The sequence below is a fragment of the Anoplopoma fimbria genome, chromosome 2, assembly GCF_027596085.1.
Source record: "Anoplopoma fimbria isolate UVic2021 breed Golden Eagle Sablefish chromosome 2, Afim_UVic_2022, whole genome shotgun sequence".
NCBI classification, from domain to species: Eukaryota; Metazoa; Chordata; class Actinopteri; order Perciformes; family Anoplopomatidae; genus Anoplopoma; species Anoplopoma fimbria.
In genome coordinates, this window is record NC_072450.1 from 14571190 (window position 1) to 14624014 (window position 52825).

The 52825-nt window shown below is 39.2% G+C and overlaps 5 protein-coding genes across 6 annotated transcripts in view; all 5 read left to right on the forward strand.

The window, feature by feature from the left end:
* itsn2b (intersectin 2b) overlaps nucleotides 1-4048 on the forward strand; it is a 31416-nt gene extending 27368 nt beyond the window's left edge. Inside the window, exons 36-40 of the mRNA XM_054608409.1 lie at nucleotides 306-424; nucleotides 583-665; nucleotides 895-978; nucleotides 1108-1281; nucleotides 1648-4048. Coding sequence (XP_054464384.1) covers nucleotides 306-424; nucleotides 583-665; nucleotides 895-978; nucleotides 1108-1281; nucleotides 1648-1796 — 609 coding nt within the window. The 3' untranslated portion in view covers nucleotides 1797-4048. The remainder of the gene's footprint in view (nucleotides 1-305; nucleotides 425-582; nucleotides 666-894; nucleotides 979-1107; nucleotides 1282-1647) is intronic.
* Nucleotides 4049-15723: 11675 nt separating this feature from the next.
* On the forward strand, nucleotides 15724-17555 carry eva1a (eva-1 homolog A (C. elegans)). Its single transcript, XM_054621046.1, has 3 exons — nucleotides 15724-15826; nucleotides 16087-16443; nucleotides 17443-17555. The coding sequence occupies exons 1-3, from the start codon at nucleotides 15724-15726 to the stop codon at nucleotides 17553-17555; spliced, it is 573 nt and encodes a 190-aa protein (XP_054477021.1).
* A 2587-nt stretch (nucleotides 17556-20142) lies between these two features.
* On the forward strand, nucleotides 20143-28093 carry xkr5b (XK related 5b). Its single transcript, XM_054621021.1, has 13 exons — nucleotides 20143-20251; nucleotides 21520-21609; nucleotides 21895-22000; nucleotides 22290-22456; nucleotides 23579-23712; nucleotides 23841-23919; nucleotides 24171-24340; nucleotides 24760-24871; nucleotides 25284-25451; nucleotides 25563-25753; nucleotides 25985-26068; nucleotides 26320-26500; nucleotides 27312-28093. The coding sequence occupies exons 1-13, from the start codon at nucleotides 20143-20145 to the stop codon at nucleotides 28091-28093; spliced, it is 2373 nt and encodes a 790-aa protein (XP_054476996.1).
* Nucleotides 28094-34204: 6111 nt separating this feature from the next.
* On the forward strand, nucleotides 34205-42856 carry ctsba (cathepsin Ba). 2 transcript variants are annotated; one of them, XM_054608697.1, is made up of 12 exons: nucleotides 34205-34342; nucleotides 34971-35045; nucleotides 37976-38103; nucleotides 38185-38270; nucleotides 38560-38674; nucleotides 39509-39624; nucleotides 39717-39802; nucleotides 39902-40048; nucleotides 40618-40734; nucleotides 40937-41065; nucleotides 41779-41860; nucleotides 42128-42856. In XM_054608697.1, the coding sequence occupies exons 3-11, from the start codon at nucleotides 37981-37983 to the stop codon at nucleotides 41850-41852; spliced, it is 993 nt and encodes a 330-aa protein (XP_054464672.1). In that variant the 5' UTR covers nucleotides 34205-34342; nucleotides 34971-35045; nucleotides 37976-37980; the 3' UTR covers nucleotides 41853-41860; nucleotides 42128-42856. The 2 variants fall into 2 exon arrangements, with proteins under 2 accessions (XP_054464672.1, XP_054464664.1); XM_054608689.1 differs by lacking the exon at nucleotides 34971-35045 and having other exon boundaries at nucleotides 34206-34342.
* Nucleotides 42857-43659: 803 nt separating this feature from the next.
* Nucleotides 43660-51158, forward strand: adpgk2 (ADP-dependent glucokinase 2). Its single transcript, XM_054608677.1, has 7 exons — nucleotides 43660-43871; nucleotides 45788-45947; nucleotides 46612-46802; nucleotides 46922-47018; nucleotides 47252-47388; nucleotides 47739-47875; nucleotides 48150-51158. The coding sequence occupies exons 1-7, from the start codon at nucleotides 43676-43678 to the stop codon at nucleotides 48699-48701; spliced, it is 1470 nt and encodes a 489-aa protein (XP_054464652.1). The 5' UTR covers nucleotides 43660-43675; the 3' UTR covers nucleotides 48702-51158.
* Nucleotides 51159-52825: the final 1667 nt, after the last annotated feature.

A 52825-nucleotide genomic window follows, 5' to 3' on the forward strand; every position in this document is an offset into this window, starting at 1 on the left:
CTACAAAACATTTAGGGTATTATGACACAAGGCCTACTAGCCTAATGCTTATAGTTTGTACATTCAATATGAAATATAATACAAAGGAATACGTTTTTTCCGCCGTCCACTGCAAGGCAAGAGCCTGGATGATGTGAAGTTCTGGCATTCAGTCCCGTAAGCACCTTTGTTGTCTTGATATCAATAGACGGCAATAGTCGAATACATAATGCAGGTGTGGCTTTCTCTTTTTTGTGTTCCTTTTGAGTCAATATGCCACTCTGTTCATTTTTTGTTTGACCGTGTATAATCTTTATTTCCTGTAGCCTGTGCTCCTTAATGAAGTTCTGGTGAAGCTGCCGGATCCTTCTAGCGACGAGCCCACCTTCCACATCTCACACATTGATAGAGTCTACATACTCAGGACGGACAACATCAACGAACGGTAGCTGCACACACACACACACACACACACACACACACACACACACACACACACACACACACACACACACACACACACGCACACACACAGACACAGAGACAGATGTGGTGTGTTATATGGTGGCCTGTATGAACACTGTCTGTGTGTTTGTGTTTCAGGACGGCTTGGGTTCAGAAGATCAAGGCTGCATCTGAAGAATTTATTGAAACAGAAAAGAAAAAAAGGGAAAAGGCCTATCAAGGTTTGTCTCTACACTCTTCACTTGTTTCTACTAAAAATGTTCCTGATGGCAACCAATGTGACCATCTCGGGATTTATCAACGTGTGTGTGTGTGTGTGTGTGTGTGTGTGTGTGTGTGTGTGTGTGTGTGTGTGTGTGTGTGTGTGTGTGTGTGTGTGTGTGTGTGTGTGTGTGTGTGTGTGTGTGTGTGTGTGTGTGTGTGTGTGTGTGTGTGTGTGTGTGTTTGCAGCCCGATCTGTGAAGACTAGTGGAATCGGCAGACTTCTCGTCACCATCTTGGAGGCCACTGAACTCAAGGCGGCCAAACCCAACGGTTAGCACGGAGACACTCATGTTGCTCTTCTATTTTTTCCATTTTTCTCAATCTCTTCTTGGCTCTCTCTACCTGCTCTTACTCCTTCTTTCCTTACCTCATCTCATTTGTCTTCATCTCCTCCTCCAGGTAAAAGTAACCCTTACTGTGAAGTGACCATGGGAGCTCAGATATTCACGTCCAGAACGCTCAACGACACTCTGAACCCCAAGTGGAACTTCAACTGTCAGTTCAACATCAAAGACCTTTACCAGGACGTCCTCTGCATCACCATCCTTGAAAAGGACCAGTTTGCACCTGATGGTCAGTCACCTGCTTATTTCTTCCCTTTTTTTCTTCTTCTCCAGCCTCACTCCATCATTAACTCTATCCGCTAATTTCTCTGTAAAGCTGCAAAATTAAGTGGGATATGAAGTAAAATGACTCACTCGGATCCATATTATAAGAGGCTACAACTATTTTTGTTCGATAAAACTTCAAAAGATCGTATTCTAGTGCTTAACCTGTGTGTGATACAAAAATCTGAATAATCTGAATGTAGAAAAAGAATCCTTTATTCTGCTCCCTAACTCTCTTCTTTGTGTTACTGGAGCTCCACACATTCCCAACTATAACATTTTCTGAACTCTTCTAAAACCAAATAAAAATGTTCTCTTTGTCTTATATCAGAATTTCTGGGTCGGACAGAGGTTCCTGTGGCAACAATAAAGAAAGAGTTGGAAAACAAGGGACCAGTAACACGTCGTCTTCTGCTGCACGAGGTTCCTACAGGGGAAGTGTGGGTCCGCCTCGACCTGCAGCTCTTTGCCAACAAATAGACTTATAGGATGAACTGAGACATCCAAATGAGGATATTTTACTCCTACAGAGGAACCAAATAAGACAGGCGGCTTTTTGTCACCTACACAAACTCGGATTGTTCCCCTGCACAAACTCAAATCAAACAACCCCCCTGAACTGAACACATATCACGCCTTAATATTTGAATATTAACCAGCACTAATAATACCTCTTCTGATGTCATCTGAATGTTCCAGTAGGTGATTCGCATCTGAGTGACATCATCTGAATCCACCAATAGGAGGCAGGTAGCGCAGCTGTTTACACCTGCACAATATGTACTGCAGTCTCTGAAGGAGGTAAAAGGAACAACTTCAGCCCGGCTACTTAAACAGTGGAGACAGAGTGTGTCATGAGGCTGAATCTGGGTCGTCTGCTCTAAGAATTTTTACCCTTCAGAGGGACGCAGACCTGGACAAAGACTGTCTAGAAACGATAATAATCATAATAAATCAATAAAATACAAAGGCTTATATGTTTTATCTAGAATCTTCGTATCTCAGTTACAACAGTTGGGTTTTCAGTGATCAGTGATTGAGACACACGTCTGGTCAACCAAGGCCATTTAATGAGTTGGAGTGTTTTCTCTTAACTTACAAGATATGTATTTGTTGACTTCTTGTGACTGGTGGCTTTCAAGAGACTCTGCTTTATGGCGGCTTGATCTGTAACAGCTTCTCACAGTGACATTAAGGGCAAAAAGCAGACAGCAGCAGAAACTGATGGGCAACCTGGGCAAGATCTTTTTTTCAGAAGCTCTGGTCTGGAGTCAGTTTACTACTGTAGAAGAGGTAGAAGAGCTCAGGATATGGTGTTCTGTGTTGAATCTGTCTCACTGTAACAATGTTGTGTGTGTGTGTGTGTGTGTGTGTGTGTGTGTGTGTGTGTGTGTGTGTGTGTGTGTGTGTGTGTGTGTGTGTGTGTGTGTGTTGTGTGTGTGTGGGCGCGCATGTCTTTGGAGTGTAGAAGTCTAAACATTTAGTTGAGATATAGTTACATACAGATATCTTCGGCTGAGGGCTCTTGATGCTGCAACTTTTTAGAGTTAACTCAACCTCTGGCCTTAATGCAATTCATCTTTTTAGTCCTTTAAAATCGATCAGTTTCTTAAACCATTAGAATTATTTAGGATGATGTTGGTCTCTGTATTCTTTTTTTCTTCTGTGTGCAAAATCAGCCAAGGCCAAGTAGTTTGAGTGCAAAATGATTGAGGTGACAAAATGACGCAGATTTAAGGAGCTGTACTGATGAACACCTTGAACTAATTTTCCAGCTGAGGCTCTTGCTGCATTTTCAGTGCGGATAATCAAGAGGATGTCAATATTTTGAGGTAATGCAGATCGACAGTTTGTCGGCAATAATAAACAGTATTTGCTTTTCACTTCCGGCCTACCAGACAGATTTTCAAGTTTCATTCTTCAATCCCCGCCTCACTGACTAGAATATTGTCCATCTCCATTGCCTCAAAAAGTTCAATTCATAAACATCCACCATGAAAGCTTATCAAGGAAGTAGTATGTAAAAGCATTTTTATTTATGTTGTCGGTTAACTTGTTACAGTCTTCTGCCTCGTTTTTACTCTTTTGTCCTTTACATGCAGTTTCTTTTCTAACTCTGAGCATGTACTGGTACTCTGGATATTAAAAAAAGTTGTATTTATTTCTTAATTTATGCGTGTGTGACTATCCAAAGGTTTGTAGCGGCTTCGCTTGCTGTGTCTTCTTGGATAATCAGTAGGTATCCACTGGGTTTGTTTTGTGTGACGTCAAATATTAAAACTGTGTTCATTGGACACGTTGATACTGTTTTGAAAGGCAATAGAACATATTTCTCTGCGATGGAGTTTTACTGTAAGTAGACTAGGTCACTAGTCATTTGTTAGGCCTGCTGTTTTGTACACTTATATTCTATTAATTTGTTTTATTCAATCCACAAATCTCTGTTTTTATGTCCTGCATAAACTTTGTTGTTTCGGTTGAATTTGCGGATAATGTGCAAATACACTGCACTACGATCCTCTTCTGTTTAGGGTGTTGAATTCTATATTTTGTTCTACTTTTTATTTTCCGCAGCTTTCTGCATTGACTGCTGCTGTGCTAACTGAGATAAAGGCCTCTTTAGATCGTCTGTCTGATCAACCTTGAGTCTGTAACCTGCTGTTTGTACTCACTTTGGCCTCCATGTGGCACTCTCTGAATCAGGGTTTCTTAAGTCTAATTAAAAATATTAAAAGTGAAAAAACTGTTGCATTATTGGCTGGTGAAAGAAAAGAAACATTTATCACTGTAAACTTTGAGCGCACAACCTTCTGCAGCAGCACATAATGGGAGAGAGACCCCTGAAGTTCAGCTTTAGACAAAAAAATTATTTCATATTTAAATGCTGCATGTTAACAGGTGAGACTCATGCTCATCCAGATGTTATATGACAACTGTCAATCTTAAATATAAAACTAAGTTGTGTTATTTCTTTGAAAGAACGAATTATCTGAGTGACTGTGCTTCGGCCTTTGTACATAATTACACCATCTCATTATGATTTACAACAGAAGACAGGTCTTTGCTGCTTTTTTAGGAGTAATGTTTTGTGTTAAGTGCATAATACACAGTACTCCTGGTGCAATATTTTTTTTAAGTTGCCTACAATGAGGAGAAATAACATTCAGTGCAGGAAGGACAAACGTTCCTTTCACCACATTAAAAGTATAAAATTGCTTGTATTTCACAGATGCATAACATATGTGAAGATATTGTTATTGTTTGGTAAACTATAGTCAAAATTTTAACCAGACCCAATTTCAAGAATGTTCAAGGAGTTTAAGATTTGAAACAAGAATACCATTAAATGTTTTTTCACTGTTTTCTGTTGGTGTCCAGCCACAGAGTCAGTGGAGTTCAGTGCGGAGTCGTCAGTGCAGACTAATATTCCTCATTAAGTCCTTCTTCACCCTCCACTGGATCTGGATCCACAGGAGCAACAGTCATTATGTAACCCCACTGAGTGGCTCTGCAAGGGGCTGACAGCAACACACACAGCTGCGAAACTGAGTCGACAAAGTCAGCTGAACGTAGCCTTCTGTAGCAGAACGCTTTAATGCAGTGGGACTGTGGTGATACATTTGGTGCTAACTAATGGTAACTAATTCTTCTTACACTTGATATGGAACTAATGTGCCAAAGATGTAGATAAATCATCCAACAACAATCACAAGGCAACAATGACTTCAAGTCTTCAACTTGAAATTATAGCTTCAAATAATAACCGTGCACTAAACACAGATACAAGCCTGTAATATAAAATACTGCACAACTCTCAGAAATACTACAAGTGAAAAGACATAATGTGCCTTTTAACATGAAAGTGTGAAAGAGAAAAGAAAGTTTGACTCAATTGAAATAAGTGTTTGTGTGTTTGAATTACATTTTTCTTGTAAGTGGAAAGCTAAAATTACACGTGTAAAGAGATGAATACGGACAGAAGCTTTAAAAAAAGTTGCCTGCTGCCATGTCTGCATGCCTGTGTTATCTGCACTGAATGTCATGTAAAGGTCATCTATGTTGCTGAGTAAATACTGTATCTATGTGTGCCCTCTCTAGTACCTCAGGAGACAATATACAGGTTGAGAGCATGAAACTGATGATGAGCATCAACCCTCAAACATTTACATTTAGTATAGTTCGTAACTTGAATTAAAATATACATACAGAAAAGCTTTAACATGCAAAAGCTCTCATAACATTTTTTTTTTAATAATTGAAATCCATTAATGGCAGATAAAAATACTATTCAGATTTTAAATTGACAGATTTGAGAAGAACCTGTTGTATCCAACCTAAGTCCAAATGTTATCATTATAGTTAACAGTTAAAGTAAGGTTGGTCAAGAAATCAAATTCAGTTTATTTCCATTAATCAGACTTTACACCCCAAATCAGACCAAACAGCCCTGCAGTACAAAGGACGTGTTGGTTTGTTACGAACATGACGTCTTCTCAGTGATCTTAAGCCGCTACGATCAGTTTTTTTATATGAACAATGGATCACATGTCTACTGGTATCTACAAAGGGTTGGTCGTATGGAGACAAAGAGTTTTTACCAGACTTTGCAGTTCTCCTCAGCTCTACAGAGCTTTTTAGCATATTTCAGCTCATTCTTTTTGTTTTTGTTCAACAACTGTTACTGTGTTGGTGCTGTTGTTTTCAGACAGAGCAGGCAGTTTTTTTCAGCTCTAGTGAACCCACTGTACACTGTAGAGCAGACAGACACAGTAAGCACCTAGCTGGTGAAAAAATAGGAACATTTATCAGAGCCTGATATTTCTATGTCTGACTGTTTACAATAAAACTCCACAGTGCACCTAATTATAGAATCTGAACACTCCTCCCACCACTACTCAAATTTAATTCAGTGCTTGTGAGAACAATTTTATTATACATATCCTAAATATTAAATGTTCCAACTGCTAAATGAAGAAACCTAGCTGCATTTTACCTCATTATTCATTTATTTTTGACAATAGGAAGTGATGACTCTGTCTGTGAGTGTCCTTTGATGTGGACTCTCTCATGTCCTCTCTGTCTCTCTGTTGCTACAGGCCACCTTTGCTCAGTGTAGGTTTTTGGCCTGAACACAGACCCCTCATTATTTTTGAGTTCCTTGTGTGTGTGTGTGTGTGTGTGTGTGTGTGTGTGTGTGTGTGTGTGTGTGTGTGTGTGTGTGTGTGTGTGTGTGTGTGTGTGTGTGTGTGTGTGTGTGTGTGTGTGTGTGTGTGTGTGTGTGTGTGTTACATAAGACAGCTGTTCATGTGGTGAAAATCAAATCATTCACATGACTGAGTCAAGTGGAACTGAGGGCCTCTCGGACTCATCCTCAGTGCACATGCCACTTTCTCTCTCTCTGTCTCTCCCTACTCTCTCTCTCCATCTCCATATGTGTTTATTCCCTTCTGTCTCTGTTTTTTTCTTGTCCTTCTGCTTCTAAACTACTCTCTTCTTCTGCTTTACTGCACTTGTATTTTATACTTTCTCTCACTCACTGGCTCTCTCTACCTGTCACTCCCTTTTCTTTTTCATGAACAACATATTATCTCACTCAAATCTTCGGTCAGTAAGGTGCAAAGTACACATTGGTTTTAGTTGGTAGCTGTGACAGCCACTTTTCTTCCATATTGACCTGGAGAAAGAAAACACACTGTTTCATAAACCTTTGACTTGGCTGTTGACATATTAACAGATACAGAGCAACATTACCATGCATTTGGGGTTGTGTTTGTGTTCACCTGATGAACCTGATGACAGTCCAATATATACTCTCTTAAGCTCTGGCTTTGGTCTCCATCAACTCCTGGGGGGAAATATTTACCTCCACTATGTTCACTAGCTAGTCTCTAACTGTGTTTGTCTGCAGTTTGGTGCTAAGCAAGTACTGAACAGTGGACTTTCAAGACCTTTTTACACTCAAAACAGCTGCCTGCTGAGCTGAAAACGACACTTTGAGAGCAGTAAGAGTGAACCAATACCTTAAAGTTGCAGGTCAGGCATCTAAACACTGATCTGAAACTCACTTCACAGCTCAGGAAAGCTGAGGGGAGCTGCAGATTCAAGTTATTATTCTCTGTAGGCCCACCACTACAAGCAATCCCTTTAATATTGTCATTTGATACATTATTGTATCATTGTTATCATATAAATATTTATTATTGCTGCTTGTGGGATGTGCTAACAAAAAGTATATTACCTGCCAGTACTGTTCCTGATTAACTTACATTTCCCCACTGAATTTGGGTGAAGCTGACGCTGTTTTATATTTCCGATGGATTTGGACAAGTCTGCCCACACTGACCTGAAGGTTCACCCTTTGGGTCATGAATAATGAAATGAAATACCAGTGGAGCAAAGAATGTGCTGTTATGCAGCCCAGCGTTTCCACCCAGCTTCAGAAATTCACAACTCCTGTCCCTTGCTATTTCAGAGATGACTGACAACAATTTCTCACAGAACACACTGCACAGAGTTAGGAGTTTTAATATTTCATCACACTGAGCGGGAGGTGCAGAAAGGGTTGCATTATTGATTGGTAAGTGGTGCGTTTGCTGTGCATTCTGTACGAGAACAAGGTTTAGATCTGTTTATTTGTATTTATTAATTAAGATGGTGATAACGCCTTATTGTTAGGGGTGGTGTCAATGAGGAATGATTTGGTTTTCTAATTAGATTTGCCTCAAAGGATATTTTGTAAGTTGTAAGTGTTTTGTTGCTTAACAAGAGGCTTTTTTTAATATTCTCACTTTCATCTTTATTATACTCTTCTTAAAGGTAGGAGAGAGGGATGGACTAGTTGGTCCATGTGATTTGGGGTTTTTTGTTTTGTGCTGTTAAAGTTTGAAATTCAATAAACTTTAAGTCATAACAAATAATGGGAAGGATGGCCATGGAGTTTTCTACAGACTTTCGTTGTCCCCAGAGAATTAATCCTTATAACTTTGTTTGACATCAGGATATCAGAAATACCTCTTTGGTAGAGACAAAGGATGGAACTGAGTAGGATGAGCACTGAGGACTGAAGAAAAAGAGGGAAAATCTGGGGATAGATTTGGAAGACTTTCTTATTAATAAGATACATATTATATAAAATAAATAATATAATATTGATACTATAATATAATTTCTCTTATCTTGTGCAGTTACCCTCAAACAGTGTAGATGCCAGAAAATAAAGATATCTGTTTTCCACGTTTGTTTTCTGTTCAGGGCACAATAAAGACCTTAACAACCATGAAGAAATGTCTACTGCATGTCTTGTAATGTTCTCTCTCCAGTAATAATGTAGTCTGTTGAGAGAAGTGGGCTAAAATGTGCTGAGATTTCAGATTGACTTTAGCACACCCAGTATTACAATGCCTTTGAGTAATATTAAATATTGTATAAACAGATCAATAATAACCTCTACAGAAGCATGTGTTTAGTTGATTCAGAGCAGTAATACATAAAAACATTTTATTTAAGAACTTTGTTTCTTTTCTTCCTACACTTGTTGAGAGCTTTTGCTTGGTTAACTCTGTCAGCCTTCGACCAGCAGTAAGAGCTATCTCAGGCTTTTCCTGTTGTGAACATAAGCATGAAAAATAACCTGCCAAGATGACAGGTAGGCTGATAAAAATTTCATAGACCGCCGTTGATATAAAGTTATTTTTAGAAAACTGTTGATTTAGCTCTGAAGCATCATTCCCATGCTTCCATAACATTCAGTCAAGCACACAAACACGTCCACACACACACACTTGTAATCTCGAGGCATAAACAACAACAGCAGCAGCAGCAGGCGTCTAAGTGTGTGAACTTGCATTGAGAAGTTGAATTCCCAAACACAGCTGAATTAAATCCCCACACTATCCTCTTTTTCTCAGATTCATTGTCACCTCTGTCTATTCATACAAAATGTGTGACACTGCACATTCTTTCTTTATGTTATGTTTCACTAGTTTCTGTATTGTTGATTTTATTCCTCTTTCTTTGTTTTTAATATTTGTTGGAAAAAAAATGCTATTTAAATAACATGTAACTTCATGTTTTTCAAATGTTGAACAGTTTATATGTGATAAATTGATATATCCACATGGTTTAGGAACATGCAATTTCAGGTATTTCACATATGGTACATTTACATATGCAGGCACATGTGGGGTTTTTCAGCTCTACACAGGAAACTTGTATTTCATTTCAGATTTCGAAATCAGTGTTGAGGGCACTGCATGAAAGAAAGAGACCAGGGAGGCAGAGGCAGCGTTTCTGCATTTACAACTACGTGCATGAGTATGACTGTGCGTGTGGGTGTGGGTGTGTGTGTCTGTGTGTGTGTGTGTGTAAGTGAGAGAGAGGGAAAGGGATGCAGACGTTTGGCAGAGAGAGGAGAGAGGGATTTGGCCGACTTGTCGGGGTCTTTCATGTCACATTTTTGCCCTGAGGACCTGACCTCTCTCTCCCTGTCTGGAAAATAACCGGAAAAACTAAAATGGAATATCGGAAAAACTCAACTCCTTAAAACAGTTGGAGCAACATCTCTCCTGCTGCCTCTGCACTAGAGGAATAATAACTAAGGGATGATGACTGAAAATTTGAATTTGTATCAACGAAAGAAAGTGAATCGGAGAAGAGGGCTTTTGTACGTTGACCTATCTGACAAGTGGGGAAGGGATCACAAGATTTTTTCATATAATTATACTGTTAGTGTTTTTTTCTTCTTTGAGGGAAAGGCAAAGAGCAGAGAGGAGATAATAGGAGAGGAAAGGAAAGGGGAGGAGAGAGCAGAGAGAAGAGTAGTACAGAGCAGAGAGGGGAGAGGACCAGAGCAGAGAGGAGGAAAGAGAGGGGAAGAAGAGGAGACAAGAGAGGAGGTGAGGGAAGGAAAGGATGGACTGCAGATGGGATCTTTGCATTATTGAAATGTAAGTATTTATTTATATTAAACGGTGTGTTTGCATGTGCATGAGGTGAGATTTATTGTCTTTGTCATTGATGATGTCAAGGGTAATGTGTTCTCAGGATGACTTTCTTTTCCTCCACACATTGCTCTCTTTCCGGCTGGACTATCTTTACTTTAATCTGCCCTAGTTCTCTCTCTCTCTCTCTGTCTTGTTTTATATTTTCTAATTCTGAGTGCATGCTGTTTCTCTCTGTCTCTTTCTCTTCTCTCTCTGCAGGTCATGTTAGATAGTAGCGGTGCAGCTGCATAGTGAAAGGCCAGTGTCACATTGCATTAGCATTACACACACACAGAACTACGCTTAAAGTGTGATGATCGCACGTGGACGATGTGTGTGAGGAGTGTCTTGTGTGTGTGTGTGTGTGTGTGTGTGTGTGTGTGTGTGTGTGTGTGTGTGTGTGTGTGTGTGTGTGTGTGTGTGTGCTGGTGTACAGTTTGAGCTCAGCTGGAGCAGGTTTAAAAACCATACAGTGCTCTAACCCTCATGGAGAAAACAAAGACCTATTGTGCCACATACATTTTTTTTGCCAGACTGCACAGAGACAGAGAGGAAAAAATGACGAGGAAGATCAGAGTCTATAAATTTAGGAGGAAGGAAAAGTATCTTGCACTTCCTGTTGGCATGTTGGATCTTTTTTTTTTTTTTTTTTTTTTTACGTCTGAACTGCCCTGTTGGAATAAACGTGATGCATTCAGTAGTTCATATCTTGCTTAAAAGAATAGGTACTTTTCACAGCAGCCATTTTGACAGGTCATGCAGGGTAAACACATGTGTAATTAAAAACATGAATTATGGCCCAGTTCCATTAAGGTGGGCCATGGTATTGTGCATGCCGGCTCAATGGAATGGCCTTGAATAGAACTGGACCATAATTAATGTAATTTATCAATTACACCCGTGTTAAGCCTGCCTTGACATGTCAAAATGGCTGTTATGGAAAGGGACTGTAGTTCCACCTTATAAATTGGCAGATGTATGAAACTTTTTTTCTAAACTGTGCAAAACCTGACGTGTACTAATAACCATTCAGTGTTTTTACAGGGCCGGACTATATCTTGACCATGACCAGTTGCCAGCAGAGAGTTGCTGCTCCTAGTCAAGAAATAGTTTGGAACGTAAACCCCCTAAACCAGGAAATTGTAGTTTTTACACTTCAGTTCAAGTAAAGATAAGAAAACCAAAACAAGATATATCGTTTTGATTATTGATCTTTAGAGGTTTCGGATTTTGGTACCTTTGAACAGAGCCAGGCTAGCTGTTTCCAGTCTTTATGCTAAGCTAAGCTAAGTGGCTGCTGGTGGTAGCTCCATTTTTACTGTAGAGGCACAAACGTGGTATCCATCTTCCCATCTAACTATCTCATCATAAATAATAGATTTTTTTTTTTTATATTCTTCCCATGCGTAGTGTCATATTATCAGAGTAAACAGCTCCTGTTGTCTAGACTGTTGAACAGAGCGGCTGTAATGAGCTGGCGGCAAGCCAAGTGTCTCATACTGATGTCTTTATATAACTGTGATGTTCAGCCTTGAGCCTGATTTTTCTCCTTTTCATGTGTTCTGTGCTGTTCTTGTTACTTTTAAATTTTTGTGTTAAACAAAGCGTGTTTTATGAAATGCTTAGATAAAAAAGCATGCTGGTAATAAACCAAACTATGAATTACTTGTGATGGCATGATGACATGCTTTCTGCTGTAACAGCAGTAACCTAAATTGACAGATCCAAAAGATAGAAAGAGAGAGTAAGAACAAGAGAGAAAGGGGCAGTCACGTCCAGCAGCATTTACACATAACATCACAAAATGGCCCTGACAGTCAGTGGATTTAGAATAGCTCGGAGGTTGTTGTGTGTTTGGTTGTGTTATGTTTCACTGCAAAGTCATGCGATCTGTTGTCGTGTTGTTTCCTCTTGCACTTTATGTGTTGACGCAATGCTTTTAGACTGTTTTGTTAGTTTTGTAAAATAACTACAGGCCAGAGTTGTGTTTTTACGCAAATCTGCATGTGGGGATGAGACATAAATGCATTTTGCTTGTTCTCCAGTATGATCCGGATTTTCACTAACAGATCAAGAAAACTGCACCTTCTGTTTCAAAGCTTTACAGCAGAAAACATCTTCAAAATTTAGGTCAGTTTGATCTTCTCTGAGAGCATCATCCATTTTTTATTTGTTCGAGTTTAAACTTTTGCCATGTCTTTACAGCCTCGCAGCATGAGAGTAGGTTTTGGGTTCTTTTTACTTCCGCTCAGTTTTAGACTTGTGAGAGAAGATTGTGTTTTCATGGTCGGGTACATTTACAGTTGTTTGTCATGAAGTCTGGTCTGTCATCATTGAGTGATTAGGCCCATTTGCAATCATTAATAAAAGGTTTGATGGAGAAAAAGACTCATTAACATCCAATGAGAGCACATTCGCATGTAATGAGATGTGTTTAAAGCTGTCAGCTGGGGAAATTACAAACGCGTTCATATAATTAAAAAAGGGCTCTACTAAAAGAGTCCTTGTGACCCTGCTGCACTCTGTGTTTGTACTTTCATAACAGGATTAATGTTCACATCTACAGAGCTTCATTTAATTTGGGAGAAGGCATACAAAAGTTTGGTGAAGAATGTCAGTTGTGCCGAGGGGCTTCACAGATATTCTGAGTAATTATGTATGCTTCAAGCATAGTTCACAGATTTAAAATGTCACTCATATGTGCAAATATTACATAACTCAAGTGTTACAATTTGTGCAGAAGAAGAGAATGAAATTGATTTAGGTTACAGATTTTAATTTATCTTCGAAAATGCTTAACAGGGATTACAGGTGAGCGAACGCAATAAGTGGTGATAAAAAAACACTCTTATCTAACACAAGACTGTAACTAGAATGATTGTTGCTCATTTGGATTGTCGACTGTAAGAAGAGGAAGCCTTTAGTTGCTGGACAAACTGATGTCAGGTTTGGAGCAGTCTAACTCAGTCAATCCCACCACAATAAGCAAAGTCAACTTTGTCAAAATTTGAGTAGTTTAAGTAAAAAGAGATTGTTCAATCTGACTATTTTTAGAGATATTGTGATGTAAGAAGTCTTAATTAACAAATAAAAAGCAAATTTGAGAGAAATGTAATTGTTTTAGGTAACCCAATATGCCTTTTCTATTCTTTTTTTGTTGTTGTTAATCATCTTTTGGCACCTCAGATTTACTGTGTCAATGTAGATGTTTCTATTATCATAACTATATGAATGGCAGCTGACCAATAAGCCAAACTCTTCAAAATATGAAGTATTTGAAATATTGAAACTCTTGAAAAGAGTGAAGCATTAAGCAATGCTCATGGATGTGCTATACTATCAGATTGTGGAGCTCTCCATCTGGGCTGATCAGGTTAGAAAGAAGTTCAGAAAGACAAGCAGACGTTGTGGAGTCTCCTCTCTCTTCTCTCTTGTCTTGTTTCCCTTCCAATCATCCTCTCCTGTCAGAAGATGAAGCATCTTCCTGGATCCTCTCCAGGACTTTAACTCTGTTTCTCTTTATACCTTCTTCCCCTCTAACATATCCTGATATTTCTGTCCACCATCGGAGAGTCTCGACCTGTGTAACTGATACGTTTTGTATCAGAGCCATCAATAACTAACACACACTGAAGGTGTGATTCTTAGTGTGTTTGGGGAGTTCCAGTCTGGGTGTGTTTTTTTTTTGGGGGCCTTTCAGTAAGTGTGGTTTTTTTTTGAGCCGACAATATACGTATATATTGTATATAATATATAATACTTTTTACATTTACTGAGCATTAAGACCTTTGAAATTGAGTAAATATTAAAACCCTTTAACAGTGTGTTGATGGTCAGAAAGACTTGCTCAGACCATGACACATGCTTGTCTGAGACAGCAACATCACATCTGTGATGTGCCTCTGTCTGAGTGTGTTTATGTCCACCAGCAAGGTCATCTTGATCTGATTCTATTTACAGCACACAAAGAGAAAGGTGGCTGATGGCTGTTTGTTGACACCTAGTGGTTCTCCGTAGAGACAGACTGGTCACCAACTAATTTACCTTCACTTGAGTCATTTCTAATAGTAACTATCTATCATATGTAAAGTGATTTGCATGTAAAGACTCTTCTGATAGCGTTTAACAACATAGTGTAAAATGATATAGCCATACTTGTATAGCCCTTGCACAATGGGATTCAAGTCTTATTGTTAACATCCCACAGCACAAAACTACAAACTATGTGTCGCAGGAGGAAAAAAGTCTACAACTGGGTTTAGACTGGATTAGATAGATTTATTTTGAACATGTAACAAATAATAAGATAACAAAACAAGTAAAAACAATCAAATGAACAGTAACTATATGCCGCACATTAAATAAAAAGTTTAAGTAACTTAAATAACTTAAGTAATGACCTTAATATGTATATACATAAATAATCATCTTGATATGAAAATAAATCTTATAAAAACTGTCCAAGAATGATACTTTGTGTATATTTCTCTTAACGGCAGAGTATGTGTGCAGTCCAATGCTCATATACTATTAAGTATGCCAGAAAAGGATTTAGTCTGTCCCCAATACATATCATGTTAAATGCAGTATGTCAAAAATATATATATATATAATTTTGCAGTTTGAAGGCCAGCAATGCTTTCTGGCTATTCTGACCCACAATCCTCTGCACAGCGAATATAAAGACAAAGTGTTACAAAATGCTCTCCTTGTATGACAAACATCTATCTTTTTCTTATCTTGTTTTTTTACTGTTCTGTGTGAAAATTACTTTACAGCTTATAATAATCTCTGTTTTCCTTTGCATAGAATGCTAATTGTGTATTTATTGTTGTTTTTGTTCTACTGAACCTCATTCATACACGAGTGCATTCAAGTATTTGTGTTTGTGTGTGAATTCCTACTTTATTACTTTCTGTGTTTGTGCAATCTTAGATTTGAATATTGGCATGTGACTGAGGGGGGAAAGCCTCTTAGTTTGGTTTATTGGTTGCCTTTGCTCGAAAACCCTGAAGGCAAAACAGCTCAGGTATGTTTATGATGAGGGGGAAAGTGAGAAACGTTTAGATTATGGTATAAGGCGTCCAAGTTTTCAAAGTACTATAATTATATAATAATAACCTCATCGTCTCTCGACTTAAGACAAGTTTCAGTTCTGGATAGATTGACTGAAGGTGTGAGTGTGTATGGGGGAGTTCTAGTCTTGGTGTGGGGCTCTGCATGTATATATACATAATTGATACAACTTAATGAGAGGGATGATCTGTAGACAAAATCTGTCCCTTGCTCTCTCTTTCTTCTTGTTTCTAACCCTCCATCATTCTTTACTTCTGTCCTCTCTCCTCCACCCCTCACACCTACGATCTAGGGGAGTCACGGAGCATGAACTCCACTGACCTCTGCAGGAGAATACTGCCTATGAAATTATGAGCGCTTCCACGTCAGGAACCCCAAATATGGAGGTGAAGGTGGTCTCCCAGGAGATGGCATTGCTTAGCAACATACTTGCAGCCTACACCTTCATTGCAGGTAGGTCCAATCAGTCACATTGCCATGACATTTGTGTGATCCCACTGTTGGCTCAATAAGAGCTAGGGAACAATACAACCCAAAAAAAGCATGAGGCAGATAGAAAACAGGTGAGCAGGCTCAGGTGGGGAGATCAGGAGAGGAAGAAAACTCAACAGTGGAGACTAGTGGACAGGTGAGGGATGACAGTCTGAAACAACATGGATATGCAAGAGCAGAGAAAAGTTTTCATGTTTTGTTTTTTTATCTTCTTCCCTTAGACCAACCGGAGAGGACGGCCTTGGTATTTCTGGCCGGTGTCTGTGTCGGCCTTCTTGTCACACTCTGTGCCATCGTCTTCAAGATACACTGTCGAGCAGACTGTCACTATGGCAACAGTAAGCAACCTCACCATCGCCATAGGAACAGGCATCATCACCGTCGCCATCACAGCTGTCCCCACCATCAGCCCATTGACGGTAATCCAGACAACACTGCTGTTGTTGCCTCTGGAGGGACCGGGCCGGCTGGGGACAGCGAAACAGAGGAGTGGGATGACACGTCTGACCTGTCGTCACGGAGACGCAGACGCTTTGAGAGAGCTCTTCTGCACGCCACCATGTTCACATCAGCTGAGGGTATCTCCCACACAGACACACAAATATATGGCATAAGTATGAAGAGTCATGTCAGTTTATCTCGTGGAGTGTACAAGAAGAACAGGGGATACATTGAATTAAAAAAGAGATGATGGCCTCAGTTAATCTGGATGATCCGCACAGTCTTGAAACATGTTTAGTAGCACATTATTTCATGATTAAATGCACTCAATGAAATACACAAATACAGTGATGGAAAGTAACTTTTCATTTTCTCAACTACTATACATAAGCACAATTTCAAGGTACCTGTACTTTACTTGATTTTACTACTTTATGCTTCTACTTCTCTACAATTTATCTTGTACTTGCACTGTCTTCCACTACATTTAATTGGCCGATACAGTTACTTTGAACATCAAGCTTTTATCGCACCACCTCAAACAGCTAAAGATCCAAATTCTTAGATCAGTTCTTCCACCACTGGTCAGTTATAATGAGTGTCCACATTGACTGTTCGGAGTTAGGTTAGAAAACAGAAGACAAGCAGAGACAAACATTGCAGAACAGTTAAAATTGTGACGTGTAGACAAAACATGTTTAAAGCTTTGCGTGAAAATGTTTTATACAGGTATTTAAAAGATTAAATTGACTCATTGGGAGAGGAAGTTTTAAAGAATGAATTTTCATTTCAGTGTTTGTAATTTTACTTAATAATGTCTCAATGCACATTTATACACATGCACTTACTCACAGCCTGTGTTTCTCACTGTTGTCACGCATGCTCATACCTTAAAATAGAATGTCTTCTCAACAGTGATGTGAAATTTTAATGGTTATGTGAATGGATAGTGTATGGATGTGCTTTAATCCCTTGTGTGTGTGTGTGTGTGTGTGTGTGTGTGTGTGTGTGTGTGTGTGTGTGTGTGTGTGTGTGTGTGTGTGTGTGTGTGTGTGTGTGTGTGTGTGTGTGTGTGTGTGTGTGTGTGTCTGTGTGTGTGTGTGTGTGTATATGTGTGTGTGGGTGTGTGTCGTCAGAGCTGGACCGGGCCCAGAGGTTGGAGGAGCGGGAACGGATTCTCCGAGAGATCTGGATGAACGGACAACCAGACATCAGTACAGTCACTCAAAGCCTCAACAGATATTACTGACGGACAATCAAACAGGCAGATAGTCAGAGGGACAAGAAGATAGACAGGAGAGCAGATGGATAAAAGGTTTTTGAAAAGTAAACAAACGCAAAAAAAAAAACACAGGATGAAATGAACATAAATCATCAGATCGTGAGCGCTGTCTCCACGGCACCAAAGAAACTCTAACAGATCAAACTATTAGTGACAGTACTTTCAGGAGCAGTCCCCTCCATTCTGTAAACAACAAGGAAAACATATGAGTTGTGATGGCTCAGTCCTCCACTACAGGATGACACTGAAGTGTTTGGAAGAAGAATGTCCTTCTGCTATGAGAAACGAACAAGAAAGCTTAAAGACACACAGCAGCCCTTCAGAGCAAACACTGTGATGTGTAACTGCTGTTGGTGAAAACTGCACAAGGGATTTTATAACTTTTAACATTTTTAACAGGTGCTTTTTGAGAATTATGGACAGAAAAAAATATAAAGCTGTTCATGAGTGTGTGGGTTCAAATATCAGTGATAACAATTTGGGTGTGAATTGGAAATACAATTAAAGGTGCTCAATAAAGAATTCAGAGTATTTCTATTGCCTCTACACGGCTCTCAACATTGCGACAACTGATCTGGCATCTACCATCTAGAGGTGCTAACGGTGAAACAGTGCTAACAGTGTTTACCTGAAACACAGAGAAGCTTGGATTACACTACACACAAGAGGAGAGCACCTTCATTATCTGCTCAGGTAGACATCTAGACATTCTCTACTATAAATTTGAATTGCAAATAGTTGTTTGCTGCTATATTAGTGCTCTGAATTTTGAATTTGGCACCTTTAAAGACAATAGAAGATACAGGAGAATGCAAGAGACGATGCTCAATGCCAAGATCATTTACATATACTGGTGCTTTTACTGCTGTTATTCTGCCTCCCCAGGTAAAGAGAATACTTATGGGAAGAACACTTAATAGCTGTGGTGGTTGATAAAGTATGCAGGTATAACCTGACAAGTCTGTGACTTGCATGTCGGCTGGAGGCTTATCAGGTACAGGTGTTGTTGGACAAGGACACAGGAGAGCAGGCCATCGTGTCTGAGAGGGTCATGCTGCCACTCTTTCTTTGGATCACTTGATAATGAGCTGAAAAAAAGTACAAACTTTCATCCCAGGAATTTATGGAAGTGGTTTTCTGTACATATTATTGAGTAAAGTCCCGTATTAAAATGAAATATCGTGGCTCACATTTCTTCCACAGTTCTGAAAATGTCTTTGGGAATGTTTTACATGTGTGTCATCCGCTTTAAGGAGACATTATGGACTGTGGTGGGAGCCCAGAAGAGACGATTTTTCCAGGGAATGATCTTGTTGAAAGCATTGAAATGAATATTAAATCTTACCAATGGTAACCTGAGCAAATAACAAGGTGTGTAGTGAAGGTCAGAGGTGTACAATACCAACACAATGCAGATGCTCTTACCAAGTCATGGTTATAGTGCTCACTTTCACACACACAAATATGCCAAGTCTGGGGTAATGGACAAACCTGTGTTAACTCTATCATTTATATTCTGTGAGAATGATCATTCATTGGAGTCAGACTCCCCCTAGTGTCCATAATGTGCCCCTCCACTCAAAGCTCAGTATTTAAATTGAGCTCGTAAAGCCAAATGGTAGATGCCTAATAGAAAATAGCAAAGTCAATATAGGAGGGGGAAATGAAAAGATGAAAAAAGACAACTTTCAATCAGATAATTAGAATTCAAATGAATAGATGAATAAGTGAATACTAAAGAAAAGCAATCATGTCAAGTTGTACTAATATTTGTGGAGACTCAGTAGCATATATGATTTAATGCATATGGCTCTTCCGACTCAGTCATTAATCATTACTCCAAATAAATCAATAGATGCGCCACCATTATTTACATTGTAGTCAGAAACTATTCCTCATGTAAAATAAGTAGAAACTCAGCACTGTTGCTTTATTTTTTTAATCTATGAACTCCCACGTTCCCCTTCATAAATCAGTTTGGTCACGTTAATCTTCAGGGTTTGGAGTACTTCAACACAGTTGGGATTGTGGACAAATTGATTAAGATTCATGAAAAAGCTATGTTTGCTTTGATGCAGAATGTCTAATATGGAGTTTTATTTTAGGTCCTAAATCGAGTTTCAAGTACATCAAATTCATACTTGTGAGCATCTTAATAAAACATGTTTCCTATAACTTTAATTAAGGGAGTTATGTCATATTTTACTGCTCTGTACCTATGTAGGACATATAGGTACAAGGCGTGGCTAAAACAATATAGACCAGAATATCCATGATGACTTCACTAAGACACTAAATACAAACCACATGTGGTGTAAGATATGAGCATGTGAAGGTATGACCGATCTGATTATGTTAAATAAATGTAAACAATTTGCTCCATCCTCCCTACACCACCAGTGCTATCTCTTTAACGGGACGGGCGGTGACGTTGGGACGGGGACACGGAGCAGAGAGAGCAGGCTGCTGCAGCTGGACCGGAACGACACCGACCGTCTGCAGGCTGACCCACTGTCATCACCGGCAACCTGAGAGTCCCGGTTCTCAGTCCGACATGAGAGACTACTCAGCGACTCCGAGCCACGGAGGCGCCTGCATGCCGTGCTGCCAAGTTTGCGTCTTCGCCTTTACCGCATTTCTCATCGTTGCAGAGAGGACGGCGCGTGAGTCTAACCTGGGACATGCACACACACACACACACACACACACACACACACACACACACACACACACACACACACACACACACACACATTACACGCCCTGCGCAGAATGATCAAAACCGAGTGCAGCATCATTTATAGTGTGTTGGTTGATTGTGATTTGGGGGCATTTGCCCTCGAGCATCCCTGTTGTGTTTTATTTGACTTTATTGGCGTGCGCGTGCATGTGTGTGCGTGCCTTTTGGGCCACAGCGTAAGGATGTGTAGTGTGAGGGCTGGGATGCTCTCATTTTGTGGATGAGTCAGGGAATTTGGGATGTCACATAGGCGTTTTTACTGTAAAACTCAGACTAGAATAATCTAACATACAGAGTTGGTTTGTTTCCCCTCCAGCCTGTCTCTGGCTGATGCATAATGCATGGAGGCTGCAGTCAGCACCAGTGCGCCTCTCCTATTTTTGCACGCTGCATGTTATGAAATTCTAGCCTATGCAGCAAAACTGCAGACTCATGCCAGAGTTTTCCGGAGTTAATCTATTATATAGCGTTGCCATTTTCAGTTTTCTACATTTCACCTCAATAAAATCAAAGCGGGGCCATGTTGTCATATTTCAGCGCCCTTTTTTTTGGAGGTGCATGAATGGACAAGGGGATGGGCGTACCCCATGATGGGGCCTAGTCTGCCCGGACAGCCCGCCCGTTTGGCATCTGAAACGGTTCAGATTACTTGTTTTTGAGGGAGGCAGTCAGGGCTGCAGGGCTCAGCCAGGCCAGTGTGATGTGGAGAGGAGTCTGTGCGTGGGGAGAAGAGGGGATAGGATACAGTCTCTTGTCAATATACCTTGGATGGGATGCAGGATAGAGGTCATGTAAAAACGAGAGTGCAGTCACAAAATACAAAAAGCTCTATGTTCTGACAGACTGATGAAATGTTGGGCTGCTGTAAACAGCCACTTACGTTGCATGCTAAACACTGCACTTGCATGCTAAACACTGCAACGTAAGTGGCATTATACAAAACAATGCCAGTCCTACACACACTTGGTTCTAGGTGTAAATAATAATAAGTTACAATAAAACAGGTATGATATGAGATAAGAGAATATGACTCTCATCTGTTTTATTGTTCTGCAATTATATGTGCAGGTGAAGTTTTCCCATAAAAATGCACTTTTTGTTTCCAGCCTGATCAGAATAGATCTAGGCATATATTTGTGTTTTTTGACAGAGTGTACATATGTGTTTCCTCCTCTCTCTCTCTCTCCCCAGTGATCTATTGCTTTGTGTACTATCTGTGGATGGGACACAATTACTGCTATGCCCACCTTGCTGGTTTCACTGCACTGTTCCTGCTGCCAGGTGAGATAAGGACAACAACAACAAAAACAACAGCAGCTAGTCAATCTATGTTTACAACAGAAATAGTGGGGGTCCTCAATAACAGAGACAGATAGAATATCAAGAAATGTTAGATTCTGCCTACCAATATGTTATGTCATTGATCTTTGACCGTAGAAGTAATAGACCAGACAGTGTTGCAGGATGAATGGAGAGATGGTGATAGATAGATGGATGGATGGATGGTTGGATGAATTGATGACAGATAGATATTTTATTTATATTTTTTTCTTCTATGTTTCAAAGGTTGGGGTCCTCAGTGGCTCAGTTATCTGTGGTACCTGTCAGATGGACGCATCCGCATGAAGTCTCTCACCTGGACACACATACTGCACCTGGGTATCTTCAAAAGGTAGCCCTACCTCGTGCATCTGTGTGTATGTGTGTGTGTGTGTGTGTGTGTGTGTGTGTGTGTGTGTGTGTGTGTGTGTGTGTGTGTGTGTGTGTGTGTAAAGGAACAATAATGCTTACTTAAAATCTCATTGAACAAGGACAGCTTTGAGTGATAGTCAGACTAACTGAACAGTTGTCTATGTTTGATTATGATGGTCATGATGATAATGATGTATATACTGATGTGTATGGGGTCATTTCTTCCTCTCTCTGTTTCTTTCTCCCTCATCCATCTCTGGCCTCCACAGGCTGTGGGAGTGCATGTGTCTGCCGGACGAGGATGTGTACTGTGAGATCATGCAGCAGGCGGATGCGTCTGCCTTACGTCTGTTTGAGGCCTTGGTGGTCACCCTCCCTCAGACGCTGCTGCAGACCTATGTGCTCATCTGCACTGATATAGGAATCAAATCTCCAGGTACGGAGACCCTGAATAGGACATTTAGAACGCATGTGTGCAAGGGTGATGAGGTCTTCAATAGCATGTATAATTTTGTTTGTATGCTAGTGAAAGTATGTACAGTGTGTTTTTCTACATTTTTCAATTAAGGGACACTCAAACAGATGAGCAGTAAACTGTGGGCCAATAGACTATAGCTGCAGACAACTCCATGAGAGACCGTCATAACATAATGATAACAAAATCAATTAAAGCAGGTGTCGTTTGTATTTTTATTTATAAAATAATAATGTGAACACAATGTGAAAGGGGTTGCTTCAGCTTTACAGAGTTTATAGAGAGCTAATTGTTCACTCTCACTTCTTGAATATTGTCCCTTGGTAGACCTCACACACAAACAAAAAGTTAATGACTAGTTAATGAACATAGTGCCAGATATTTCCCTCAGGAGTTGATAGAGACCAAAACAGAGCTGAAACACTTATATTTGTCAGTTGACCAGAAACATGGCTCCTAATGAATGCTGATGTTAGGGCTCGGTGATATGGAGACAAGCAAATAATACAATATTTTTGACCCAACACTTCAATATCAGTATTGGGACAATATTGTAGGGTCGACCATTGGTGCTTTCACAAAATATTTACACAATGAGACTTTTGATAAATAAATGGATATAATCACTAGGTGGGTAAAGGCAAATAAAAGAACAGTTAGGTAAGATCAGAAAAACAGATTACTTAACTGTTATGCAGCCTTTTAAAACCATGAAAAGACAAAAATGATGTAATATTAGATATCCAAAATCTAATACGATATCTAGTTTCATATCATGATATTGATATGACATTGATAGTTTGCCAGCCCTAATGTTGATTTGTGAATTCATTAAGTGAGATGCTGTTTGCTTACGCATAATAATTATAATTTGTCAGATGTTTTGTTTTCAGATTGTTCTGTTGCCTGCAAGTGGCCCAAAGTAAATTGTTCAGTTTTAAATACAACCAATTTCTCTACCGTCTAATTCCAGTGTTTGTGTACAGCAGACTTGTATCTGATGTACAGTATAGCATTACAATGTACTAAAGTATTCATATTACTCCTCCTCTCCGCCTCTTTCCTCCCTCCTCGCCCCTCCAGCCTCGGTGTGCTTTGTGGTGTGTTTGTTATCTCTGGCCTGGGCCTTGGTCCTCTACGCCAGAGCCTGTTTACTCATCAGACCAGGACACCTACAGATGACCCCCGCTGCCATTCTCTGTCGACTTCTGTGGAGGGTGGGCATATTTATACAACCTTCCAACAGCCAATATGCACATACGCACTCAATGAATATGGGTGGCATATTTATATTTATTTGTGTTTGGCTTTGTTTGTGTGACAGCCATATTTTCTCTGTCTGCAGGTCAGTATGTTGGGATCCAGATTTGCTGTTCTCATGCTCTTCACACGCATCTTCAAACAGTGGGTCCTGGGAGTCATTGGTAAGTCTGGATGACTATTCCTAGTACCCATGCCCTTTTTTATTTTTTTTATCTGTCAATTATTTAATATTCTGCTTGGTACGGATGTGAGTGTTGAGGTTTTTTTCAGAAAAAGACATTAAACTATTGTTGGGTGAGTCTTGGTGAGGACATCCTGTTGTGGTTCACCTCCTCTGCTCAGGTTGTCTGTCTTAGTGTGTTTATATATTGGTAGTTTAATATTTTATTGGTGGTGTGTGTGTGTATGTCAGGTGTGCACTGGCTGGGTACAACTTTCTGGATGGTGTCACAGCAGACCGACATCATACGTTCAACAAGTCGGTGGAGACTCTTCAACTTCATTCTGGGAGCCATTCACATCTTCTTTTTCCTCAATGTGAAGTACGGTCAATCCAGATACCGCATGGCTGGGTTCTACCTGGTATGTGTTTGTGGTCTGTTCACACAACATTTAAAATCTAAAAGAAAACATTGTAGTGGATAAATCAACAAATTATGATTTAACATTAAAACATATACTTTGAATTTCATTGGAGACAAATTAATCTGCAAATTATTTTAATTGTGGAAAATGTAAATTTGAGAAACTATGAGTCACTTTACAGCCATGAGTTCATTTATGAGCCAATTCAAGCACTGAAAACTAAATAAAAAACAAAAGAGTTCACCATATCGCTTATCTGAGATGCTGATAATGTACCAGTTGAATCTAAGTAGTCTCAAACACAATAGCTAAATAACAGTAAGATAAACTAAATAAAAAACTACCAAAATTAAAAGTTAAATGTGATGTGGAAAAATGTAACCACCTTCCTCTTTTTACGGTTCATTCTTCTTTAGGCCATGTTCTTGGAGAACGCTTTTCTTCTTCTGGCCTCCTCATGGTTGTTTACGATGGTGTCCTGGGACACTGTGGGAATCCCAGCTGCAGTCTTCTGTAGCTTCCTCATTGGTGAGACACACAAATACACTTTATACTTTACTTTATACAGACTAGAAATCGACAGACATGCTAGCAGCTCTGCAAGGCTGTACACAGCTACACTTTGAGCTAAGTGCTAATGTGGGCATCTTAACATGCTCATACTGATGATGGTAACATGCTGATGTTAAAGCTATGGTTGCTGATGTATTTAAGACATTTTTTGTTATGTTTGTTGAAATTCTCTTTACATTCTGACAGGAATCAATAAATCGGATACTCTGGCCAAAAAAAAAAAGAAAATGATCATGTATGTGTGTCTGTGTCTGTAGCAGGACTGTAACAAACCCATCTGATGCTAAATGGTTTAAAACTATTATGTTCTTCCTCCGTTTAAAGACCTCCTTGTTTTTTATTTACTTGTCTCTCTCTCTCTCTCCAGGAGTGATAGCGTTGGTTCTGTACTATCGTTTCCTCCACCCTAAATCCTTTGAGATTTTCCAGAGTATTCGCCATAGGGGGATAAGTGGTGCCTGCACGGAGCGTGGATCTACACTGTCACTGGATGAGAAAGTAACACCCACTTTCCATCGCCATGCGACACTGTCCGGTTTGTTAAAGATCTGTCTGTCTATCTATCTATCCGTCTGTCTGTTTGTCTGTCTGTCTGTCTGTCTGTCCTTCTATTTATCATAAATACTATGGTTGTCAATCTGATCAGGAGGTGGGACACTCATGGATCTCCCTATCCAATGGGAGGGATGGAAACATCACCACTGGCTGCTGATTCGCTTGGCCATGAAGACGGGGGATGTAACAAAGATCTGGTCGTCGTATGGCGAGGGGGGACTGGCCGGACTGATGGGTCTGTCTGAAGAAGTTTGCACCCCTGATGAACATCACTTTCCTCGGGTTTGTTGCGTTCTTGTTGTTGAATGTCCTGCTTAGAAGAGCTATTGTTTTAGTAGTGAGACCTCCTGCAACTTGATCTTTTAAAAAAGTATGGGCTGCATTTCTATTAGTGTCAGAGAAGACATTGAATGTCTACTTCCTAAACCTGTCCTTCCTTGCATGCAGCTTAAATTGTGATGTTATTATATTTAAAAGGGTTTCTTATTCTTATTTCGTGCTGTGATTTGTCAGGGTCCACTTATTCAGCAGCAGGTTCCCCAGATCTCACTACCAGCTCCTGAACCAGCTCCACCACAGGTGACCCAGGCTCCACAGGCAAGATCTTTATATGAACTAGGACTCCAGTAGATGTATACTTGAAGCCACTATGTGTAGGATTTAAAAATGGAGACAGATCAGCTAAAAGCAACACAAAGACTGCACACATTTTCACCTTGTTTAGCACATTTTTCTACAAACAAAAAACGTCTTGCCATAAGACTAATTTGAAAAGACGTTATTATGATCATTTAAGTTTCAGTTTGTCCGTCTGCAGTCTGAGGCTAAGCTGTCTGTCTCGTCCCCAGGTGAGAGAGGTGGTCCAGCCACCAAAGCCAGCTCCCTCCACTGTTGTAGCCAGGCCAGTGAGAAGAGCTCCACCCACAACAATCCAGGATATAAGAAGTTTTCCAGAGATCTTCCCGGTCCAGGAGGTCATTCTTGAAGAGAGCGCAGAAGAATTGTCCAGCGCCCAACCATCAGAAAAAGGTTGGATTCTGAATAAACACTGAACCCTCAGACACAGAAATGGTTTGTTACAATGTTAATACGAGACATTGTGTGTCCTTAAATGCTGACTGATGTATTGCAGACCAGATAACACTATATTCATTATGACCTGAGCCACACAGCATCTCCCACTTTTATCCATGAAGTGAGCATTTTGATGAGGTGCTTCATTTACTGTTGACCTTTGACTTGGCTTTGTTTGAACACCCAGAGAGAGCAACAGCTTGTGGTATCTATGATTATATTAAGTTTAAACCTTAAATTTGTTGGCAAACATTTACCTATTTAAAATTCCAGCATATATGGAGCAACACTAGCATTCATTTAAAGAATATAAGTCCAATAGTCACACTCTTTTCATTAATGTTCACCGTCAGGTCTTAAACTGCGTAATTTTTTTTAGTAGTCGCAATCCATTATTAATATAAAAATATTAATGGTATGCGCTTTAAGTTCAGTAATTTCAGTTACTGTAAATTCAGTTACTTGTTAATTACTAATTCAGTAATTAAAAAGCATTGTGAAAAACGTGTTGCTGTTGCACAAAGGTGTTTCATGAATTAATCTTAACTATGACATTTTAATACAAGTGGCATAGATGTTTATATATTCAATATTTGCTAAAGGAAACTGATTGTAGATTTGTGGTAAGCATTCAAGCAAAAGTAATGTTTGCCCTTAAATGTTATATTACAAATCCTTTGTAGTCATAGTACCTCAAGGATGTTATAATTTATAGGAGATGTGTTCTGTCTAAATTACACTTTACCTCTTTATTTCATTTTCAAAGGTGATGATGAGTTTCAGAGTGCAGCTTTTGGCTCACCAACACTTTCATCTCCACGGCAACTAAGCAGCCTCCACCACATCGATAGCAACGCTGTGTCCCTGAGCGAAGCCTCGTCCTCCGTAGTTTCCCTGGACATCAAGACTCCCGCCTGGTCACCTGAACGGCGTTCCTCTCTCCTTCTTGGCTCCCCGGAGAAAAAACCCTCGCTCCCTGGAGAGTCCAGTACTACGCTCTACTTCAGTGCGGATGCAAACTCTCCCTCCAGTGGGAGCTATCTTGGCTGGGGCTCCGAGTTGTCGCCAATCTCCACCTACAGAAGTCCCTACCGGATCAGAGAGGCTCGTTTTATCACATCCACCCCACGCCTGGAGCCTCGCGCCAGGCCAGAAAGTCCAGGTCCGTCCCCTATTGTTATCATTCCTGCCACCCCTGGTACAACACCAGGCGCCACTCCAGGTGGGACCCCTGGTACGTCGACCTCTGCTGCTTCTACGCCTGGAGCTTCAACACCTGCTGCTTCAACTCCTGGAGCTTCAACACCTGCTGCTTCAACTCCTGGAGCTTCAACACCTGCTGCTTCAACTCCTGGTGCTTCTACTCCTGGTGCTTCAACTCCTGGTGCTTCTACTCCTGTTGCTTCTACTCCTGTTGCTTCAACTCCTGGTGCTTCTACTCCTGTTGCTTCTACTCCTGGTACTCCAATCATTCCACTCACTCCAGTCATCTCCCACGCTCGCAAACAGATGGTCCAGTTTGTGGACAGTAGAGAAAGGATGGTATAAGAAGGATGGGGGGTACAGGGGAAGAACAACTGGGTGGGCAGTGATGTCGTTTTTAGTTTAGCAGTTAAGGATTTACATGAATCAATGCATTAACTAATTTGGGGAAGGCGGGGTGGGAGTGATAATTGGCTTTTTCAGTTCAGTCAATTTGAATCAGTCACGGAAGGATACATAATGTAAATTATTATTTTAGTTTTTCCCTAACATGCAGATACAAAGGTTAAATATGCAGAAAATTAGGAAGCATGGGTAGCACACTTGTTATCCACTGCGGGGACATTGGCTCAATCCTTAATGATTTCTGACCTTGCTGTACATTTTCATCAACACATTTATTATTGATTATGGTTAGAAAGCCAGAGATGGACCAGGTCCTTGTTGCAGCACAACCAACTCCTGGTCTTTTGGAGTGCCTGCAGGGAGGAGGGTGTGACAGTATTAAAATCCTTTCATGCTACTTTGAAAAGGGCGAAAGGGAAGCATCTGGCAAATTTGTGCGTGTGAGGCGAGGCACGTGGTTGTCTGCTTCCTGCGGAGGCCACCAGAGTTAGGAGTGACAAACATGTACATACAGAACCAGGGAATCAATCAGTCCAAATTAGGGGATAGGGGGATTTTTTTTCCGTTCTTTAAAACCATTTGATGAAAAAAAACACAATATACTATACATCAATATTTACAGAACATTGCATCTTGGTTACTCATCAAAAGAAAACACAGTTACAAATTCACAGGTGCTAATGAATCTTGGGCAACACATACCCTTACACGACTAACCACAGAAAACCTAATGCAGTTAAGGCTTATTCAGGCAGAGACTACCTCTGGGGAAATTGTGGAATTATGAGCTGTGATTAAATCGCAAAGTGTTAACAATCATGTGAATCAAGGCAAAGAATTTTCAAAATGAACCGGGAAATTAAACCAGTTTACAAACACCAAACTCACTCTCTTGTAACGCCACTCGCCAATGCCAGTCGTATTGTTTTTTATATATTGGGGAGTCTGATACAAAAAACAATGATTTGTTATGAAATATTTAAATAATGTAAACTTGATGCAAATACAAGAATCCCTTCAAAGGCATTGATGTTATTAGGCTTGCGGAGGCTTATTGTTCTTTTTTTACAAAAACATCCCATCCAGCTTTCACATTACATTACATTAAATTTCAAACATTACTGACAAAAAGAAACAGATCTCCTATTTACACTCTCTAAAATAGTCAAATCTGTTAGATGTCGTCTATATTCAAGAAAACTATCACATAAGCAAATGAAAAAAGCAAAGGTTGCAGGGATTATCATTTTATAAATTATATGCTCTTCTTTCTTTTTGATAATTATAACTGCAATAATAATAGTGGGCACTTTAAAGCAGAAAAAGTGCAGCTAAAGTAGCATGATAATCTGTAGACTATTCTATGAATATAACATGAGAATACGTCAAGAAGGATCAGATGATGATTCTATTGCTACATGCATTTCATTTAATTTGTCTGATTTTATTTGCACACTTTTTGTCTATTTTAATAATAAGATATTTGATATCTAAACATATGTTTTATGTGTTTCTTATAACTTATAACTGTATAACTAATGTATAACTAATGTCTAAATAAGCAACAATATTTCCATAATTTTAGACAATTACCCCATTTGGCCCTTTCCAAGAAATTGCAAATAAAGGACTAAATTAAACTGGGAATTTTAGTGACGCAGAATAGATAAAATAAAACAAACAGAGAAATTGTGCAGGACATAACCGAGTGTGTGTTTTTGTCTCTAACAGAACAAATGTAAGTTTGAACTAAATCACATTTAGTTTCTTATTTTATTATTGATGAAAGAAGGGAAGTGTACAAATGATGATGAGATACAATGTGTGATATAAGAGAATGAATAGCAGTTAATGTGAGTTGCTGCAACAGACCTCTATGTGCTGGGATGGAAGTTCACTACCCATGTTTATCCTGACTAAGCATTACATTTAAAAGCTTGTCGTGATCTAGATTTGTGTGTTTCCAAAAGTGATTGTTAAATTTGGCATTGTTGTCTGCTACTCTAATCATTAGCATTTAGCATTTTTTTAGATTGTTGGCGTCCATTTACTCATTTTGGTTTTATTGAAGAAGCAGGCTGTTGTCGGCAAAGTTAAACATGCACTTGTAAAATACAATGTCATCAATTGTGCATAAGTTTTGCCTGAATCCGGCTGCTCTTCAACTAAATTGGTAATATTGAGGTCCATTTTACTTCCTGTAGAGGAAAATGTTACAATTCATTTTTGTGTTAAACAAGAAACAACTTACTCAGATGCAGACAATCCGTCTCAGTAAACATAAAGAGTGAATCTAACCTAATCTAATCTTTGGACATAGCCTTAAATTCATAGTTAATAACTCAAATGGTATTCTCTTGTAAAACCTGCCATACTCACAAATATGCTTTGTCCTTCCGCCTATTCTTTAGTTGAACCTCCTACCTCAGGAAAACTGTATTTCCAAGTGACAAAACTGATTTTATTATCTTTTTATGTTGCAGTGAGACTATTTAATTGCTTACTTTATGACTGAAAACACTTTTGTTTAACTTTATAAAACATTTTTCATAATGTAGCTACCAGAAAAAGGGAAACAATAATAGAAATGTTGCATAAATCCTTGGTGTAATGTGCTGCTTTGAGTTTGGTCAATGCCCGTATTATGAAATGTTAAGAATATTATTTATCTCATTATGTGAAGTCTGATTGTAATCATAGAATTAACAATACCAGTCTTCCATGTATATTTGTCTATACTTTCTTGTTTTACTTTCTTATTTTACTTTATATCTGAAACTAGCAGTTAAATGTTTGCTGATAAAACATGCGCCACACTTTGAGAACATAAATTGTGGTTTATGGAACAAAGTACAGAGAAAACATGCTCTATCAAACTGTGTCAAACTGTTATCCACATACCTGCTGATAGATAAAGTCAAGAGTCACTGCATGTTACTCGCTCATCCAGAGAATTGTATCTATTCCTTCAGAGAAAGAAAACTCACTGTAACTACACACACACACACACACTACAATAGTAAACACACATGCTAGAATGTATGTGAACGCAAAAGCAATCAGCCAGCTAATGAAATGTATATTAGTGCACCGATTAAAAAATATCTACGCACACGCTTTAGACTGCAAACGATGCCTTGGCTTGATCATCATGAATCAGCGCTTTGCCTCGTAGACAGACAGTTTCAGCTGCCATGCTTGTCTTAATAGGTGTGTGCTGCTTTACATTAGAACAATATGCTTTGCTTTGTGTAGCTGATGTGTATGATAATCTTCACTTGTGTTTCTACTTTGTCTCATTAAGTTTTTTATATTTACTTTTCTTTATCTGGTCACATTTAGTGTAATGGAATGTGTGAACAGCTACGGTGCAGTATGTCAAGGTTTTGTGCGGAAGTTTCACATGTGGAATTGTTTAGAGACTTAGAGATTGTTTTTATTGAGATACAGAAATGAGTTTTGCTGATTGAGTGTGAACGTCACTTAGTCACTGGAGGGCCTCCATTTATCAACGAGCATCACCATGTCTCTGCAAGGATTTCAACGGAGCAACTGTGGTTGGTGATAGTGAGTCAATTACTGTGCTATTGATGTGACAAAATAAAATCATTAGTCATGATGAAAGCTCAGAGTGCTATGTTGTATTGTATTGATCATCCTTGATTCATTTACAGTCAGTGATCTTTTAACAGTTGTGAGCTCTAGACAAATGGAAATGCATAATAACAGTGTAAATGATCCAGTAATACATACATTGTAAATTGAGTATATTCACAGAACAATGGCTAGTTCACCATTTAAATGAACATAATGTTGTTTCCATTATCACAGGGCTGGATGGGGGTTCTGGGGCATTAACAACTATTCCTCCCACTCTTTTGTAAGTTGTGTCAAGTATTGCTTGCTCACTAAGTGGCCACACATTTGTTGCACATAAATTATAATAGAATATTTGCAGCATGTCAGCATAATATTAGCTGGTAATAATGAAGGTCTTATCCTTGAACCAAGATAATGTAATAAAACCGATATCAACTTAATGCGAATACTATTGTAGTTTATATTGTGCTTTAATTAAATCAATCAAATACAATTTTATTCATTCCTGGAAGAAAACATTTATCTCATCAGCTCACCCACACAGGGCAACAAATACACTGACAATAGGAAGAACAAAAAAACAAAACAAAAACAGTGTTAATCACAAACTAAAAATAGTTCTATATACATATACAAAAGAAGGGTTTTATACAAAGTAAAGAAGACAGACAACAGAGTAATGTTGTGTATATTGCAATATTACCAAGCAGGGATGTTATAAATGCCACACAGTCAGTTTCATTAAGTTAAATAACATCCATCCATCTTCCGTAACCGCTTATCCAGTTAAGGGTCGCGGGAAGTTAAATAACAGTATAATTGAATTGAAAAAATAATGTGATATTGGTTATTTCGCCTGGTTAAAATAGAGAGTGTTGTTGGTCCCTCATTCTTTACTTTAAAGGAGGATCTGCTCTTATGCAACTTTCTTGCTATAACAATGATTCAAGTTTGTGTGCTGTTCTTACAGTATTTTTCCCTTCACATCATTTTGAAAGTCAGATGACAGACAAAGAAAAGGAAGAGAAAGCTGCCGAACAATCAGCAAGTTATTTGTGGTCAGTGATCCACAGTGCGATACAGCTTGAGCACCAAAAAAACCCCTGTTGTCACCATCAATGACAAATCACAAGTTATTTCTAAAACAAAAAGTCATAGATAAACGTAATGTTGTTAAATACCACCATACCCATAAATTGCTGCCATGCATTATGAAAAAAAGGTCCTCAGCATTATGCCTCATGTCATGATCTCTTCTCATTACTCGTTCAACTTTATGTCTGGACACATTATTAGAACACCCTTTTAGCAAATATCTTAATCAGATAAATAACAAATGACCTCATGGCTTTAGTTGAGTCATTTTAGAGACATTATAGTGCAGAAACAAATGTGAACTTTTAACTGACAATTACAAACTATTCATAACTAGAATGTGATGTTGACCCTTTCTAGCTAATTTTAAGTTATCAGTGATATTTCGTAGAACTGTAGTGAAATATGAAGATTCCTCAGCTTCCATTTCAATGTTGTCATTACTAAACAGGCCTGCTAGGCTCAGACCCAGTGATCTGATGAGTCCCATAAGCCTACTGTTATCATTTATCATTGGAAATCAAATGGACCAGTCAGAAGTGGGGTTGTCCTGATCATGCTATTTTGCTCCTGTTCTGACAAAAGTATTTGCTAAAACTTAATCTGATCCGGCATTTATTTAATTATAACTTTTTTTCAAATGGTTGTGTTTCAATTTTCCTATAAAGCATAATTGTTAGAAACTGTACTGGGGATTTGCCGTCTCATCCTTCCATGACAGTTGCACACGAATTTTGATCCCTGCGTTTACAATAACATTTAATTCATACAATTTTGATTGCAGCACTTTCACTTGAGCATGATTGTTGTGGCACACTCAGTGCCTTCTTTCCTGAATGATAAGAGTGAGAACAAGAGACTTTAATATGAATAAAATACACCTTTATGTGAAACGTAAATTTCAATGATAAAAAAAAAGAACTTGAAATGATAATTGAAAAATATAGTTTACCATGATAGTGGTAATGGGGAGGAAATAAATAATAAAAAAAATACATATATAGGTTGTAGGATTTTCATACAAAATAAATATCAAAACATTTTGTTTTCCATAGATCTCACAGATTGTATTTGAGCATTGAGTGGTGACAGTGGTCAGAGAGGGTGAGTTTCAGCACCACCTAGCGGTCACAGTGAAGTAGTGCAGATATACTGCACCACACTCTCCCGACGTTAAGTGTGTTTTTACCGGTTAAATCTAGATTCAGATGATTAATTTAAGAAAACGTTTGCGATTCTTAAAAATCATGACACCTACAGTCTGGATGTAAAAAAAAAAAAAAAAAAAAAAAAAAAAAAAAAAAAAGGAAGAGTGAGGTGGGGGTTTGGGGTTGGTGTCGCTGCAGGTCACATGAACGCAGCTCATGTGACCTGACCCACGTGGTGCGATGAATACATAAAGAAGAGGCTCGTATCCCAATCACAGTTTGTTGAAGGGAAACCTGGAGCTGAAGATTTGAAGTTCACACATTACAGCTGGCAAACGAGCTACAGGTAAATGATTTCTTGTCTTTGCTTTGTCCTCAGGTCGTCTGCCAGATGTTGTGTAAGTTAAGGATTGTTTACACGGAGAGTGAGCAGAAAACAGCTGACGGCGTCTGAGCTACATGTGTTTCCTTTTACTTCATCTAGTAGACACATTTGATACAAAAAGAAAACCTGTTAAAGTCAGTTTGTTTTCATAGCTCAAATAGTGGTTGTTCGTTTTAGGCTTCATGGTCAGATGTGGTATGAAACATGTGAAGGCGGGTGGGGCTGTTCTGTCCAAACACTGAGATTATGTCCTTAATTAATGATGAGGACACATTCAAAGGACACATTCAAATGTTGAGTTCAATCCGATTATAGGCAGAAGCTCTTATTAAAGAAAGAAAATAATTTAAAACCTGAGTATGAAACCCAATACTGCTACAACATGGAAATGGAAAGTGAAACTAGGTTTTGTGTGAGAAGTGGAGGCAGCCATTCTGTCCTCTGCCTTCATGAGACATCATATAGGAGCTGAGACTTGTTTACACAGTTATAAACATGTCGGTGACACAGCAGAGGATCACAACAGGGGGATGAAGTAAAGCTCAATAACTATATCTTCATTGCCCCCCCCCCCCCTTTGTGACTGCAGGCCCTCTGCATTGTGACAAGGAATAAGGAAATGAGTCGTTTCTATCAGTACACTAATAGACTACAAACAAACCAGGTGTGTGTGTGTATTGTGTTACTTGTTACATGTTTAAGACATTCTGTACTGGGACAGCAGCTTCACATTTGATCAGGTTCTTTGTCCTGTAAACACAGAAATCAATTTTATAAGAGAAGGATCATTGCAGAACAACGCATTGTTCCACCTACAGTACAGTATTTTTTTTTCTTCCCTTCTATACTGATCAGAATGTACCTTTTGAAAAACAACATGATAATATACAAATAAGGTAAAGTAGCTAGCTGAACTCAATTTTCCATCTGAACTCAAACCAATGTTGTAGGTGGAGAGGAACTTGTTGTCTCTGTGGCTTTGGCACTGACTCACCTGTTCCTTTCTTGATTGTAAATCTCCCACATGAGGGGGAAACTTGTTCCCTCCCCCTTCACCTTTTAATGATCCCTTGGTTAGCATCAAGTCATTAAGCTTAAAGCGAGGCTGGTTTTGTTTCAGAGAATTTAACATTTTTGAGATGCAAGAGCACTGCCAAAGAAAGGCCACACTGCTTCCACTGTGACTCAAATTAATGTAGCCGTTGTGAGTCATGCTATGATAACTGTGTTGAAAGTAATGGACATGAGTGATGTGTCAGCAGACTGAAGGTTCACTTCCCCCAAATCACATCCAAATCATTGTTTCAGCTACAAGGCAGTTTCTTTACAAGTGTGGTTGAACCACTTCTCTAAAAACTGAACAAATAAACTTGTCTTGTCATTTAAATTTCTTCTTGTGGCCTAAATGTGAATTTGTTGGTCTGGGTGTCCAAATGTTTCACTCAGTTAGTAGCTTGCACAACATGGAGATGGTTCAAAGCGATGTAAATAATACATAAGCTTTTTACAGCACATGCAGTAGAATAAAGTCTCTCTACAGCAGACCTGTACACACAACCTAGTCGATGAAAATACACTTCTAATGCCCAGCCAATTTAGCCACTACTGTACATTTTTCATGCTTTACATTGGATTATGTAATGCAAGAAAAATGGTCAATTGCTTTTGGTATTGAAGAAAGATTGGTACTCACAATAAGTTTAAAGAAAGCAAGATAAGTGTTGATGTCATTCTCTAAAGTGGAATTTTCTGGTCTTGCTTCCTCTTGTGTACTTTTTTCCTCATGATACTTCACTCAGTCATGTGACATCAAACCAGTTTCTTGGAATTGCTATTTTCTCTGTCCCTCACTCTCTCAGACACACCTGATGTGTTTTCATTAGATTCCCTTCTGCTTTCTCTGGAAAAACTGATTTACGGATTACTAACAAGACAGGCCCTTGTTTAGAGAAAATCTGTGTGGCAGTGAGCCAATGTTTGCACTGACTGTGTAGAAGTCTATTGAGCTCTTACACACGCCCATGTAAAGTTGTGTTTGTCAACAGACTGATTCAAAATCAGTGTTGGCTAATCTTGCTTCGAACATAATCTGGTAAAAAAGAAACAAATGTCTAAATGTAAAAAGTAAGTTAAAGTTTCCTGTCTTTTTTGGGGTAAAAAGCTTTTTTTAAATTATTTTTTTCATTCAGCTCTATTGGCTAACAACGCTTTTATTTTTTAATTTTTTTTATTTTTAAAGGTTGAAGCTGCATGTTTGTTCATCCGATCAAGTTTAATAAGAAGCACAGTGTCTGCACTGGTATTGATTTTGCTGGACTTGGAGCATCCGGCTTATACTGAGCACAATCCATGCCTCTATTTAATAGGCTACATTATGATATCTAATATCAAATGCTCTTGTCTGCAGCTGATATCAGCACTTACCGGTGCATTTCACCTCTGATAAAGTGGTCTCGTGTGTACCATTCTAGGGCAAACTAAGGTTTTATCTAAAAACTGAAAGAGCGCATTCATTTGCATTTGTTGGTGGTGTTTTCTGCAGCATGGGGAACTATAAGGATTATTCTTATTATTCTTTGTTCTTTTTAAGTGGGAACTGAAACCCAGTGCATCTAGTATTCTAAAGTCATGTAGATATAACTCGCATTGATTTCAATCACATGACTTCTTATATGCTTGTGTGCGGCCTGCTTATGCAGCATGTTTAACCACTTCGGATCTCTATGAAGCGCATGACTGAGGATGCTCTCTATGTAGGCTGTGCAAACATGTTCCACTTGTAGGTGCAACCGCAGTCTCAACGTCTACTCAACTGTGAATGTTTTTTTCCTTTTATCAGCTGAGTTTCACGGCTCAAGTTACAGAAGTGTATGCAAGTGTGTTCAAGGACTTCATTGCATGGTCTCAGGCTTGTATTTATTTACAGGTGGAATACTTTCTTCACATAAAAGTGAAACTGCTCAATTTATTTATTATAAATCTACTGATGTAGCCTCTCTCACTTTTGTTTTGTGTTTTCAATAAGATTTGCTCATTTGAGGTTAAGTAGCACATGTTTTTCTAGTAATTTTTATTTAAGCCTTTGTTATCTTTTCAGCCTTCACCGCTTAAAGTGAATGGTGCAACACAGCGATTCAGAGCATTGGTATAGCAGTAAACAACAATTTGCTATGTAAAGACTTAATTGAATAATGTCTACCTGAGCAGCTAATGAAACTGCCCTTCCTCTTAGTGTTTTGTAATCCTTGCTGTCTATGCTTTAGTCCATATTCGTGCTTGTCAGTGCTCTGCACTGCACTCATGCGGCAGCGGCGCGCAAGCTTGTGCTCACCCTGTGGTTTCCCCGTCCGGTAAACACTATTAGCTCTGTCAGCACTTTTGCTCTAGTTTGAGCTGTTGGCGCTTTTAGCACCTTTAGCTGCAGGCAGCCGGCTCAGCTGTATATAGTATATATATAGCATGAATATAATATAGGAAAAATCCAAATACGTTTAGGGTTATATCATCATGGTAAGAGGTTAGTGATGGAATCAGAATTTATGCAATGTAATCAGAACAACGATAAACTTGTCTCCTTGATTTTGTATTTTTCAGGCAAAATGTGGCATTCAGCCTTTCTGTTGTTGGCTGCCAGCTTGTCGGTGAGCCTGGCCAGACCCCACCTCAAACCACTGTCCAGTGAGATGGTCAACTACATCAATAAGGTCAACACTACTTGGAAGGTGAGTTGTTTTTTTATTGTTGTTGTTTTTTTTCAGTATGGAAGTAGTTCTGTTTGAGTAAATCGCCCTCCTCTCTCGCAGGCTGGTCACAACTTCCATAATGTCGACTACAGTTATGTGAAGAAACTCTGCGGTACGTTGCTGAAGGGACCTAAGCTGCCAATCATGTGAGTCTTAATCAAGAAACACAGGAGTTGAACTTTAGATTAGTATTCCATTATGCTTGCATATCATTGAGAGGGAGTACTTGCTATGCTGTACATCCCCTAATTATATATCCACCGTGTACATTTGTATGTACAAACACAAGCATTAGTTTCAGTGTCATGGACCAAAACCTTGCACCCAACCTGCCTACAACAAAATGGGCAACCCATCAAGTCGGCCTAGACTGCATTGGTAAGCTGTAATGGCGTACAGTAATACTTGACTCCGTAACGCTGTTTTCCTCTGCAGGGTTCAGTTTGCTGGAGACCTGAAGCTGCCTGAAAGCTTTGACTCCAGAGAGCAGTGGCCCAACTGTCCCACTCTGAAGGAGATCAGAGACCAGGGCTCCTGTGGATCCTGCTGGGTGAGATAAAAACTTAGTGCTCAAAAGATGTGGCCACATTTAACTGGGCTTGAGGATTTCATATTTTTGTTTATTTTTGTGTACAAGAGAGTTTTGGAAATGTTGAAGTTCCCTCTCATCTGCATGGCAAATTACCTCTTTCACAGCCAGTGGCAGTTGCACAGCATTTATGGTAGTGGCTGTATGGTAGTGGCTGTAGCATTTATGGTAGTTTTAATGATTTAATGCATTCCCTCAAAGAGCAGCCCTACTCTGACTCTGGTTGGCTGGTACCTGTTGCCTCCTTTGCAGAATTTGAGTTAATTTGTGATGAACAAGACAGTGGAATGTCGGGAGGGTGTTGATGTTTTCATCAGAATGGCAGCCGTATTGTACATTGCTGTCATTTATATTTAGAATGCCCTGATATATGGGAGAGACATTTTTTAATTGTTGCTATGCACATTGCCTAGATAAATGGCATGAACTTCCAGATCCGAATGTTGATATGTCGACTGATTAAACAAGACAAAACAAAAAAAATTGAAATGGCACTTAATATCAAAAAAGTTGCCAACCCTTCATCTAAGGAATTTTGTATATGATTTATGAATTTTGATTGTGGTTAGTAATGTGTTGAGGTGTAACACCTACGCAAAAATGTGGCATTCAGTTTTTCCATATCATTTGCACTGTATACAGCCCAAAATCATTAACATGCTTTGAAGGGCTTGGCAATCTGAATGACAAACATGACTTCCTTTCCTTAAACCCTCAATAATTCAGATAACAAAAATAACTTCCCTCAAACTGTGTAAATGTGTCTGTGTCATGTCTTGGTTTTTCTGCCCACAGGCATTTGGCGCTGCAGAGGCCATCTCTGACCGAGTGTGTATCCACAGCAACGCCAAGGTCAGCGTGGAGATCTCCTCAGAGGACCTGCTGACCTGCTGCGAGAGCTGTGGCATGGGGTGAGAGGCAGTAATGTGTTAAAAGTTTCACTCCTTTTTTTTGTTTTTGTCTTCAAATGTCCACAGTAATTGATTTTTTTTTCTCTATTTAGATGTAATGGTGGCTACCCTTCAGCTGCCTGGAACTTCTGGACCAATGAGGGTCTGGTCTCTGGTGGTCTCTATGACTCCCACATTGGTGAGTTTTTTTGTGTGTGAGAGACTCCCGCAAGTGGTTTTGTGTGCATGTGTGGCGTGTACAATTCTGATCTTTGTGTCTTACTCTTTGTGCATACAGGTTGTCGGCCCTACACCATCCCCCCCTGTGAACACCATGTGAACGGCAGCAGACCCTCCTGCTCTGGGGAGGGTGGAGATACACCCGAGTGCATCTCCCAGTGCGAACCTGGATACACACCCAGCTACAAAGTGGACAAGCACTTTGGTAAGAATTTTCTATAATATGTTTTGTTGTAATGCTTGGATGTTATTCAATGTGACTCCGTTGATGAATACAGTATGAAAAACAAAATGGTCATTATTTGAATATTAAACAGAATCAGTTTATTATCTTTAAATATGTAAGATCATAGTGCATACATACAAACATGTTTTTGTAAAGTTAATCTAATTAGAAATTCTGGTAACTGATTAAATCTTGAATCAATAGTGATGGATTAATAAAGTTTTGACTAACATGTATACATTTAAACAGAATTACACATACATCGTATTTATTAGATATTATTTATTAGATAAAGACTAACTGTTTATCACTGTATCCAGTCATGTCCCATTTATCACTCTTGTATGTCCTACAAGCAGTATGTTTATGTCCAAAGGAGCCCAACCCTAATCTTGAGGAATACAGCTGTGTTTACACACACACACACACACACACACACACACACACACACACACACACACACACACACACACACACACACACACACACACACACACACACACACACACACACTCCCTGCATGTTCCTAACTGAAAAGTGTGTTGCAGGTAAATCGTCTTACAGCGTGCTGTCAGATGAGAAGGAGATTCAGAGTGAGATAATGAAGAATGGCCCAGTAGAGGGAGCCTTTACCGTCTATGAAGACTTTGTGCTCTACAAGTCTGGTAAGAACACGTGCACCATTAACAGAATACTGAGTGCTTGTACACTTGCAACCTGCTGAGAACAGGTTAAACGCTGATTGCAGAGTTTGCTAAACTATTCTTTGAAATTATGTTTCTGACTTTCTCTCGCACACTTGAACTGTAACTCATGCATCCTCTCTAATGAGTTCCTTGCCTCCTTATTTATTTTTCTCATTTCCAGGTGTGTATCAGCATGTGTCTGGTTCCGCGGTTGGTGGCCACGCCATCAAGATCCTGGGCTGGGGAGAGGAGGGTGGTGTTCCCTACTGGCTCTGTGCCAACTCCTGGAACACTGACTGGGGTGATAACGGTGAGCAGAGATGCATATTTTACTTAATTTAACTAACATTCATACACCGATGTCAGTTTATTAACAGTAGCCCTCCTATTTATATGTCTGAATAGAATATTCAGAGTCCCTTCAGTATTATACAGTCGGGCGGCTGTAGCTCAGTGGGTGAGCGGTGTGATTCCAGCTCCTACTGTCAGCATGTCGAAGTATCTTTGAGTGAGACACTGAACACTAAATTCCTCCCTGGATGCTTTACAGCTGCTAACTTATCTTAAATGCTAAGGATGGGTGAAATGCAGATATAACATTTCATGTATATACCGATATGTTTATGACAATTCTAATAAAGTTTACATTTTATTAAACCAACAGCAGCATCAACTGAACATATTGTTGAATCAACACCTGACACACAAACTGTTCATATCCATCCAAAACTTGGATACCCAAGTACATTGTAGCTGATACTTTTTATTGCATAGTGGTGTTGCTATGTTTAAAATATATCATATTAATACTTTTGTGCATTAGGTTAAAATATGTAAAGTTCCTTGTACTCAATATACCTCGCAGATGTTCTTTATGAGTCACAAATGAACATACCATATGTTCTCAAACATAAATATTTCCATATTTGATACATTAAAAAATAACAATTGCTAATGTTGTGTCAAATCTATAATTTTTTCTAATTTGGGTAAACCGCTCTCTGGTCTGACTTTGGTTTTCAGGATTCTTTAAGTTCCTGAGAGGATCGGATCACTGTGGTATGGAGTCTGAGATTGTGGCGGGGATTCCCAAATAAATTCTAAGGTAAGACAACAAAATGATGTAAGGGCAATATTAAGTATTGACCTCAAACAAACCGTTGTTTACTGTGTGCCTAACAGAGTATAACACTACCATTCTCCTGCAACCTTCCTAGTGTAATGTCATAAACCTGAATGGAATGCATGGCTTTGTATTTGTGCACATGCCTCATAGATGTAGCCGTACCACCCGAGTAGACCCCATTTCAAGTCTAAAGTGCGCGTGTAGCTTAAGGTCTGTGGCTTACTGACACTGTTTTCTCTCTTGCAGGTTCTGAGCTGTGGTGTCATGACATAATCACCAGAGAGCGACACACTCAAAAGGCCTGCTCTCGAACTCTTAACAGCTTTTTTTTTTTTTTTTTTTGAAATGATCACCTTGCACACATTGCATGTGGTTTTCTTTTGACAACAGACAGAAAAAAACCTCAAGAGCTACCTTCACCTCATTTATTAGCAGATAGAGTACGGGCCTGACAACAAATCAGAATTGTGTTATTGAATATGTTTTACGTGAATGAGCTGTTGCAAGGGCTTATTCCTTCACCTCCTAAAGCAATGTCAATCAAGGTTGCACAGGACAAAAATGTTTCTAAAAACGTGTAGGTACTTTCCTTCAAATCACCTGATATTTATCAGGTGATTTGAAGGATACTGTCCCTGATGTAGAACTGTATTTGTCCCTATGTCGTCACATTTTCTGCACTGGCAGAGAGGGTCTTAGAGCAACACAGCCCATGATTGAGATAACACAGAGACTGTTTGAATGTTTATAATTTTTAATGATCACAGCTTTCATATTGTTCATGTTAGGATTAACCCATTGTGATTGGTGCCTGTAAGTGTTTTAAAACTTTGAGTAATGGATGAGAAATAAAACTTTTTTTTAAAAAAATGTATATGGTTGAAATGGGATGTTTTTAATTGTCTGCCTGTATCGATCCAAATATTGGCACATAACTGTTGTGCCCTGAATTAAATAAAACAATTTGGTTCCAAATATTGTGTTGTTACTCATGAATACAGATGATGGTATTTTAAATAGATTTGCATTTTGTGTGACTAATAACACGCCTGATGGGATTGACTCACCAAGAAAATGTGGGTCAAGATGTGATCGATGAATGTAAACGTAGGTGTGTTAAAACTATTGGAAGGGTAGTTGATAAATAAACATTGCAGGTTTCTGCTGCATTTTAAATTTTATCCAAAAAGGGAAATAAAAGAGACTGATTTACAACAAACAAGATAATCTAGAAACGTTTCTACTTAAACGTTGTTTCTGCTTAAACTGCTTTTACTGTCTAACACACTAATGCTGTGTTTTAAGTTTTTAGTGTGTAGCTTTTATATGCTGTTTTTAAATGTCGAAAGTCGTCTATAAATAAAATGAGTACGTAAAACATTCAAGTTTAGAACAAAACACTAGCTTTACTACTTCCGCCTTGTTGTCCCAAAACAAACACTCCCCCTCCGTAAAGGAAATGAAGATGTTTGTTTTTCACACAGGCGTCTACCCATTATCCAACTGGAGAGCGGTGTTTGGGTAAAAACGAAACATACTGACTTTCAAAAAATATATTTAAAGTAGTCCATAACCGGGGCTGAAATACGGTTGAAAAAAACGAGGGGAAGTTTTAAATCAATAGCTGAAATAGTTTCTGCTGATTATTCGCCCAGTGCAGTGACATCCGGGGCACTCCGGCTCACAAAACAAACGGACAACCGAACGCCCCGCTCTCACGCGTCACTGGTCGAGCGTGCGGGGAGCGCTCGTTCACGACTCGGGCTGAGCCGCCTCAGACACTCAGAGAGAGAGATGGAGGGAGGAGGCCGGGTCTCGTGGATGAAGTACGGGCCTGTCGTGTCCCTGTGTGTGGTGGTCTTGGCCTTCTGGTTCCGGTCCCCTCAGGACGATGTCCTGGTCGACCGGCTGGACGCCGTCCTGTCCTCTCTGCTCCGCGCGGAGGGCAAAGTCGGGATGAATGACGTCGCCAGACCGAGAGTGGCCGTCGGTAAGCGCCGGTGATGCTAGCTAACGCTAGCCAGAGATGCTAGTATAAAGCATTGGTGTAGGGGCTTGGGGAGTGATGGGGTAAATAAGAGAGTAAGTCCGAATGAGTTGGATCCATATCAGATGTATTGAAGTTATAAATCTGCTCAAGATGAAAGAAAGTTAAATGCATTTATCAAAGTGCTCCCACTTACTAACATAACATAACATAATTAAAGTGTATTTATAACCATGTATAACTTTAACTGGGTGATGGTGTTTAACATTAACCTAAAACAACTGGGGCCTAATGGAGATTATAATAAGTAAAACATTGTCTTTTCTCTGTGCTGTCATGTAATGACTGACCTGAGTTAATGTTGTATGTTGAAGCCAGATCAACACTTTAGAGGAGTGGACTTTAGTGAAGGAAAAGAGAGTGTGGTTTAAAAGGGAAGTGAGAGACCATGATGGCACAATACTCAGCTCTGAGTCCACAGGTCAGTCCTGTGCAGGGAGCCTCCAACATGACTACGCAGAGAGGGGATGAGAATATATATGGACAAGGTGGAGACAGAATGTGTACCTTGAATGTTGGTGAACTTATTTATAGTAACTTTCTGGTTTATGTCATATAGTATAGATGGTAGCCTGAGTGTGACGTCCAGAATAAACTATACAGGTTAAATAATGAAAGCAGAATTGTAGGAATTAACTAACCACTAAAAGCAATCGTACAAGTTTCCCTTGTGATGGCTTTTGTACGTTGGCATAAAGTCAACAGCTCCATAGTCTCATACACACACCTTAGAGCCTACTGTGCCACAAGTGGGAAAACTCGACAGGCACTTTGTAGTCTCCATCTTGAATTGTAATTGTGGGCGGCAAGAAGATACATTAGAATTATGAAAGGATGGAATTCCTCACCTGACAAACTGCTTCAGAAAGGTTTAAGCAAACATTGTAAGCGTGCGTGACCCCCGTCTTGAGTGTCACGATCTAATCCTGATCTTAAATCATGTACTTTGAACTTTGTTACAGTCACATAGCAGAGGTGATCATCATATCTCTCCAACCTTTACCCAGTTCAACAACAGGCTCTGCCATGCTGTCCGACCGGTTACATTGTTATTTTTAAGAATCAAGTATATTTAAAAAGAAGTTCTTTATTGTCCTAAAGGGAAATTAGTTTGCAGCCAGGTTATGAACAAAATGCACAAACCTTAAACAATGTTGGACAGAAAAAACACATTATATTGTATTCAAAATACTGGTCCTTTTGACTTTCAACCAAATGCACAATAATTATGCACCACTGGTGCTGACCACAAAACTAAATGTTTTATTTACAGAAAATTGTCAGAAAACAAATTGTAGATGGATGAAAAGCATTTGCGAGCAAAGCAGCTTGAAATCCAGCTACTCTCAGACTAAGTAAAATATTCAAATCTAATTCAAACGCGAGAGCAAACATTTGCCTTTTGGCTTTTCTAACAGGTTGTTGTTGTGCAGCATGTTAGCCTTTGTTCAGACTTGACAGTAATGGTTTATAAATGAAAGCTTTGCGTTGGTGATGTTTTGATCCTGTAGCCGAAACTGTAACGAAGTGTTGGATCATTTGACTAGCCACACTGGCAGACGTGACACAGCAGCTGCATGTTGTGTGGATGCTTTGCTGCTCAGTTTACTAAAGCTACACACTGGCATTACCCTTCTCTTTACTCTATTTGTACTGTTCAGTTTCATTTTCAATGTTATAAAAGAAATTGGGTTATACATAATCTTCCCCTCGTTTTTCCCCCCTGGAGGCTATCTCTTTATCTGCTGCTTTCTCGTTGGTCCCAGATTTAAATTCATATACCCGTCTCTGGGCCTGGTTTATATCACAAATGTTTCTCTCTTTGTCTTTTTCTCACTTCCTCTCTCCCTCATCCACAGGTTTTGGAGGTTGTGTTGACCTGATAGTTGATGGGGTATCGTTGCTTAATAAGATCGGCCTCCCTCCTACAGACCAGCCCCTACACCATGACTACATAGAAAATGAAGTGCAGCTGGCTCAGAGCTTTGCCTACTTCTTTGCACCAGGAGCTGCTGCAGAGTAAGAGCAATGTGTGTGTGTGTGTGTGGGTGTGTGTGTTTTGTGTGACTTTGAGCTGGACATTACATGGTTTTAGTCTAGTTAATAAAACCTCAATTCACAGTATCATAATATAAATACATGTGTTTGTGAACAGGTGCTTGTTCCAGATTGTTGAATACTTTAGTCTTCTGTGTGCTATGACTTGATGCCTGAGTTTTTCTGTTTAATACAAGGCGTGTCTAAGTGTGTTTTAGAGTCAATAAGAAAGAAGGGTTACATGGAGTACACACAGAGTTGGTGAGGCTTGAGGCGAGCCTAAAGCAAATTAAAAAAACAAAACAGTTTTCTTTGTTCCACGCCTCAGGCTACTGTGCTCCTGACTCATCCTGTCTCTGTCACATGCTCTTTCACAAACACACTCCTATGCAACCATGAATGTTTAGGGGTTTATTTGTTACATACATACATAAAAATAAATACAACCATACACTGTCTTCTTTCTTCTGACCAGCTATTACTCACAGAAAATATACTAACCAAGTAATAATAAGAAACCTTGATTTGGTCCGTGCTCATCTGTATATTTTGCTCTTTGTTGCTGCAGAGCTTTTAGATAAATAGTGGTGCTTTCAAGTTTTAACTTTGTTTTTACTATTATTTACGGGTTATTTTTGTCTTGCAGGCGTTTTGTGCTGAATGATACCCTATTCAGTGAGCTGGTTGAAGCGTCCCGTGACCTACCTGGAAACAGATGGGCAGTCGGCGGCAATGCCCCAGTAATGGCTGCTCGCATGGCAACCGAGGGATGTGATATTTTGCTAGGAGGAAGTTTCAGCCCCGATTTTACTGACGTCCTGTCCCAGCACATTACAGGTAAACACACACACAGACAAATACTGGTACACCTACTCCACCTCTGCCTTCTATGTGTTTTACCACCCTGGTCGTCTTCACTTCCATTCCCCTGTACTAATCCAACTCTGTCCTTCCAGTGGCGGGTAACATAGTTGAAGAGCCAGACATTCATCTGATCCTGGAGTATCCATCGGGTGCTAGCTGGGGTCACTATACCTCACGTAGGGCCAACAGGTATGTATTAGTTGAGCATTTGGTAGATATTTTGAGAATATTAAGGGATTATTAAATTGAACTGTGTAAATACGAGTATTTAATCCAGAGACCTGTTTTTTTTCCACCATGCACAGTAGGCTGGAGGAAATGTTGTGTTGTGAGTTATAGAACCTAGTGTTCTATGTGTGTACGTACATGCAAATAACTTCTAAGCCTCTTCAATATTTGAATCTGACTGTTTGTTTCTGTAGATATATCGTCCACAGCGATGACCATAACCCCTACCTGGACTCCATGGCAGCGTTTGCTGAGAAACTCATAGACTTCGAACCAGATTTGCTGGTGGTGGGTGGGCTGCAAATGATGGATAACTTCCCCTTCCAAGCAGGTAAGAGACAACCTTTTTATTAGCTGCTGATTTGAAAATTCTCCAGCAGCAGTGTCTGCTGCTTTGTGTCGCACAGCTGAAATTGGAGCGTGCTGAATATTTCTTAGTTGTGCGTTCCCTTTTCACTCAACTCAAGTTTGCTGAAATAAAAGGTAGGTTTTAGAAAGTCATGTGGATGTGAATTGAAGATTTTTTTTTATTGTGAGTTAAATGCTGTGAAGAGAAAAGGGTTCTTAAATAAGATACACGTTGTTCCACAGCCTTTTGGTTTCCTTCAGTCCTTAATGTGTAGTTACCTTTTGTCTGAATTTCTTCTCTTCTCTTTCCACCTGTTCATTTCATCTTTCCAGGTGAGCGGGACGCTCTCTTCTCCCGCCTGTCAGACCTCCTGTCCTCCTCGTCTCCACAGATTGGAGTCCATTTTGAGATGGCCAGTTTTGTAGAAGAGAGTATAATGGAAGACCTACTTTACTATGTCATTCCCCATGTAAGTATGACTGAGTATTAATGAACAAATTAATTCACATTAAGGGGACTACAACAATTACATTTGCACAGGGGTGAAAACACTAAATGTTTAGTGATGTAGTGAGGGTTACGTAAAAGTTGTCGCACAAATAATACCAGGTAGTTTGAAACTGGATTTCCTTTAGTCAATTTGTTGAATACATTTCTAAACGAAACAGTCTGTAGCTCAACAGAAATATTATTATTTTTATAATATGGTCCTCAAGTCACTCATCCTGATTCTGCTTTCCCAGGCGGACTCTTTAGGGATGAATGAACAGGAGCTTCCCAACCTGCTCAGCCTGCTTAAAGGCTCCAACATCACCGTGTTGTCGGACCCCAACCCTCGTGTAGCTACAGTCCTTGACCAGATGAGGGAGGTCTATCGCATTGTGAACCAGCGCTCCAAGGACGGCGAGAGTGACACACATGGTGCCAAAGCTAAGCCGCTGACTCGGCTCCATGTCCACACGCTGGCCTTTCAGGCCATTATTGTGACACGCGGCTCCCAGTGGAAGAACACCATGTCGGCCACGGCCAAGGCCTCTCTCACAGCTAACCGCCATGTCTGTGGCTCTAACAGCATTGACCCCAGCAAGGCGAGGCTCATCATGGACGACTCCTTCTCTGTTAGCCGGCGGGAAGGCAGCCAGCGTATCCCTCTGCAGGAGAGCAGGCCGGTCAGCTGCTGGGATGAGGAGGACTACGAGATCTGTGTAGCACCCGTGCTGGTGTGCACTGAGGTTTACCAAACTGCAGGTGGAGGAGACAACATCTCAGCTGCTGGCCTGGTGCTGCAGATCTAGAGAAGGACACTTTATGGTCTATCTGTGTGTAGTGCTAACTGCATGTTGGCACAGCGTGACTCTGGAAACGGGATCTAGGTGTGATGCAAGCACGGGTACTGATTGTGAAAGTAATCAGGCTAATGCGTCAGCTCACGGCCCAGGTGGACCATAAGGAAAACTTATTATCATTCAAAGGAGTCAGATGGTGGGCTGCAGTGGTTGTTAATCAGGTAAATCACCAGATTTAAAATATATGGGCTCAGTGTAAAGCCCGTTTGCATCCAGTTTATTTGATTTTTAGAACCAAAACTTCAGAAAAAGGCTCTGCCCTTCTCTGCCCTACTTTGATTTAACACACCAAACATCTTTACCAAGTCACTCCTGTCCATCATTTCACTCCTGTCCTCCTCTACTTCTCTAAGGCATTACAAGACTTTACCTTCAGTCAGGATTAGATAAACAGCGATGAAGTTTGTGTAAAGTCTGTAAAAAATCAAGTTGTGTTCAGGTTAGTAGCCGACCAGTCTGCTACAACTTCAGCTGTAGGATAAATCTTTGTCGTTTAAACAAGTGACTCCACTATGCAGCACATTTATCCAGAGTTGGGTAATTACTGAAAATGCTGAGTCTTCTGTTTCTGGGGAGCACGTTTATCAGGTGTCACATATTTTAAATCTAGAGCTCCAACCAGTAAACAAGGCTTTCAGCCACACTTGCCTTGCAGCATATTTGTTTTCAACCAGAAAAGTCAGCGACCTGTCAGCAGTGGTGGAAAGTAACTTTTACTTTTTACATTTACTCAAGTACTGTACTTAAGTACAAATGTTGAGGTACTTTTGCTTATTTCCTCTCTCTGCTACTTTATACTTCTACTTAACTACATTTTGGAGGGAATTGCTGTACTTGTAACTCCGCTACATTTGCAAGATTACTTAAATTACTTTTCAGATTTAATTATTAATACAATAATAATAATAATTACCTGCTGCAACATAAAAAAAAGACAAATTAATGAAACTAATTGCAATTCAGTGATTTAATATATATGATTGCCATTCTGCATAATGAATACTTTTTCTTTAGATACTGCAGGTATATTTTGATGCAAATACTGCAAAAATACTTCTTCCACCACTGTTTGTCAGGTTTGAACTAAAGATCTGAACCTTTGTTTAATTGAAAGGTAATGAGCAAATAAAAAAGGCAAAGAAAGATTTAAAGTAGTGAGCTAGTGTTGTAGTGTATGGCCTCCTGTTCTTCCTAATATATGTGAAAAATGTCTATTCTGGTTTGGGTGTGTTTGATTTGTTTTTAGATTGACATTCCTCTGTGTGTCCGTTGCAGTGCAATAATGCAAAACAAAGTTAAGAGACCACTGCTGGTAGCTGAATATGATGTCAAAATGTTCCTTTCTACCACCATGCTGTTTTTGTTTCTCCCCTTTCACTCTTTTCTCTGTTACTTTGTTAATTATTTTATCTCTCATATCTCTTCTTGTTTGTTTGTTTCTTTAAGGACCAAATAACCAATGTGGACTGCCTCAAGTTCTTATATGATATTGCTGCATAAAGTGAAATACAATTTCATCTCTAGTTTTAGTTTTGTTTGTTTTTGAAAGCTGACCTAAAGCTTCGTTGATGCTTACCATGAATTCCCTTTATCTGTGAATAAGTAATAAATAAATATTGGACCACACAGTAAAGATATTAGTGTTCATCTTACATGTCGTAGAAGTCAATGCCAAATAACTCCCCTAATGAGATCATCTATAAATGAAAATAGGGGCTCTGCCTCTGATTGGCCATCAACTCCCATTTCAATGTTTTCAGGGACGAAATAATTTATATTTTAAAACTGAATGCGACTACACTTAAATGGGAATTATGCCATTTTTCTCACTAATTATAAATCAAATATTCCATCACAAACCCAATTTCTCCATACAACATACTTTTAATTTTTACTTGATTACAGGGTTTAATTTATTTATTTGTTTATTAAAACATGCTTGTCAAAGCCCCTTTTTCACTGAGGAACACATTTATTCATGTTACAATCCATCAAGTGTGAACTAAAGAAATCCATCAAAATGTTTCCTCTTTGTCTCAACACTGTACTGATGGAACACTGTTGTTTGAAAATGCTGAAATTAAATGAGCCTTATTCTGTTTTGATTTTTGGTGTTTAGTGAAAAGGGAATATTTAATACAGACTATGTCTATTTCTGTAGGCTTTTTTTTTTTAGAGTTTTTTTGTCTTACACTGTTTGGAAGACGAGTAACGGGTTGTGTTTTTACTGTGAAATGAAACTGTTAAAACCAAAACTTCAACATGCATTCATGTTCGGATAGAGACCTGCTTATGTTTGCTACCATATCATATACTTTAGATAAGTCATGTCATCCATGTACCAAAGCTGTGTTTGAATGTTTCTTGCATGTTAACTATTCAATGCACAGTCACTTGAGATAAAATGCTGATAAAGCAGTCATTGCTTTGTTTATTTTCTCATACTTTGGATCATTTATCGATAGGGTTCACTGCTATCATGGCTGCAAACTGCGGTTAAGATAATACTTTGGGCCAGTAAGGACTTGATTTTGTCTTTGTGTTGGTCTTCTGAATTCAAGAAGTCTTCTAGACGAGAACTTATTTTGGGATTGTCGCCTCATGGCTTCTTTTTTCACAACATCTTAACTCGCCATGATGAAGGTTGTTTCCTTTCTTCATACAACATTGGACACATATCGTTTTTTATTTCCCTATTTGACCATTGGCTGCACACACTGTCTTGTCAGATGAACAACAAAAATACCTCCTCCTAATGCTTTTCAGCTTCTTTACATTTTTTGGCAGATTGCAATACCAACTTAACTCGGTAATGTGCAAACCGCCACTTATCGGACCAGTGTATAGAGATCAGGATCTAGTTTACACTAGTCTATAATGCACTTTCCAGTGTCAATACTTACTCTAACAATACTTTTAAAATCCCCCAAAGTGTGTTGTTGTTGTGTGGGGTTTACTATACTTGTCAGTTGTTTTTTACTTGTTAAGACATATCATTTGTCACAAACTGTTGCTATGCAGCCTCAATGGATTAGATCTGGTGAGAAGACGAACATTTACAGACTGTGCTGAATCTCTAAGGTAGGAAACAGCTGTGTTGTGTTAAATGTTTTAAACATTTTAAATTCAGTGGCTCCTTTTGCTTCGTTATGAACTTCTTGAAAATTTATGAAATTATAGAATAGAGTATGTTACAGACATGGACATCCAAACATTTTTCCAGTATGATTTACAGCCCGAAATATCATTGTCTCTGATGCCTTGAACTTCAAAATACCTGAAGCTGAAATTGTAGACTTTTTAAAGAGATCATTTTTTTTCTTTGTTGGTTCTCAGAGAAAAGACCAGGTGTTTGGGGAGGAGCAGCAGACTTGATGGAAACGACAACAAGGTGAGGAGAGGCGGACCTTTCAGAGCAGCTGAAGAACTACAGGGAGGCTCATCAGAAGCAGCTCAGCCACCTCCTTGATGAGATCTAAGACAAACAGGATGCTGAAAGAAAACAGAGTAATGACACTCAAGTAGACCAAAATATTGTCTTCATACTTTGATTATTGTGACATTGAAATGTCATTAAATGTCATAATATAGAATGCATTAAAAGTGACGAGTTAATATGCCATGAAAAAAACATTGCATAGTGTAACATGAAAAGATCATAGTGAATGTTATAAAAAAAGTCATAGTATAGTATGCCATAAATAAGTCATAGTATAGTATGCCATAAAGTTATCTAAAAAAGTAACAAAAAATGTCATAGTATAGTGTGTCTAAAAAAATGATAAATATAGTATGCCCTAAAATAGTCATTCAAAAGATAATAATATAGTATGCCATAACAATTTCAATATATATATTGTATATTGTGTTAAAAATGTCACAGCATAGTGTGCAGCATATAGTTTAGTGAGCCATAATAGTTTAGTGAGTCAAAAAATATATATATAGTATGTCACAAAAATGTCAAATTATAGTATGTCTTGGAAAAAGTCACAAATATTTCATGGTATAGTATGCTATTACATTCTCATAAAAAATAACAAGATAGATGTATATATATATATATATATATA

Excerpts from the sequence above, each read along its gene's own strand:
- eva1a (XM_054621046.1), top strand. The coding sequence starts at position 15,724 with ATGAGCGCTTCCACGTCAGGAACCCCAAATATGGAGGTGAAGGTGGTC. Across the intron at positions 15,827-16,086 it reads AGCCTACACCTTCATTGCAG|ACCAACCGGAGAGGACGGCC; the intron begins GTAGGTCCAATC and ends TTCTTCCCTTAG. Across the intron at positions 16,444-17,442 it reads CATGTTCACATCAGCTGAGG|AGCTGGACCGGGCCCAGAGG; the intron begins GTATCTCCCACA and ends GTGTGTCGTCAG.
- xkr5b (XM_054621021.1), top strand. The coding sequence starts at position 20,143 with ATGAGAGACTACTCAGCGACTCCGAGCCACGGAGGCGCCTGCATGCCG. Across the intron at positions 25,452-25,562 it reads TCGCCATGCGACACTGTCCG|GAGGTGGGACACTCATGGAT; the intron begins GTTTGTTAAAGA and ends CAATCTGATCAG. Across the intron at positions 26,501-27,311 it reads CGCCCAACCATCAGAAAAAG|GTGATGATGAGTTTCAGAGT; the intron begins GTTGGATTCTGA and ends TCATTTTCAAAG.
- ctsba (XM_054608697.1), top strand. The coding sequence starts at position 37,981 with ATGTGGCATTCAGCCTTTCTGTTGTTGGCTGCCAGCTTGTCGGTGAGC. Across the intron at positions 38,104-38,184 it reads AGGTCAACACTACTTGGAAG|GCTGGTCACAACTTCCATAA; the intron begins GTGAGTTGTTTT and ends CCTCTCTCGCAG. Across the intron at positions 39,803-39,901 it reads TCTCTATGACTCCCACATTG|GTTGTCGGCCCTACACCATC; the intron begins GTGAGTTTTTTT and ends TTGTGCATACAG.
- adpgk2 (XM_054608677.1), top strand. The coding sequence starts at position 43,676 with ATGGAGGGAGGAGGCCGGGTCTCGTGGATGAAGTACGGGCCTGTCGTG. Across the intron at positions 45,948-46,611 it reads GCACCAGGAGCTGCTGCAGA|GCGTTTTGTGCTGAATGATA; the intron begins GTAAGAGCAATG and ends TTTGTCTTGCAG. Across the intron at positions 47,019-47,251 it reads ACCTCACGTAGGGCCAACAG|ATATATCGTCCACAGCGATG; the intron begins GTATGTATTAGT and ends TTGTTTCTGTAG.